Raw genomic sequence first — 72,089 nt, forward strand, 5'->3', positions numbered from 1 at the left:
AAGGTTAAATAAAACAGGTAAGATGAAAATTATACAATAGCATAATTTATAAAATCATCCATTTTGATGATCATTCAGACCAATAATCACTGAGTAAGGATTTTTAATGTGCCAGATTATATGCTGTATGCTGGGAATATAAAGAGAAATAACACCTAACTCCTATGCTCAAAAAGCTTATAGTTTCATGGATAAGAGAATCACGGGGAAAATGATTTCAGTAAAATATGGCATGTTTGCGATAAAAGTATGCATACATTCTGAGGGTGCATAGATGAGGCCATTAGTTTAATATTGAGGTACAAGAAAACATCTTTAAGAAGTGAAGTCTTAGGGACGCCTGGGTGGCTCAGTTGGTTAAGCAGCTGCCTTCGGCTCAGGTCGTGATCCCAGCGTCCTGGGATCGAGTCCCACATCGGGCTCCTTGCTCATCAGGGAGCCTGCTTCTCCCTCTGCCTCTGCCTGCCATTCTGTCTGCCTGTGCTTGCTCTCTCTCCCTCGCTCTCTCTCTGACAAATAAATAAATAAAATCTTTAAAAAAAAAAAAAAAGAAGTGAAGTCTTAGCCCACCTACCCCATCTAGCCCATCTGAGCTGCTCATGGGAAACAAGGAGTCAGAGGTGTCAGGGGTTAGCCAGAGAATAAAAGCTAGAGATGGGCCGCTCCCTAAGCTGACACCAACTCTTCAGCCCCATGGAAGAAAGAACATCCCAAGAATGTGGTCTGGGTCCTCTTATCATAACCTTAAAGAAGCAAGAAAGTCAGAAGGGCCACGTTCATTTACTCTTTTGACTCAGTACAAGGACGCTTCTGCCTGTTAGCACAAGGAATATTAAATTATCTCAACAATGCATGACATTCTTCCACAAAAAGAATTGAATGGTTTTAGGGGTGGGCATCTATGAGGTTTTCTTGGCCTACAACCAACATTTCTTAAGGGGGTGAATGGAAAAATTCCAAACAACCAACTTTGAAATGTTGGAACTTTTACATACAAAGATACAAAAAAAGAGAAAAAATGTAAAAGAAAAAAATAAAGAATTATGTACATATACTCAAAATACTAAAACAGAGATGTCAAGTGGATAAATGAAGCAATTTATCTTTTTTCAACATGAAATCATAGCCAGAGTATTCATGCCTATACCCTTCCTCTGAGAATATTAAAGGCAATTTTTCTACCTTCAAAATATTAGCCTTTTATTCTGGTGGCTTTTCATATATTTTTGTACACATTACTCATCCCACCATCTTTTTACCTCACCTTCTAACTTTGGTACTTAAAACATTAAACCCATTAAACATCTTCAGTGATAGAATTTGTGTTACTTACTATTATGATGTTATAGAGATCCATAAACATGGAATATCTGTGTATTTGTGTCTTCAATTTTTTAAAATCTATGTCTTATACTTTGCAGTGTGCTGGGTTGGGAATTTGCTCCCATTCCCAGGCAGGGCCATAGCCAGCACTCTTTCTATCCAGCTTCTAATACATCTGAACTGCTTGATTTCCCTTGGTATTACAGTACCCTCAAAAACCCAAATGCCATCATTCTATTTAAAAGCAAAATTCTACTACCATGTCCTGGGTCACTTGGGAATTTCAAGATGTGATCTATTCCCTTGAAATATGGTTAATATTTAATAGTTAATAGTAAGTGATTAAGACACGTATCCAAGCTATAAGTATTTTGCATTTTTGTCTATTTTATTCTTAATTGTTTGGATTCAGTAAATTTGGGGCTTGCCAGCTTTGTGTTTGATAGTGAATGATAGAAGAGAAATCAATGTTATGTCATTCTATTGGTCAGGACTCTTGCAAGTCCTGGTTATAAAATCCAATCTCAAACTAAGTCATCAAACAAAATAGAGATGCCATTGGGTTATATAAGTGAAAGTTCATAGGTATCTAGCATCCAGCAAGGCGGGATCCAGGTGCTCATATATGGCTCTCACGCTTTCTATCTTGGACAGCTCTTCTAGGCTCAATGAATATCTGCAGCCCGTAAGACCCACATGTCCTATCTTTGCAACCCGTCACAGGCAGAAAATTTCCCTAATTGTTCTGGCAGAAAAATACCAGGGACAACTTTTCCAAACTAAGTACTATGGCCAGGGGTCCGAGTGTTCTAATTAGTCAGGCCTGGGGCATGTGTCCTCTTCTGCATCTGGATGACGAAGTCATCCATGCTCAAACCATACGGAATGGTTTCTCTTCAAGAATGGATAGGATTTGTAAACAGGCATGATTAAGAGTTGCTGGGCAAATAAAGCACAGATCTTTTTTACAGTTTTCAAAAAGATGGCAATATTCCCAAAGACGTTATCTACAAGACAGTAGATAGGTTGTTTTTTTTTTTTCCATAGACTATGAAAGTAAAATATACTCAAGTGCCAGCACGTAGAAGGCAAATGGTACTTCTGCCATAGGAAATCAGACAACTTTCTTGGAGACAGTTATCATGAAAAACATTTGGGAGCAGTGAGGTTACAACAGTCTTGCAACCCTCCTTGCTTTTCATACTACACTGCCAAATCGAACTTTCTAAAGTGATGCTAAATAACCTTTGTTAGCCCCTCACTACTTACACAATAAGGCATAGACATCTTAGTCTGAAGATAACCAGACATAATTCTATTAAAATTCAGTCAGTACATAACTTAGGATCTTCAATGAATGACCAAATCTCTTTAAGCCTCAGTTTACTCTTTTGTAAAAATAAAATATAATGCCTACTTCAGTGGAAGTTGGAGAACTATATGAGCCAATTATAGTATCCGGCACATAATAGATGCTCAACAGTTAGAGGACCTATTCATTATTGCTCACATTCCTCTACAGGAACAGCATATTATTCTCTTGTCAGTTCTTCCCAATATTTTCCTCACCCAGTGGAAACTTGATAAGGGCAGGGATTCTGGCTGTTTTTTTTTTTTTTTTTTTTTTTTTTTTTTTGTTAAGGGCTCCCCAAGGCTTAGAACTGTTCCTATAACATAGTAGGTGCTCAATAGGCATTTGTTGAATGAATAAATGAATGGCCTACCTTGTCTCCCACCTCCAATAGTTAACTCCTTGAGGAGATGATTCCCATTCAGTTTAGTTTTATGTCACCCCAAATTCCTAGTTCAGAGCCTAGAATAAATATTTGTTGAACAAGTGACAGAATTTATGACAACCCAAACAATTGCCTCAGTACTCCATTTTCAGTTGTCAAATATAGTTGGCAAACATTTTCAGTGTTGGCAAACATTTTCAACTGCAATCATAATTATCACTCCTAGTATTTTATCAGCAGGAAAAAAAAGTGCTACACATAATATGACTTCATGTTCAAACACACATACAAAGTTAAAAGCATTGGGGGTGGCATTTATGTTGTTCAATGGCATTAAAGATGTAAAGATTGCTCAGGGATTTGGAGGGTTTTTTTTTTTAAAGATTATTTATTTGAGAGAGAAAGAGAGCATGAGGTGGGGGAGAGGGTGAGAATCCTCAAGGAGACTCCACGCTGAGCCCAGAGCCTGGCACAAATCTCAACCCCAGGACCCTGAGATAATGACGTGAGCCAAAATCAAGAGATGGACACTTAACCAACTGAGCCTCCTGAATGCCCCTGGAATGCTTTTTTCTTAAACTGGTCTGCTTTTCAATCTTAGATAATGAATAGTAAATAGTATTTAATAAAACATTTCTAAAATCAGAGCATATTACTGAATGATCAATGAAATGTGCCTTTTAACATATGTGCAGGGTTGATATAATCAGCTTTTTAATGAATCCCAAGACTGTAGCAGAAAGTTTTATAAATTCCAAATAGTGAGTTTCTTTTTTTATGAAAGTTATTAGCACACTTATTCACCAAAGAAATTTACACCATTTTCTCGGATTTTTAACTGTTTTAATGAGCCAACTTACAAAGAGGCTTAAAACCTAAACTTTACTGGCGTTAGTATAAGAGAACAAAGATCTATTTAGCCATGACTTAAATCATTCTCAAGCGCTTGTATATTTAGAGAAGCATGATAAAATAAGGAAGAGATGACTTGTTTTCTCCAAATCCTAACAGACTATGTATTTGAACATGATTTGAACCCACATAAGAGGATTTCCTAATGGAAAAATATGACCTCCTACCTTTAAGAATTAAATGACCCTTTGGAGATCTACAAGAAAGAAGGTTCACCCCAACTTTGCTAACATTGAAGATCCATATGAAACAACATCTTGATGTATTAGTATATGAATCAGAAACATCTGGATCAAGTTTGGCTTAAAATATACATTGATTTGAAAATAAAGTGAAAAGTTTTTACAAAAATGTGTGCTATGTTTCAAAGGTTATACACCATTAAACACATTTTTTTTTAAAGATTTTATTTATTTGACAGAGAGAGATCACAAGTAGGCAGAGAGGCAGGCAGAGAGAGAGAGAGGAGGAAGCAGGCTCCCTGTGGAGCAGAGAGCCCGATGCAGGGCTCGATCCCAGAACCCTGAGATCATGACCTGAGTGGAAGGCAGAGGCTTAACCCACTGAGCCACCCAGGTGCCCCAAACACATTTTTGATTCTATTCTAAAATTTAAGTCAATTATTTGAAATAAAGATCAGAGAAATCTACCTTTCTTCTTGATATGAGACCACATAGAAACTTCCAGCAGAGTTTTGACCGGAGATCAGTTGACTCAGGGTAGGGTTTAGGAAGACTCTCATACCTCTGAAATGGTATTCAAAATTTTATGTGTATATGCAGACGTGTCTTTATCTAGAGCAGAACTTCTTGATCTTAGAATTCAGACATCTGGGGCCAGATAATTATTTTTGTTGTGGGAGCTGTCTTATGCATTGTAGGATATCTAGCATTATCCCTGGCCTCTACCCACAAAATGCCACTAGCACGGCCCCCATCATCACTATCAAAAATGCCTCCAGACATCACCAATGTCCCTGGAGAACAAATGATATTAAGAGAGGGTCCACTGCTTTCATCAGATTCCCAGACAGGTTAAGAGCCACTGCTTTAGTCTGTAGAACAGAAATCCTACTTACCTCCCCATAGATTAGGGCCCATTAGGCCCCATAGATAAGCATGCTGGTCTGGCCTTTGGAATTCCCCTCAAAATGAAACCCATTGCTGTGACATTGTCCCACTCTTCTGGCTAACGAAGTGATGGGACACCTTCACCATCCTTCTGCCTGTTAAGTACAATCTTCTAAAGATCTATTATTTCAAAATCTTTGACTAAGATTTCCCAATTGCCAAATGGCTTTAGAAAGTCTATGGACTAATTTTAAAGAAGGGGAGTCATAAGCCTCTTAGTTTGTTTATCCTGTTTTGATTCCCTACCATACAACCCAGTGCCTGACTCATGTAGTAAATACATATTTGACTAACGACTGAATAACTGATTTGTGAAACCCACAGCATTATGAGAGTTTATTCTTTTTTTTTTTTTTTTTACATTTTATTTTTAAGCAATCCCCACACCCAAGGTGGGGCCCAAACTCACAAACCCAAAATCAAGAGTTGCATGCTCCATCAACTGAGCCAGCTGGGTGCTCCTATGAGAACTTCTTCTTTTTTTTTTTTTTTTAAAGATTTTATTTATTTATTTGACAGACAGAGATCACAAGTAGGCAGAGAGGCAGGCAGAGAGAGAGAGAGGAGGAAGCAGGCTCCCTGTGGAGCAGAGAGCCCGATGCAGGGCTCGATCCCAGGACCCTGGGATCATGACCTGAGCCGAAGGCAGAGGCTTTAACCCACTGAGCCACCCAGGCACCCCGAGAACTTATTCTTAATTAAAGGATCCATAGTATGAGGCAGTTCTGGAGTTACTACATTGTGGGAGGCCACAATAAGGCTTGAGACGAGGACCAAACCAGGTCCTGACTTGTGCCTCCTTTAAAGTCCGAATAACCTAACAAAAGGTTTAGGACAGGAAAAGTTGAGTAGCACTGAGAAAGGGTCTGTGCTATGTGTTGTGCGCTTGCCTACGTGACTTCCCACACGCTTGCTAAACAAATGAGAACAATTCGGTTGGGGTCATAAGTTCATGGCTGGTCCTTGCTGCCCTAGTACAGCCCATAAATTACTTCCAGGTTTGCTGTATCAATACAGAACAAGTGTACTGGCATCAGCCATTTGGCTTCACGAGAAACTCGTGGTTGTTTAACTAGACACAGATGTATTGCTTCTCCTATTATAATATCACTATATATATGGCCCTAATGCTTTGAATAAACTTAGCACTGTTGGACATCCTCCTCAGTGCTCCTCCTGCCCCCATCTCTCTGCTGTTCGAGTTCTTTTCTTCATCCTCTTACCCTCACGTTCCTGGTCGATTTGTCGCGCCGGCCACGACACTCCATACCATTAACCTGGACTCATTGGCAATAGATTCTTTCTTTTCTCCATGTGGTTTTGGCCCTGCAGGTCACCAGTATCCCTCAAGGCATGTAGCATACCAAGTATCCTTATCATCTCCATTGGAACCCTTGTGGGGTGTAGGATAGTTCTCAAGCTTTGTTCTCCTTTTGCCAACAGATCCATGGATTTTATAATTTGCTTTCCTTTTCTCTTTAAGACCACTGTCCCTGCCCACTGCCCTTGGTGTTCTTTTCCAAATCTAATTCTGAAGTAGAATACAGTATCTCTAGTACCCTAAACACACACACACCCACACACACACACCCTTTTCTTGCTGACCCGACACAGATTGGATTAGACAAAACAAAATTGAGCTACATAGTGTTTCAAGAGATAACCTAAAACATAAAGACATAAAAAGATTAAGAGTACAAATGTGAAATACCCTCCAAAATAAAGCTGATGTAGCAAATATAACAGTATCACTGAAGTTAAAGAGGTTTGCTACATGACCAAAAGGTCTGATTCACTGGGAATACAAATCAAATGTTATATATACTTAATAAAATAACTTCAAACTACTTGAAGCAAAATATGATAGAACTGTACAAGCATCTTGACAAATCTATTATTTTTATCATAACATTCTCAGTAATTGGATCAAACAAACCCTAAATTACTAAGTATATAAAGATTTGGCAATACTACTAACAAGCTTGATCTAATACACATATGTATTTCAAACTTTGTCCATTCAATCCATTCTTCAATTAAATATTTCACACCAGTTTCTCTATATAAACCTTCGCTATCTCATTTTTATCCTCTCTTGGCTGATTTCCTTGCTACTTCACTGAGGAATTCTAAGCAGTAAAAATTTTTCTCAGACTCCCTCTGCCATATCTACCCACTGCACCCATCCATACTTTGCCTTCCCACATTTACTACAGTGGGAGAAGAGCTTCCCTGTGCTTCTCTGTAGACCTAGTTCCTGCTCTTGTACCCTGGAGCCCAGCAGCTCTGGCCTTCTTCCTCAAGCCCTTTCTCTCTCTCGTTCTGTGGGATCATTCCTATTAGCATTCCCATCAGCATGACCCCATCTGTCCTGTGAATACTACCTCTTCCTCTGCTCCCCTCTGCTGATAACTATCTACTGCCTCCCAACACCTTTCCCATGATATTCTCAATACTACCTGCTCTAGCCTGGCTTTCTCATTCATGTTTCCATGAAACTGTTCTTGCTGATGTCTCCATTGCTAAATCCAAAGTTCTCTCCTGAATTTCCATCTTACTGTACTATTATCAGCATCAATCCTGTTGATCACTCTTTTTTTCATTAGCTTTTAGGACGCTCACCCTGTTAGCATTCCTCCCACCTCAAAGCTTAGTGCTTCTCAATCTCCTTCACTGGTTCCTCATTTCCTCTCAAACCTCTTATCATTGGAGAGCCTCAGGGCTCTCTCCTTGCTTCCCATACTCACTCCCTTGGCACCCTCATCCAGTCTCTGTGTTTAAATGCTGTCTATAAATGGTAGCTGCACTTGTGCCAAGCACAGTATGATGCACAGAAAAGCTGAATCACTATCTTGTACACCTGAAACTGATGTATGTCAAATATACTCAAATAAAAACATATAAAAACTAAAGATTTTTAAAAATTTAAATGCTGTCTATATACAAATGACTCCCAAATGTTTATCTCTAGTCCAGGCTTCTGTCCTGAAATCTAAGTTTGTATATCTAATTACCTACTGAACATCTCCACCTAAAGAGCTCACTGACAACACAAACTTAACATGTCTAAAACATAATTTGTGATCCACCTCCCCTCAAAAACCAACCAAACAAACAAAAAACCAACCAAACAAAAAAACCTAGCTCACTCAGAGACTTCCCTATCTCAGTGAATGATGACTGCATCCTTCTGTAAGCCCAGGCAAAAACCATGGAGTCATCCTTATCCCTTTTGCCTCATACCACCTTTATTCTGCCAAGAAATCCACTGGCTCTATCTTTAAAATAAATCCAGAATTCAACCACTTCTCTCTACTCCCATGTTATTACCATGATCCAAGCCACCATTATCTCCTCCAACTGTTACACTAACCTCCTGGATTTCCTGCTTTCATCCTTCTCCTTGTAGTCTCTTCTCAACCGAGTAGTCACAGTGACCCCTAAAAATATAAATCACATCATGTCACTTCCCTGATCTCCCTCACTCAGAGTAACAGCCAAAGGCTTTATTATCTGACCTCATCTTTCACGATCCTTGGTTGTCTTCTCCCCTCCAGTCACACTTTGACCATACCACATGGCATCCCATTGAGCAGCATCTCTATAGTCTGTCTTCCCACTTAGATCCTTCACAGTCTCCAGTCTTGCTGCCTGAAATGTTCTTTCCCTAGATACCTATATGATTTATGTCCTCAGCTTCTCCAGGTCTTTGCTCAAATGTCACCTTTGGTGAAGCCTTCCCTGATGCCTTTATTTACAACTGCAAAACACACCCCTGGCCTTCCTGTATTATTTCCCCCACCTTTATCAGATTTTTATGTACTTCTAATTTACTTACATACTACATTCATTATTTATTACCTGTCTTCCTCTACTAGAATATAAGCTCTTAAGTGCAAGGACTCCTCTCTGCTTGATTCACTGATATATTCCAGGCACCTCCTGGCACATTGTACATGCAGAGTAGGTATTTGGTAAGTGAAGGAATGAACAAGTGAACAAAATGAACAAATGAATGAATGCATAGAATTTTGCAACCAATATCCTTGTCAAAACAAGTGGAATAATTACAAAATTTGAGCAAGTACTATTCCCTAAATGAATCTAAACATATATTAAAAATCACTCCCATGCATAGACTAGTGTGGAAACACACTTGCAATTATAACAAAAAGGTATAGGGGCGCCTGGGTAGCTCAGTCAGTTGAGCATCTGCCTTCAACTCAGGTCATGATCCCAGGGATCGAGCCCCGCATCGGGCTCCCTGCTCAGTGGGGAGCCTGCTTCTCTCTCTTCTTCTGCTCGCCTCTCTGTCCACTTGTACTCTGTATCTCTCTGTCAAATAAATAAAAAAATCTTAAAAAAAAATAAAAAGGAGGTATAGAGTCTTTCTGAAAGCAAAAAGAGAAATGCCTCACTCAGAATTCTATGCTCAGACATGTATTAATGGAAAACATAATACCTAGGATATTGTAAAGATATGTACAGCTGAGGTTGGGAAGTAGAGAGCAATGAGGATAGAGTGTTCTAGACAGAATAAAGAACATGAACAAAGACTCCAAGGCAGTAGTGAGAGAATAAAGAGAAAGATGCACTAAAAAAAAGCCTAGAGTGAGGAGATGGTGATGAATGATGAAGTCAGATTGAAAATTAAGTAGAAACCGGGGCACCTGGGTGGCTCAGTGGGTTAAGCCTCTGCCTTCGGCTCAGGTCATGATCTCAGGGTCCTGGGACTGAGCCCCACATTGGGCTCTCTGCTCAGCAGGGAGCCTGCTTCCCCTCTCTCTCTGCCTGCCTCTCTGCCTACTTGTGATCTCTGTCTGTCAGATAAATAAATAAAATCTTTAAAAAAAAAAAGGAAACTTAAGTAGAAACCACTTCACAAAGACCCATGTGTGGCCTATGAAAGAATGTAAACTTTACCCTGAAAGCAATGGGATTTCTAGTTCCTTCATCTCTTCCTCACATATGACCTTTCTTTCCATCCTATCAGCTACCCATCCCCATGGTTTTATCCTAGACCTCGTTGGCACTAGAAACTACATTACTTCTAAAATCTTGATTTCAGATGTTTCACTTTCCAACCACCAGATCACTTGTTTATGTGATCTAAAAATCTTCACCTTCACCAAGACCCCCGATACATTGATCCCGTGACTTTCTCCCTGATAATCAGTCCCTGCTGCTTCTTTCCTTCCTTCATCTAGCCTGGATTCCATGGTCCACCATCATAGTCATGCTCTTTCTCAAGATTGTGCTCTTTCCAGGGTCTTTATGCTTTCACACTACTCTTCTGGCAAAACTCTATTAATCTGCTTTCCTCATTTACACATTAGCATTTGAAAATTGGTAGAGAAGAACCATATATGTAAACTTATTTGTTTCACTTGATATTCATACTCTACACCACAAATAGGTACTCAAAAAAAATGCAGAAATCTTGTTTCTCTGATAGATTTTCTTCCTTACCTCCTCTTTTATTTACTCTCCCTTTTCCTCTAAACTCTCATCACCCTTCCTTAGCCTTCCCTTCACTCTCAGTGGAGGACTGCCTCATGCTTCAGTAAGAAGCTGTAAAGGAGAGGACTCTTTTCTCCCTCCAGCTACAAGCAGAGTTGCCTCTGCACTGCTCTTATCTAGGGGTCCAGTGCAGAAAATTCTCACTCCTCCTAAAGGAAGACCTCTCTTAAACCCAGCTCTTTATTCAATGCCTCTTGCTGTCATCAAAATTGGCTCCTCTCTCCCTGTCTTACATCATCATCATTCCCTCTCCATTTAATCATTTCATTGTTATCCTAATATTCCCTAGTAAATCCAACTTAAAAGATAAAAGACCTCACTACATTGTGTAAAACCCTCCAGCTTCCACGTTCTCTCTCCACTCCCCTAAACAGCAAAACTGCTTCAAACTTTTGTATCCTCAATCCTGTCTGCTGTCTTACTTTTCATTCTCTTCGATCCCCCCAGCCTGGCTTTCACTTTCTAACATCACTATCATCCTCTCTGTTGTCAAATTCAAAGAACCCTTCTCTCCTTGTCTTATATCTGAGCAGGATTCCAGGGTCATCTTCCACTCTTTCTCTCCACATTTTTTTTAGGTCCCATACAATAGTTTTAAGTACCACCTAGATTTTGATGACTCCAAAATTGATATCCCCAGGAATGATGTCTCCTCTTAATCCTAAATACCCACAACCAGCTTTAACCAATGCCCAGTTCAATGACTCACTAGCTTAATGAGTTCAAACTTGAATGTCTAATCCAAACCTATTCCCCATACCCTCACCATCTTAGAAATGGCTTCATTGCTCATTTTATTGCTCAACCCACAAGCCTCAGAATCTTTGTGATCCTTCATTTCCCTTATCTCTCACATTTAATCCATCAGAAAACCCCACTGATTCTAGCTTCAAAACTTGTCTCAAATATGTCCATTTCTTTCTGTTTAAAAAACCATCGGCTTTGTCCACTGTCATTTGTCTATTTCTCATCTAGTCTAATGAGCAGCCTTTTTCTTCCCTTCTTTCTTTCTTTATAATTTATACTTTCTTATTCACTTAGACAATTTACTGAATTTGAACTTAAGTGTGTGAGCACTGGCCACAACTAACTTCCTCACCTCATATTCCCATACTCCAGTACAGAGCCTCACACAATGCATAATTGTTGAATGAATTAAATAAGGAATCAATAAAATAGTAAGAGGAGAGTAACATCATCAAATCCTTGTTTCAGGACTGTGGTTCTTACCTGGGGACAATCCCCTTCCTCCCACCCTGGGAAATCTGGCAGGTCTGGAGATATTCTTTAGTGCCATGACAGAGATGAAGGAGGCTTTGCTGTAAATGGGTAGAGGCTAGGTTGCTAATAAGTGTTCCACAAGGCACAAGACAGCCCTGCACAACAACCAATTATTTGGCCCCAAACCCCTATAGTGCCAAGGTTAAGAAATCCTGTTTTAGAGAGCTCAAGATAAAGTTTAAAGAATAGACTATGGCTGATTAGTCTCTTCCTCCACTGGCAATAGGAAGACCCCTTAGGAGGTCATTCCAAGTAAGGGAGGATATCCTGGAATGGAATAAAGCATGTATTATAAAAGAAGTGAACACATGCCTAAGATGTAGGGATATAAGAGAAATGTTTAGAGCTAACTGTATTTTGTGATTATACAGGGGGACAAGAGAGTCAGATAAACAGACAAAGATATCCAGGATTACTTGCAGGCTTCTGGTTTAGATGTCTAGATACAAGAAGTGCGTTCACGGAGTCTGAAAATATAGGAACTTTAGCTCACTTGCGGAGGAAGATGCAATCAGTCTTGAATAAAACATGAAGTTAATAAATGGTTGTGGAACTCACAAGATGAGCCTAACAAATTCCATTGCTAAAGTAAACCCAAGATATAAATTCTCGGAGATAAATCAAGACAAAGCTTATAAAGGTGAAAACAATATGGCATGAATAAATAGCATGAGGAGAGTTACGGTAGATATTTCACAAAAGGGAAGAACCTGATATAAGGTAAAAAAGAATAAAAGTTAAAAAATTCAGTGATTAAAAACACCCAGAGAAAATAATAGATCACACAATAAAATGTGAACTGAACTTAAAACAAATAAAGATGATAAAAATATAAAATCTTTAAATTGAATATGTAATTTAAAAAAAAAAAGATTTTATGTATTTATGTGTGAAAAAGGGAGAGTAAGAGTGAGGCAGGGAGGAACAGAGGGAGAGGCAGAAGCAGATTCCCCGCTTAACAGGAAGCCTGAAGCAGAATTCAACCCCAGGACCCTGAGATCATGACTTGAGCCAAAGGCAGATGTCTAACTGACTGAGCCACCCAGGTGCCCCCAACATGCAATCTCTTTTAGCACAAGTGATCAGTGAGAGGACCAATTTGTATTATTTGCCTGAAAGTAGTTTAGAGGTTTTATGATATATGGAGAAAAGAGAATAGTATCCCATTTAAAACAATGGCATCAGGGCTTCTGATTTTATTTCTGACCTTAATGACCTGAAGTTCTGCATTATGAAGAAGCTTACTATATGTTTACAGGACCATGATATAAAAACAAACTTCTGACCAAGAGAAATCGTACTTTAAAGTCAAGGCTTAACTGTAAAAGACTAGGTTATCTTAAAATAAGGGTTGCGGTAGGCTGTAAAACACCATACCCCACAACCCCACCCCAAGATAGCAGGTCCTAAGTCCTGGCATCTGTAAATTTTACCTTATCTGGGAAAAGGGTTTTTGCAGATGTGATTCGGGGTCTTGAGCTAGAGAAACTACTCTAGATTGTCTGAGTGAGCCCTACATGTAATCCCATGCAATCTGACAAAAGGGAAGCAGAGGGAGACCAGGTATAGAGAAGACAAACGGAAGAGGAGGTCAAATGAGTATGGACACAGACTGAAGCAATACAGCCACAGGCCAAAGAATGTCAGCAGCCCACAAAAGCTAGAGGAGGGAAGGAATGGATTCTCCCCTAGAACCTCCAGAAGAAGCCAGCCTTGCCGACACCTGGATTTCAGCCCCATAATACTGATCTTGGACTTCCTGCTTCTGGAACTGCGAGAGAACACATTTCTGTTATTTTAAAGCCACCTAGTTTGCAGCGTCTGTTATTACAGCAGCTACAGGAACTTAATACAAAAGTATCTCTTAAATGTTTATAATGTTAAAATACAGTTTCAATTGTATCAATATAGAATAGAATGCAATATAAATAATACTGTTATAAACCAGATTGTGTCGTTCCAAAATTCATATGTTGAAGGTCAATCCCCTCTATGTGCTATATTTGGACATAGAGCCTTTAAAGAGGTCATTAAGGCTAAATGGGGTCATCAGGGTGGGGCCCTAATATAATAGAATGGTGACCTTATAAGAAGAGATACCAGAGTCTTTTCTCTCTCTCTCTGCACATGCACAGAGAAAAGACCATGTGAACACACAGTGAGAAGATCATCCGCAAGCGAGGAAGTGAGGTCTCATCAGAACCAAACTTGCTGGTACCTTGATATTGGACTTCCGGGCTCCAGAACTATGAGAAAATAAATTTCTGCTGTTTAAGCCACCAAGTCTATGGTATTCTGTTATGACAGCAGAACTTAAGTAATAAAAATATGTTTCTACTTAGCCCTTATCAAAAAGCTATTTTGCATTATCATGTTACCAACTGCTTACATTTTCCTCCACAACTGGAGTTTCTGCTCAATGTTATACCATATAAGAAGAAAAAGACTGGACTAGAGAAAACTATTGCATTTCATGCTGCTCCTGCCAAACTTTGGAAATGACCATGTTTAGCCCAGGCTGACACATGCCGGCTCTGCGTACCACCACCACACTTCCCTAGCTGTCCTCACTCATCCATTACTTCATTTAACAAGAGAGCTCTAGAAAAGACAAAATATATGGGAAAACTGGAAGGAAACTCACATATCATTTAATTTCAAATCAAACAAATACATTCATTATGGAATTACTGAATTCCAGGCTCCCTGCTAGCTATTAATGATGGAGCGGGGGGAAAACAGACAGGTTTTCTGACCTTACAGAGCTTAAAGTCTATCTAGATTCATGAGGTCAGGAAGACAAAAGATGAACAGGTAATTAAAGGGTGGTGAGGGTTTGGAGGAAGGAACACACAATAGAGACTCCCCCAGGAATCCAGGGGAGACCTGAAGTGTGGGTGAGAGTAGGTAAGGAGAAATATCAGTCAGTTGGGAGCAGAGAAGGACAGCAGTCTGGGATTAACTTGTGCAATGGCTTAGGAGAGTTACAAGCATGTACGAAATTTAAGGAAATAGGAGAAAATCCAATACGTCTGGAATGTAGAGAACAAGAAGGTAAGTGAAGAGAGATGGGACCCTAGAGAGGAATAGGAAACAGATCTCAAAGGACACTGTAAACTAGGTGAGGGAGGTTGGTCTTGGTCTTAGCTTGGGAAAGAACCACAGAAAGATTTTAATGGGAAGGATGGCATGATTAGATTTGAATGTTAAAAGAATCAGTCACCTAGAGCCTGGAGTAGGAGTTGGAAGGAAGCTAGAAGGAATGCCAAGAGATCTGGGATGCTCATGGCCCGTAGGGCTGGACAGAGGGGCACAGACTGAAGACAGGTTTAGAAGAATGCATACAGCAGCCTTGGCAGTCCATTCTGTATGATGGAAGTGGGGAGCAAAGAGGCAAGCTGACTCCCACATTGCTGAATTCCTTGTCCTACTTTACCATTTATTGAAAGAAGAAAATGCTGGTAAAGACAAGAGGTGAAAAGAAAAGCTCATTTGAATTTGAGATGTCTGTGAGACAGCCAAATCAAGATGCACATTTTCTGATTTTAAAAGTAATATGATTTAGACTTGATTATTTGGAAAAAGAACAGGGAAAAAAAATCGAACATCACCTTTAACCCCACTACCCACAGACAGCTACAGTTCATATATGTTTGTATAGTCTTGTCTCTAAACTTGTACACTCTCTTATACACACACACACACACACACACACACTATTAGGCTGTTTTTGCTTTTAACAATGAATCCCAGTCATTTTTATAGATCAACACTTTTTTCTATAATATCAATTTCAATGACTGCATAGGATTTCATTATATAAATTTGCTAAAATTGATTTAACCAACTCCTTATTAAAATATAAAAATATATTATGACAGGGCTTTTCAGACAGTGAAACTGCTTTATATGATACTATAGTGGTAGATACATGTCATCATACATTTGTCAAAACCCCTCGAGTATGCAACTCCAGGAGTGAATTCTAATGTAAGCTATGGACTTAAGGTGATAATGATGTGTCAGTGTTAAGTCCTTCAGTTGTACAAAAGTACCACTCCGGTGAGAAATGTTGACAGGGTAGGTTACACATATGTGAAGATGGGGGATATATGGAAATCTCTGCCTTCTATTCAATTTTTCTGTGAACTTAAACTGCTCTAAAAAATAAAGTCAAGGGGTGCCTGGGTGGCTCAGTGGGTTAAAGCCTTTGCCTTCGGCTCGGGTCATGATCCCAGGGTCCTGGGATCAAGCCCCACGTCGGGCTCTCTGCTCAGCAGGGACCCTGCTTCCCTTCCTCTCTCTCTGCCTGCCTCTCTGCCTGCTTATGATCTCTCTCTGTCAAATTAAAAAAAAAATCTTTAAAAAAAAATGAAGTCAAATATATTTTGATGAGTACTTTTCTATATGAAATTGTTTGCACTTTCTATTTCCTAAAGATAAATTCCAGTAAGTGGCATTGTGTAGTCAAAGGGTATGCTCATTTAACAGCTTGTTTGTGTTACCAAATTGCCCTCTAGAAAGTTTTTGATAACTTACACTCCTACCAAGAGAGTACACTAGGGTTGATTTTTGATCCCTGACTCAACACTGCCCATATTGTGTTTCACTCCACAACTCCATTTACCCCATCATCAAAATAGTGCTGTAAAAACATTATTGGATGTTTCTGTCAACAACATTCCTGTTTTCTTAACCACAATATAGTACCAAGTCATTCTGTCTTTTGATTACAATTAGCTGCATCTCTGAGAAAATGTATGCCATGCTAATTTGTCTTTATTTAAAATTTCAAAGAAATTCCCACATGGATCCCAGATGTTGACCATTTAATAGAAGAAGGTGTTTCCTCATTATACAAATATGGTATGTGTCCAAAATATTGGCATTGTTTAGTTTATGAATCACTTAAAATAACAATATCACAAAAAAACAATGGTTCACGTGTGAGTCATAAATTAAACAATGCCAATTTTTTGATGTACACCACATTTGTACAATAAGGAAGGAAACACCTTCTTGGATTAAATGGTCAACATCTGGAATCCATGTGAGGGCTTTAAAAAATTAAGGCTACATTTTCTTAAATTGTAGTGCAGAAAGAAATCCAAAATGGAGGCAATTTTTGGAAAAATGTCCCTGCCCCAAATACTCCTGTAAGTCGTACATCGCTTAATTGGTACAAAACCTTAAGTCAAAGCAATATAAGTCAAATTTCGTTATAGGGAATGCCAAGGGAGTCTGAGTCTTCTGTTTTTGTTTTCCTGCATCTTTTGCTGTGATATTGTAGGGTATAGTCATGTGCATTGAATAGAGGCTTCCAGAAAGATATGTCCATATCCTAATTCCTGGAACCTGTGAATGTGACCTTTTTTGAAAAAGGACCTTCACAGATGCAGTTAAGGATCTTGAGATAGGATTATCCTGGACTTAGAGTCAGCTCAGAATCAATGACAGCGGTCATTATTAGAGAAAGGCAGAGAAAAATTTGTGACACAGGTACATAGGAGAGGAGACCATATGAGTCATAGGTAGAGGTTAAAGTCACACAGCCCAACCCAAAGAACTCCCTAGAGCCACTAGAAGCCAGAAAGGGCAGCTCCTTAAAATCTTCTGAAGGACGATGGGCCTGCCAACATCTTGATTTTTGGATCTTTGGCCTCCACAACTGTGAGAGAAGAGATTTCTGTTGTCTTAAGCCATATGGTTTGTAGTAATCTATTATGGCTGCTCTAGGAAACTACAATGGAAATTCATCATAATAGGGTTAACTATACATTATGAATTAATTATAACACTTTATTTTATTCAGATTGATATACCCAATTTTTTGACTTCTGGTTAGTGTCAAACAGTTGATGATTCTGAATGCTTTGGGTTTAAATAACACTGAGGGCTGCCTTTTAAACTCACAATGTTCTGATCCCGAAAGTTTCTCCTCATAGTTTCGGTTAAGCAACTTTGAGAGAATGTCCACAGAGTTGTGGGAACTGTGGAATTCTGGACTAACTAGACAAAGCAGCCTTATCATCTCAGCCTTCAAAACGGTGACAGATGCCAGATACCAAATAGTTTGCTTGACTTCTACCCACATTGTGGGCAATAAAACATTGCTAAAATGAGATATCAGAGTGACTATAACCACAATTAAAGAGAGGTAGAATATCTCCCTACATTAGTATCTTTGCTGCTGGCAAGGTATTGAAATACAAGTGTGTACACTACCATGGGCCTTGACTGGATGGATATGTTTTGACAAAGTTCAAGGTGGCTTTTGGAAGAGGTTCTCCATTTGGTACAGGAGCTCCATGATCATTCTTTCCATGACCTGATATCCCCCAGCCCCATCCCTTGGTCCACCTCAAGAAGTCAAGGAGGTAGCAATGGAAAATTATATAGCCATCATAAATAGTTTCAGCATTTATTAAATGGCATGGGGAAATGTTCTCTGTAAAAAGTTGAGTTAAAAAAAGCAGGATAGACTGTATACATAACATGACCAAATTTGTTTAGTCATACACACCTTTACATGCACATACATTCAAAGTGAAAGTTTTTCATAAAAGAGCTAAATTGGCTATCTCCAAATGGTGTAATTACACAGGGATTTTTGATAGCTAAATTTTCAAGGGTATTTCTTCACAATGAGCATGTGTAACTCTTACAACCAAAAATAACATTGTAATGGAACTCAACTAATGGCTGAAGGTAATAACCATCTTTGTGAGGCTTGTACAACATTCTTAAAGTAGTTACTTATTTTAGAGATGGTTTATAAACAATATAAATTAATTATGCAAAATTTTCCTTATATATTCGAGAATACTTATCATCCTAGTTTCTCCATCACTTGTGTTATTTGCTTTTCCTTCCGTGTTCCCACCCACCACCTCAGATTGATCTGAGACTGAGAAGGTAGAAATACAAAAGTAGAGGGTAGGATGCACTATCATCAATAAAAAAATAATGAATTCTTCCCTTAGGCTCTGACTCCTTTTGGGACCAATGTGGCCTGAATGGAGGAGAGATAGAAAACCAATAATGCCAGGTAGCTTGTATTTTTCTGAATAGTGGGGCACTTAATAAACTTTGCCCCACTCCCCCTCGCCCTGCCCCACTAATTGCACACGGAGAGATAGTGGTTTTAGAGGACCTTAGAAGTTTATTTTTTGCTCCAAATTTACCGGATCCAGTTACTGACACATGGAATATATCAAAAGTTGTTTGGCAAAAAGACTGATTGTAAGTTTCTTGAGGGCAAGGACCACGTTCTTCCTCACATTTGTTTATACAGAGCCTAGGACCGTGCCTCACACCAAGTACCCAGTAAGTGTTGAAATCCAAAAAGAAAAAATATTTTTGTGGATTTCAGATGACTGCAGAGGCAGTGTCTAACAAGCTTATGAACACAGTGGAATGAGCTTTGCTGTATAAGAGGCCAGCAGAGCTTGAAGAAATCACTGGTCATTAGCAGTTAGGTCATGGAACATGCTGAGGAGTGTGTAGATTTAAAAAAAAAAAAAAAAAAGAATCAGAATGCAGAATGAGAGGGGCCAGAAAGGACATGGGTGGCCTGAACGAGCATATTTAATTACGAATTTATATTTGAAAAGAGAAAAACATGTGTAATGATTCTCAAGGGGTAGAGTGGGAGGTGTGGCTGGTGAAGAGAATGTATGAGGTATATTGCAGAAATCTGAGCACATACCCAAAACTGGTTGGAAGGTATGGAATGTTCATATGTATGGATTTATGAAGTTTGAGAATCATTGGAGCAAGCAGTTGGGTTCCCCATTCAACCCACTTCATCACTAAGAAAACAGAATCGCCTTTTCAACTTCAATGACCGTGGCCTTCACTGTCTCCAGACCCAAAGACCATTCCTAACCCACTATATACTTCCAACTCTTTATATTTAGCTTTATAAAATATTTACCTTTGTACAAGCTAGAGGATGGTGCTAACCATTTTTTTTTTTCCTTCTCACCTGCCTAAAATCCATGGGAAAATGTCTTCTAAAAATTTTAAAATACCTTTGCCTCCAGGCTTCTCTGGTTTGGGTGCTTACCAGAGCAGAATTTTCCTGGAGAGCAGACAACAAACACATGAATATGTGACCACATGGAGAAAAGGAATCTGCATCGAGAGAACAGGGGAAAACACATGTGTACGTCTTTGAGGTGGAGGGAGGTGGGGTGGGTGGAGAGTTGGCAGACTACAAATTAAGAGAGAATTGTCCATTAGAATACCACGCTCAGCAGTTTTCTCAAGTAATTCAGGTGAGTGAAGGCAAAGAGAAGGCACAGCAGGCTTACGTATGAGCACCAAGTGTACGCGTCTCTGCGTGTGTCCTAAGTATCCCTAACATAGTCATCTAAACTGTACTTTCCGGAGCCTTAAGGCATTCCAGAGTAGAAACCAATTAAAATATTTATTTGCATATTTGAATATCAGGCCAACCTTACAGAATAAAAAAGCCCCTGCTGAGTCTCAGAGCTTGGCGTAAAAGTCTGGGGAAGATCATTTGAGCACCAATTAGCCCACATAAAACCTGGCTTATCAGGTGCCGTGAAGCAGGTTGCTCTCATTTAACTTCAAGTTATTCTCAAGAAACATTAACCATAGATAAGCACTTTAAACTTTTAGCAGTGAGTGATTAAAAAAATAGTTTCATTTCACTGAAACACTCCTATGGGACTATTTTCTATAGAGGCTTCATAGTTAAAGGCTTTTGCAATTCTTTACGTTCCCCAAACTTCAAAGTTAATAGAGAAGAGAACACTAGAAAGAAAACCATTCCCCAAGTAAGAGATCATAAAGTACAATACACTTCTGAAATTCTTTAATAAATCTTACTGCAATCCCAGAAACGTTATGTCTTACAATGCATCCCATAGCTGGTGAATACATTCTACAGTGGTATGCACACACACCCCCCAAGATGGCTGGTAGGATTTCAAAATTTGAAACTTGATGGCCAGGTCCAAATCCCATTTATTAACCTCATGACCTTGGGCCATCACCCTACTCATAGCCTTACACCCTCACCTGGGAAAAAGCAATCCTGACAATAATAACGCCTACCTCCTAGGGCTACTGTCATGAGGACCACCATGAATTAATTCACCCTAAAGGCTTAGCACATTCTCTGGTGCATCCAATAAATGTAGGTGAGGTTAACATTCTACCAAAGGGAAAACAACAACAACAACAACAATATTACAAATCATTTTAAGATAGGTTTTAAATTTTAAATTGTTGTCCGCAGATCCCTGCTCCTCTTTCCCACAGAGACACTAGGACAAGCTTCTTCTGAGAGGACTTTTAAGTAAAGCATCTCGTGATAAAGACACAAGCTAGCATACCCCAATTCTAATCACGCTCAGACAAAATCATTTCCTGATGCCGACTAAAACGGTTGTCTTTTTAGATATTACCTTCTCTAAACCCTAAAGCTTCAAAGTCTATAACTAGGAATTTAAGCAAATTAGAAGCCACTCCCTTTACGCAGCTTTCTCACTAACAAAATTCCACAACATGAATTTCTAATAATGTTTCTTGTCCACAGATTAATAATAACCTAGTTCAAAACCACATCAATTCCTTTTTCTGCCTCATTTCCTTCAAAGTGAAACGTAATTTTTTCTTGGACCTTGAATAAAAATTTCTAGATTAACTAAGCAAATCGTTACCAGAAATGCAATTTTATAATACAACTATTTCAGGAACAACAAAACACACAAAACATCTGTGTGGTGCTTGTTAATACATAAAAATAACCTAATATATATAGTGTATACCACCTAAGTGGAAAATTGAGTCTATAACTAGAAGTGCAAACAGAAATCCACTACCAGTTCCCTCAGTATTGTGTTTTGAAGTCCAGTTGGGAACATTTTAGGAACTGTGACATTTCTTTAAGTCTTGGCCAGAGGTCACAAACTGCTTGGCACAGAGGTTTCATTTGCCCAACACAGTATTTCGTAAATTATTAAACTCAAATATTTTTAGGTGGACCATGCCCTTTCTTTACTGATAGGCCCTTAAAGGCATTTCATTTTGCAAACCTTGATTAAGGCCCATCCTCACAGAGAAGAGATCAAAAGATAATCGTTAGTTAAATGGGTACCTCCCTCAATGATGTCCTGATGAAGTCCAGAGACTTGGAAAATTTAGGGTTCTAATAGTCTCATTCAGAAATTCTTCTAGTTTTCTTGTTGGATTACTTTTAAGTATATACTTTCAGTGTATATATCTAATAGTGGCTCATTCGATTAGGGTAGCTGAGCTGAGTTGTTAAAGTTTCACTTATAGCTGGACACTGAAAGAAACCAGAAAATAGGGAATTAAAAAAAAAAAAACATGTTGGACCAAAATCCAAATATTACATTATTTTCAAAAAATTATTAACATCCAGTCAATAATTGTTTTTTCCTCATATAAAAGGACATGAATTTGCTTGGTACAATATTTAAAGAGGAACTAGTCCTACTAATGTATTTCAATGAATATTTATATATATACACACGTAAAGACAAACACATATATACACACATATTCAGAGCAGGGACTGAGCTAACTGTAACTCTCATTCTTTTCAGTTCCTTTGTACTTTCTGGGAGATTCTATTCCACTTACACATTAAGCCTGAGTGTGGGAGCCCAACAAGAGAACACTGGAGAGGGTTTCCTAAAGCATTAGTTCATGCATCACTCCAAAGGTAGTACGTTTTAGGCACCGATGAGGCACAAGCTAGCTGGCTTTAGAGTCCAAATGCTATTAGTTAAGCGTCCTTTTAAATTAACATAGAGGAAGGCTTAGATTCAGACCGCCCCAGCAAGGACACTCTTGTCTCCAGCTTCTTCGGAACACAAATATAAGGCACCCTGCAGTGACTTTGCTTCCGGGGGCGCTGCCCGTGAACTCTCCTGGATGAGTCTTTCTGAAGGTTCTGGCGAATTCTCCCTCCATCTTGGACTCGAGTGCTGCTGGGAGACTTCCCAGAGCGAAGGACAAGGAGAAGGGAACCCCAGAGCAGACCGTGAAAGGGGATCCTCTGGAAGGCCTACTTCTTGGACACACCTGTTGGAAAGCACTTCCTTCTCTTTGGAATTCCGCCACTTCATTCTTCTGTTCTGAAACCAAATTTTCACCTATTGACAAAATAATTGGACAAAATGATCACTTACTCCATGTTACTTCACTTCAGAATTGCAAACTGTAATGCCTTCTATGAGACAACCTTATTGTGAGAGCCAGCCTAGCAAAGTCCTTAAAGCTTTTTGCTGGGCTCCTTCAAAAATATCTGAACAATTACTTTCGTATAATTTCCCCAGACTGATGAAACAAAACGACTGCGATGAATGGGTTATATCCTGCAAGTCTGACATCTTTCAAAACCGATTTCACCCTCAACAATTTAAAACATCATTTAATCCATGCTAAATTATTTATACAAAGGAAAGGCTATCGGTTAATAATAGTGTTTACTTTATGCCAGGTGTGTCAGGCCATGCATGCTGTGTGGATTACATAATTTGATCCTTGCGACGACTGCAACAAGTCCTCATCTCACATGTATGAAAACTGAGGTTCAGAGTGATAAATCAGTTCAAGGTCACAAAGCTAGTAAAATGGGAGCACTTAAAATAGAATCCATGACTGTCCCACCCCAGTGCCCAGGCTCTTATAACATTCAGATTTCATTAGGAACTTCTGGGAAGCTAAACATTTTATAACGCTTTGATAAATTCCAGGCTTCGTACAGTTTCCAAGTCTGATTACTCCTAGGATTTATCAAACTTGAAGAATTAGGCTCAATAAATAACAATCAGTCGTAATTAACCTGAAAGGGCTTATGATAGGGGTTTCTATTTGAGCCATACTTCTGCCCCACCCCACTGGAGTCTGTCTTTACTACTAATTCTCCCCTGTATCTACTGTGTAGTCAACCAGGCCTGATCAGAAAACTCCACAATTGGTTTCTTGATATTTTAAAAGCCAATCACATGGTTTTCCTAAGCATTACACTGCATCTTTATGTGAACAATTTAGTGGATTTCTATTTTTAAAACAAAAGACCAGAAGTTTTTACCCTAGAAAATAATTACAAAGTGTTACCAATGAAATGTTTCTCCCAATGAAGGAAAAATCTCTGAGATAATCTTTCTAGATTGGCAAAACAATTTCTTCATTCTTTCAACTTGATGGGCAATTTCAAAATGGCTGCAAAGAACCTGACCCCAGGCGAGTGAGTCCAAAAGACTGCCATCTCAGTTACAATCCTGTGGTTAAGGCTTTTCATAAGAAAACAGTACTAATGTGTACATACCAGAGCATTTGGTTCTATTCATGAACTCATTTATTATTTGCAGTGGGCATTTACTCATAGAAAGCCTGCCAAGTATTTCTAGTGGGTTTTCACTAAGACATTTTATTTGTGCCCATTGGTGATTCTTGTCCTTCTCATCACATTCATTATTTTCTTCTTTCCTTAGCTTTTCTATAGATCTAGAATTTTTTCTGAGTGATAGCTCAATGAAAAAACAATCATGAAGAAAGTTTCTTCACAATCAATAGTATTGAAACAAATGTACATATTTGGGGAAAACCATAAATTAAAAGTTCTACCTATCAACAAATACAAAAACAAATTCCAAATGGATTAAACAGCTAAACACAAAAACAAAACTATAAAAGTTCCAGAAAAAGCTATATGAGATTGTCATTACAGTCTTGGAGAGATGAATGTTTTTTTTTTTAAGCATTGACATAAAACACTAGACCACAAAATTAAAAATAGAGCTGACAACATAAAAATGAGAAATTTCTGGATAAATAAAGACACCACAAACATACAAAACATAACCACAAACTACCTAAAAGAATTAAAAGCAGAGACTTGAAGAGATATTTGTGTATCCATGTTCATAGCATTATTCACAAGAGCTGAAAGGTAGAAGCAACCAAAGTGTCCACTGATGGCTGAATGCATAAACAAAATATGGTATATACGTAAAATGGAATATTATTCAGCATTAAAAAGGAAGGTGATTCTGATGCATGTCACCACATGGATGAACCTTGAAGATATTATGCTAGGTGAAATCAACCAATTACAAAAGGACAAATACAAATGATTCCACTAATTTGAGGTACCTATAACAGTCAAATCATAGAGACACAAGGTGGTGGTTGTTAGGGCCTGGAGGGAGGAGGAATGGGGAGTCACTGTCCAATGGATACAGAGTTTCAGTTTTACAAGATGAAAGAAGTTCTGGAGATGGATGGTAGCCATGATTGCTCAACAATGTGAATGTACTTACCGCTACTAAATTTTACCCTTAAAAAAGGTTTAAATGGTAAATTTTATGTTATGTCTATTTTACCACAATTAAAAAAAAAAAAACCTTCAAACTTGAAGAGTTTGCAATGGTTGTAACAGGAGAATGTTACTAACCACAATATTCCAAACATTTTGATAACGGCTAAAATAATTGCTACAAATAATATGAATAATAGCCAAAAGTTGGGAGCAATCCAAACACCCACCATCAGAGTGGAGAAACTGGGGTATATTACACAGTAATGAGCACAAAAGAGCAACTGCTGTATCCAGTCACATGAATGAATCTCACAGACATAATGTTAAGGAAAAGAAGCCACGTATACCAAAGAACTTGTACTGAACGATTCTACTTATACAAACGACACAAATAGGCAAAACTGATCTACGTGGTTAGAAGTCAGAAGAGTAGGTGGTCTTGGAAGGAGGGCAGTCACTGGGAAGGAGTACTATGTAGGGGGCTACTGGCCCTGGCAAGAAGCTTCTACTGCTTGATCTGTGTGTTGGTTATACAGGTGATTTGTAGTCTCTCTCACAAAGTCAAGATATATGTAAAATAGGATCCCGTTTTTATTTAAAAACATATATGCACAACTCTGGGTCTCAATTCTAGGTCCCTATTATAAAGTAGGAATAATCAAAGTGGCTATCTCGCAGGGTCATTGTGAGGATAAATGACATCAAATGTAAGGACACATGGTAGGCACGGTGCAAGTGCTTGTGTTACTTTGTGTTTGTGCACACATATACATTTACTTTAAAGATAATACATGGTACATCAAATAAATTCAAACAAGAGCCATTTATAAATGACAGTAATAACTAAGGAGTTGGGTTGCAAGGGGAGGAGATGAATTTTCATTTTTAATTTTGCCAATTTCTCCTTTGTTTGAATTTACCATAATAAATACCATGCGTTAATTATATAATGAGATGTCTATGCAAATAAGAAAATGTGAAATTACTTCCGAGTTGTTTACCAAATTTAATAACATGGAAAGTATTCATTCCTTAAGGCACTTGAATTTTACAAACAATACAATCAACTATGTAAAACTATCACCTGTGAATACGAACAGAAAGATAAGATACAAAATAGGAAAATAGTTTGTTTTCTTGGAATGGACAGATTATGGTCATCCCCTCATAAATGTTCTCCAGTACATTGCCTGCATTCTCATTCCAATAATCTATTTTTAGGAAGTTCAAAGACGTTCATACCACCTCAGCACTATCAGATCAAACCTAGCCACCTTTTCTCTTTCTTTTTTTTCTGTTAGTATCCTAAAATTTTTACTTTTGTTTTTGTTGGTGGTGGTGGTTTTTTTTTGTTTTGTTTTTAATTTTTATTGTGTTGTGTTAGTCACCATACACTGGGTATTATATGTAAACAATAAATCTTGGAACACTACATCAAAAACTAATGATGTATTGTATGGTGACCTATGTCTTTTAACACCTACTTCAAGTTCTGACTCAATGAAGGGCCTCCTGCAAACTCCCAAAGACTCACATTTTCTCAACTCTAACTCAGGAGGGGTTTTTTTTGTTTGTTTGTTGTTTGTTTGTTTTTAATCCATACCAGTGAGATGAAGGCCAGTCCTACTGAGCTTCTGTGCTTCCTAGTCAGGCCCAATGATTCCCCTAAGGATGAGACACTTCCTTCACTAGACTCCCCAGGAGTATAAGGACCAGTCGTGGAGATTAACATAAATCTCCGGAGAGATACATAACTTTGAGGACCCCTGATCTAGCTCCTTTATTTGGCAGCATATCTAACCTACCAGGCGATGTCTCCTATGCCATTGTCTTGAGCTTCTGCTTCAATTCCCCAGTTGCTCATACCAATTCCTGGGTACACAGAGTGTATCTTAATTAGTACTTAATCAACACTCCCTCTTACTGCCTACTTATTAGCACAGTGTCTTGCACACAACAGACCATCAAGATACATCTACTGGGACGCCTGGGTGGCTCAGTTGGTTAAGCAGCTGCCTTCGGCTCGGGTCATGATCCTGGTATCCTGGGATCGAGTCCCACATCGGGCTCCTTGCTTGGCAGGGAGCCTGCTTCTCCCTCTGCCTCTGCCTGCCACTCCATCTGCCTGTGCTCACTCTCGCTCCTCTCTCTCCAACAAATAAATAAATAAAATCTTAAAAAACAAAACAAACAAACAAACAAAAAGATATAGCTACTGATTTATCCATCATAAATGCAAAATTGCTCTGCAACTTAGATAGAACCTGGTATTTGTCCCTGTTTTTTATGTGAGATACTGAGGCATAGAGCAGTCAGTTAAGGTTAGGGACTCCTTAGTAACACACAGTGAGGAAAGCACAGGCTGGCTGATGTAGGCCAATTACCCTCTACTACTCTACGTACTGCTTCCTACAACTAGAAAAAGCTGGGGGGTGGGGACAGATCACTTCCCTAGGGAAAGGAAGCAAGGTTAAGGAGAGTTTCATCCAAAAATAACTGGTTTAATAAAATCCAGAGTTAGAAACCAGGTCATTGATATTGAGCGAAGAACAGTAGAGCATGGCAGTTACACAGAGCCTCTGCTAGCCCTTCAGAGCCTTTATGCTAACTCAAAAAATCCAGGTGGATATAGTCTTACACCAGGAGAGAGCCATTTTGGCAGGCTGAGCACCTGCTATGTTTCAGTTGCTGCCATGCCTCTTAGCCCTTGTGCCCTCGTGCAGTGCACAGCCTGCACAACGATACATGATAGCTCCAGGTTAAGTCGAACACAAACTCCAGAACCAGGTTGCTGGGGGTGAGAGCCCAGCTCCAGAGAAGCTTCACTACATGACAGTAGACCTGTATTTACTTCTCTACACTTTCTCATCTAGAAAATGAGGATGATTATCGTGCTTACTATAAAATGATTAGTTGTAAAATACTAGTACCTTAATGTGTAAGAAAGGTTTGTAGGCGTTGCAAATATGAAACTACTTTACTGTACCTGACATAGCCCAGATTGCAGGGTAATGAAATCTATCTGGAGGTATTTATGAGTCACACATTTATGACTGGATTTTGGACTGGGAATGAAGACAAAGACAGAAAAATTGGTTCCTGCTTTTGTAGATTATGTAGTCTACTTCTCTGAAACCAGAGCAAACAATTAATGATGTAAATGCCACATCCTTAGTAGTTCTCTTCATTTGGGAAGAATTAATCATGCAAAAACCTAAACCTCTCAGCAAATGGGTCTATTTTCAAATAGGAATTCTGACATGTATTTCCACCCACTCAACAACTGTGAAAATCATTTCAGTAATACTTGAGGGTCCAGCACCATACCTAGTACAACAGACATTTGCCAAATGTATGGATTTCATACTTCAGAAATCAGGAGCAGTGGACATTTTCCTGCTCATTGGTACCTGTGATTCCTTTAGTCCCAAGCTGAGGGCGAGTTTCTTTCGGTCTGTTTTGCTGATATATTTCTGCTTCTGAAACATTTTCTCCAGAGCCTTTCTCTGATCCTCAGAAAAAACAGCTCTTCTTAAAATACCCCTCCGAGCTTTGGAGTTAGAGTCCTGTGTCAGGAGAGGCAGCACGCTCTCTTCTCCTAGGGGGAGACAGGTACAAAAGTCCAGTTAACTCTAGTGAGGAGAAGTCAGTCTGCCTTTCCCAGGCTAGTATCCTTCTTCTCTGTACCATGGCCAAATCCTCTCATCTCTGAACTCTGCATACTTAGAGCAGGGCTTCTTCCATGGTCTTGGTCATGGACTCCACTGAGAATCCAAGAAATACTCTTTGTTCACCAGTGAGAGAAAAGTACAGATGCTCGCCCTCACAATTTGTGTGCCATGTTAGAAAGCCCATGGTCCCACGTCACAAAGTTCAAATGCAGAACAAATAGTAGGTGGTTTAAACACTCCATTTTTTCTAATTCTTCATTTACTTATTCATTTTTTTTCTCTCAACAAAGTTTTAAACACTTACCATATGCCAGGTGCTCTGCTCAATGATACAAATTGAGAAACAAGACAAATGTGTTTTATTGTACACATTACCTGTAAGATTTAGTGGAAGGCATTTACTGAACTAACATCACAAGTGTGAGGATGTATTCCAAAGAAGGCTGCACTGGGCATGCAAAACAAGGATCTGGTCATCATCTGGGATTTCAGAGAAAGCTTGTAGGAGTCCGAGATATTCAGTCTGAGAAGGGAGGTTTAGAAGATCCCCAACCACCACCACTCCTCAATCCAGTTGTTCAAGTCCTTCAAGTCAGAGATATCTACTACTTTTTCTACCTTCTGTGGCTAGCACAACCAGTTCCAACCCTCTAAGAGTTTCATTTATCACCATTCATTCATTCATTCATTCAGCTTCCCAATTGTGGTAGAAATGATAATGGCCTTCCCAAAGATGCCTATGTGAATGTGTTCCCCAGAACCTAGAAATATATTACATGACATGACAAGGAGGAATTAAGTTTGCAAATGGAATTACAGCTGCTAACAAGCTGCCCCGGAGATTAAAAGAGTATCCCGGAGTAGCCAGGTGGGCAATGTAATCACAAGGGTCCTTATGAGTGGAAAAGAGAGTGGGAAAATGAAGTCACAGAGAAAGATTTACTTTCTCTGATGTTACCCTTCTTGCTTTAAGGATAGAGGAAGGGGGTCACAAGCCAAGAAATGTAGGCAACCACTAGAAACTGGAAAAGGCAAGAAACGAAGTCTTCCCTAGCACCTCCAGAAAGAACGCAGCCGTTTTTACACCTTGATTTTAGTCCAGTGAGACCCATTTCAGGCTTCTGACCCCCCTGTAAGATAATAAGCTTGTATTAAAACAGCAGTTTTGTGGAAATTTGTTGTGGCAACAAGAGGACACTCATACCTGGTATCAGGCTAACGAAACTTACTTGAGGAAACCAGACCAACAGCACATGGTCCCTGCCCTTAAGGAACTCACATTCTCATGGGAGGACTGACATGAAGATCACAGTGGAATACAGGCACCAGGGGAACAGGGACAACAGTTTACAGTTGTAGCTGGTAGGCATTTTGGTGCTTAATAATTATTTCTAAATAAAAAAGCAAATTAATGTCTTAAGTATTACACTAGAATGATTTATGAAATACTCTGGCATCACAAACGGGGAAGTAATTAATTTTGAGAAAACAGGCTGAGCCAAGTCTAAAAGACCAATCCAGTTCACAAGGGAAAGAACCAAGGCCAAGCTAGACAGAGCGACCAGCACGTACAAAAGCACTAGGGGACAACTATAAAAACAGAGAACAAACTGATGGGTGCCAAAGGTGAGGGAGGTGAAGGATGGGACACAAAATGAGTGGAAGGGAGTACAAGATGCAGGCTTCCAGTTTGGTATGAATAAATGATGGGAATGAAGGGCAGCATGAGAAATGTAGTCAATGATATTGCAAGACTGACGTATCAGGACAGAGGGTGGCTACACTTGGGATGAACACAGCATAATGTACAGATCTGCTGAATCACTATGTTACACACCTGAAACTACTGTAAACTTGTGTGCCAGCAATACTCAACATTTATTTTTTTAATCACTAAGGCACAAAGGAATAAAATTTTTTTAATTTCTTTTTTTAATTTCTTTTCAGTGTTCCAGAATTCATTGTTTATGTACCACACCCAGTGCTCCATGCAATACGTGCCCTCCATAATTGCAGGAAAACTAAGCAGTCTACAAGGCTGGGAAGGGCATGAAGCAGAGGGGGCAAGCTGGCAACCAGATCCAGCCCGCAGATGGGTTTTGTATGGTCTTAGAATTCTGATACAGTTGTTCATCTTTAATAATTAGATTTCATGTGAAGTCCAGGTTTCTGACATCTCTTTAAAGGTAGCCACACTAGGCTCATCTTCCCAGAAAGCAAAGAGCTACTGGAGTGAATAGCAGGTCCCCCATTTTGATGGCCCTCATTTGCCACAGCTCACCTAGCTTGCTTTTTTTTACCCACCAGGTTCTTGAAGACATCTGGACCTTTGACATAGAGATTCTAGAGTGGAATGGAGCCAGATCAGAGAGTACTACAAGAGTTTGGGACTTTATCCAATAGTAGTGAAGATCAGTAACAGTTTCAAATACTAGTAGTTTCATCAGGGTGTGACGTGATAATAATAAACTCACACGGAATACTCTGTACCATTTTATGTATTCTGTGTTAAGCCAATGACACGCATTAATTCATATAATCCTGTCCCGCCTATGCCCCAAATGTTATATTGTTATTCTCCCCACTTCATAGATGAATAAAATGAAGATCAGGTAGCTTAAGAAACTTTGTCCAAGGGGCACATGACTAGGGTTCCAAACCCAGGACATCCAATTTCAAAACAAATGCTCCTAACACTACACAATATATTCTAATCCAATCTGACTTGTATTTTAGGGGGAATAATACAACAAATGAATAAATCTTGTCATACCTACTTTTGTAAAATGACAGCTCCCTTTCCTACTTGTCTAAAAGACTGCAGATTATCTCCCAGCGAGTCTCTTGGCCCTGGTTTACACCTCATTCTATTTCATCCTCACATCGCGAGAAGAACTGGCCTCTCTCTCTTTCCTTCCAGCTCTGTAATAGTTGCATCTCCTCGGAAATGCCATCAGACGTAATCAAGCCAAATTCTTTACAAACATCTATTTTTGTTGATGCTCTTTCCATTCATTGCATGAGATCTTGGTTAATTCTCCATCCACAACATCATTTTTTTTTTTTGCCTGTCACAGGCCAAAGCCATACCTTGAAGTCACATTTTGACAACCAGATTCACTACCTCTTTATCAAAGATTTAAATAGCTTTATGAAACACTGGTTACTAATAAAAATATTCTAAATAGTTCAATACGTCCTTTTTCTAAATGTGCTGCTTCTCTGAACTTTCCTTGGTGTAGAGACTATGGTATTGGGCTTTCTACATGAGTTCTGAGATTCATCTGTTGGGGTGATCCCTCTCCAGGAAGGCTAGGACAAAGGAGTTTGAAATGTGTAATAGGGAAGAACTTGGTTTGGATTATGGCATTTACCTGTATGACTTAAAGTCAGTTTAATTAGCCTTTTCCAGCTTATCTTACAGGACTGCTCTAAGGATGTGATGACATAACACAAGAAAATTTCACAGTTCCTGGCCCACAGGAAGGATCCCATGAATCTATCTTATTGGATTTCATTTGATTCTTGTAAGAACCATGTCATCGACATGCTCCGTACAGATGAAGAAGTATTCAGGGCTGTTTAGGTCCAAAGCCACACCAAGAGCACAGAGCTCAGCTGGTAGCAGGACCTTCTAAATCTAAATTTCTGGCTCCTTCCTCTGTGCCACACTGTTTTTCTCCTCAGATGTCACATGTCAAAACGGAAGGGGAGAAACATTTATAAACACAGTCAGAGGTCCTGTCTGTGACTACAGGCTTCTGCACTGTCCTGGACCAGGTGTGAGTATGGACTACAAGGCATCTCCTGTTCCTGATAATTGTGTCCTCAAATTCCAGCAAGCCCATCACTTGATATTTTGATTCTGGCATTTTTCATTTACAAATGTATATAATCTATCATTATTATAGCCATATGTGTTAAATACTGGGGAAAGAAACCTAAATACCAAAAGGTAAAGAAATGTGTAAGGACATGATGCCATATCCCCTTGGTGAAATTTTAAAGAACCATTAAAGATGAGAACCATGAAGACCAGGCAGCAGCAAAGAAAATACGCTATACTGTGTATAATAAATAAGACACATACTATGTTTATAACTAAGTAAAAATGCCGAGAAAAGAGACTGAAAAGGCAAAAATAAACATAAAGTAAGCTACTATAGAGTTATGGGCAAATAATTCATCTCTATTCTGCATTCTAAGTCTGGTTCTATTTTCTAAGGAAAACAAGCGAACACTGTAGCAACCTTTTCGGGAATAATCTGGTGGGGTGATTGAGATGTTGCTGAGAGACAAGTGAAGATGAAGCCAATCCATCCTTCAGGTGCTCACATTTGATAAGGAAAGGTCCAAGAAATTAAACAGCCAGCCACAACACAGTGAGATAAGTAACTGCAGACCATGGCAGAGAAAGTATTGAAGAACCAGATAGGAAGCCACTTAGACTTGGAGGATAGCAGAGTAAGTTCTGAGAGAGAAGAAAAGACAGAATAAAATAGCAATTCCTCTTACAGGCAATCTAGTCAAAGGCAGGCAGAGAAAAGGGGTTCAAATTTGTGCACCCATGAGCGGAGTGAGGACATGGGTGAAACACAGTGGACCTGGAAACTTGGTATTTCCAGATTGTAGGGTATGAGTGCCAAGAACACAGAAGATAAGCTGGAAAGGTACATTAGGGCCAGGGGGTGACTGAAACGAGCTCAGGTCATGACTTGCCCAATAGAAAAGCCTTTTGAGGAGGACCTGACCAGCTCAGCATTGTTGAAAGGCCAGTATTTTCCTAGTTAATAAAACTTTTTATATCTTATAGAAATGCACAGCAAATTTGTGAGTCTACAGGCCTCATTTTTAAAACTTTACATACATTTTTTTTCTAGGTAGCGATTTTACAGGTAGAGACCATGATTCTACCCATCCCAGCTCCTTCTTCACTAAGACCTACAAGTTTAAATAAAACAATGAGGTAACACATTTAAGGAACCCTAAAACTTTTTTTTAATATTTTATTTATTTGTTTTACAGAGAAAGAGAGAGAGAGCACACAAGCAGGGAGAGCAGCAGGCAGAGGGAGAGGGAGAAGCAGGCCCTCCACTGAGCAGGGAGCCTGAAGTGGGTCTCAATCCCAAGACCCTGGGATCATGACCTGAAACGAAGGTAGACACTTAACTGATTGAGCCACCATAGATATATATTCAGGTGCCCCTAAATATCCCTAAAACTTTTAAAGAAACTCATAAGTTTTCCTATGGAGCTATTTTTAAGTAAAGAGAAAGAAGTTTCCCATTGAGGACAATCTACAAACAAATTACTCTCACTAATGTGATAAATACTAACATTTTGAAAATCGGGGACCCAAAGTAGACCTCAATCTCTGAAAGAGAGACTAAAATGGTTATGATGGCCAAAGGGTTAATTCCTGGGTCTGGGACCCTCAGGTTTCAGTGCCTGAAAATGAGCATGGATATGACCAATGACAAGCAAAAGAATATGGCAAAGATAAAGACTACCATATTCTTTTCTAGTTACTGTTCCCCTTAGCACTGCTCTCAATATGCACATCATGCTGGTTTTCCCAAGGTGACGAGCCTTATGTTCCTGTGAAAAGTTGGGAAGATGCTACTTCTACTATGGATACTCCTCTCCATCTCTCCCCCATGGTCTTTTATGGGCTGTCTCTGGATCTAACCATAAACCACACTGAGGGGGCACCTGGGTGGTTCAGTCCATAAAGTGTCCTCCAACCTGATTTTAGGCTCAGGTCATGATCTCAGGGTCCTGGGATTGAGACCCACGCTGGGCTCCAGCTTGGCAGGGAGTCTGCTTGAGAATTCTCTCCCTCTCCTCCTGCTCCTTTACCTGCTTGTGTACTTTCTCTCCCTTAAATAAATAAATAAATAAATAAATCTTAAAAAAAAAAAAAGTGTACTGAGGAACCTACACCACTTCCATACCGTCTAAATCTAATATGTGCTCCCATCTACACCTACAAACAAACACAAGGACTTCAAGAACTTGTTGGTGACTCAAAATTCTCTCAGAAACTATTACAACATTATCAGCAACAAACACCTCTGACTATGCCTAAACTCATGACACATGTGTGACTTGTATAGAAACTTCCAGGTGACAAAAAATAAACAAGTGAGTAATATAAAAATAAAAATAAACAGATACAGAATTTAAGACATGTACAAAAGAGGCTTTAAAGGCCAGGACCACCAATTCAAGGTGCTATAGACTCTACCATTTAGGGAGCATGATGGTGATGATGATGATGATTCTGTCCCGTGGCCTCCATACACACACATATATATACATATATTCATATATATTTCTATAGATAGATAGATAGATATCTATATATATATATATGTTTTTATTTATGGGGCTCAGCGGGTGTTACGGTTTGTGGCCACTCCCTGCAGCATGGCATGTCTTCCTTACAACAACCCCCAGAGCGAGGTACTATCTCCTCCACTTACCCTAGGAAAAAACTAAGGTTCCGAAAAGTTAAGTTGTGCCTTTGAGGTCACATAAAAAGGAAGAGTGAAGTCCACCAATCCTCTTTATAATTATACCAAAGACTGTCAGAGTTGTAAGTAGGCAAAGAGGTCGGGAGGTGGGAAGAATCCCATTAAAGTGGCAGAGAGACAGAGGATAGAAAAGTTTCAAAGGCATGATTCCCTGGGTGCTGAGATGGCCCCATGCACCATCCTCCAGGGAGCCCCTGCATGAAATGGGGCTGGCGAAGGGTGCTCCAGCTGGAGTCGTGCTGTGTGTAAATGACACTGTTGGGTGGAGAGAGGTGGGGAGCAACAGAGGAATAGAACATAAGATAAACTAATGGACCCCTTCATATTTTCACGTGTGAGGATGTAGTGTGTGTGTGTGTGTGTGTGTGTGTGTGTGTGTTTTATATCATTCCTGCGGATTTGAGGCGTGGAGAGAGAAGATACAGAACTTCCCTGGCTTGCCCCATTTAAACTAGAAGTCTACCTTCCGTTCTCTATATAATATAGTATTTGGGAATGCTATAATATTTCATTATCATACATTATAACCATATTAATTTGCTAAAAATCCTTCCCTAATATTAAACCCAAATTCAATTTCCATTATACTCCACTCGTTGGCTCCAGTTCTCTCCTTTAAATCTATACTGAATGCAGTATATCTAATTTGAAGATAACGCTCAGGTTCTCCCTATTATTTCTCTTCTCCAGGCCAAACATACTCACTCACTTTTCATGACCAGGCATAGAGACCTTTCACCATTTTAGTTGTGGACTATTCCTGACCTGACCTTTATAGGCAAATGGGCTCACTGTGCCTTTTAAAGTGGGGCTCCAGAACTGAGCAGGTGTAGGTTGTCTGACCATTACAGGGGCTAGTAGGACTCTTATCGCCCTTGCTCTGGGTATTGTAATTCTAAAAGCATAATCCAACATCCCCATATCATTCTGTAGACACATAGTGAGCTAAGAGTACAACCCTTTCCTTCTTTGTTCTGTTCAGCCAATTCCGTCACTCTGTTGTGCACTCATGCACTTTTTGGGGGGAATCTCAAATCAGGACTTTATCAGCTGCCCCATTAGATGTCACATTATGTTTAGGCAAGGGCTGTAGACAAGATCAGGAACAGGCACCCTATATCACTAAGTAGCTCTGCTTTCCATCCTCCATCTTCTACTACTTAAGAACACATCTGGGGAGAAAGGGAACTCCGTTCCTGGAAAGTTACTCAAATACGTTCACTGCCTCTGCAGAAACTGTTGAATAGAGCCATCAACTTGGAAAATCTATTGTCTTTGAGTCTCTGACTCCTCTAAACATTCTTCCTGGTTGACTGAGTGTCATTTATCTCTGGAACACCCCTCCCTTCACTATTGAAAAGTCAAAACCTGTATTCAACTTACTGCACAAACCTGATTATATTTTCAACAAAATAATCTTGCTTCTTTCTCTATTAGCACAAAATGCTGCATCCCTCTGAAGATCTTAGAGTGCTAACGATAAATCCTTTCAGAAGGACTGCCGTAGGTCTTGTCAGTTCTCTCTGGGCGCCCAGCACTCCAGCTGAGAACAGTGAAAGAGAACAGTGCCAGTGCCAAGAATACTCACCAGAGCATTGCCTATCTTTGATAGTGACACTCACCAGACCAACCTATCAACAATAAAAGTAACAGCCCTTCTCTGCTGCCTTCAACAAAAATCCTAAATGCAAATTTGGAGAGTGTATTATGTTCCTCTAAGTTTTAGCAAGGAAGAGAAAAGAGTAACATGATCTTACAGTGTAGAATATAAGTTCAAAATCTCCCAAGGAAAAGGCAGAGCAGTTTGTCCCAGAAGAATATTTCCTGGCTCATATTTTCACAACGTTGCTCCAAATTTAAACTTTGTCTTTTAATGCATAACATTTTTGAAGGATCACATTCAAGTTGGGTACTCAAAGACAAAATGAAATAATTATCTGATTAATTCAATTAGCCATTCTACATAATTAAGACCCCTGTACCTTTTCAGGTCTGTTGTTTTGTTTTGTTTTGTTTTGTTTTTTAAAGGTCATTCTCTGCATAATTTCCACGACTTTCTATTTCATCTTGGCTGAGAAATGTGTGATTTTGAAAAGAACCTTATGGATGTAATATCAAAGATTTTCCTTCCACTGCTTTGGGGGAGGGGAGAACTTTTACCACTGCCTTTTAATTTTTTCCCACTGTCAGGGCTGTGCTTAAAGAGCCTATTAAACCATTTATTATATGTGAGAAGGGCACTAGAGGAATGATTGTTTCCACATTGCAACAACAAGTTAATCATAAATCTAAAAGGTTAACAAGAAAAATGAAATCAATTTTATACAAGTGGATTATGTTAAAAGAGTCAAAATGATATTTTACTTGCTAGCTATGAACCTGTTGATCTGATCCTATGCTTTTCAGACTTCATTGCTCATTAAAATGTTTAGTATAAACCTTGATTTTGGCTGTCCACACATGTCAGCACACTTTGGCTGAAATTTAATACTAGATTACTTGGACAGTTCATTTTCCTTCTCCTATGCGATGGAAAAAAGAATGTTAATGCTTGGGTGTAAAAATTGTTCTTATTATTAAACAAAGAGGAAGAAAAGAAAATCTAGTAAATGCCTTCAATAATAAAGAGTACTATGCAGATGTAAGCCTTATTAATGCTCCTTGGTATCATGATTATTTATGTAAAACTCTTTATTGACAGCATAAATCCACCATTTCATTATCATTTGCTGCTAATACGATGAACATTATAAATAAAAAAATAAAAAATTCATTTCAGATTTATAACTAATGAGACTCCAAAGTTTATTAAAAACACTTGTGGCATCTCTAACGTGTTTTAAAATGCCAACTTCAGAAATGGAGACAGACCAAGTACAGCATTCTCTATGCTTGATCTGAGCTGTGCTGATTTACCCCTTGTATGTTTTACTGAATTAAAAAAGATAAACATGGGACTTTATAAGCCTCTAGGGAGAGACACCGTGATTTACAACGTTTATGCCAAAGGCACAAAGTGGGAAGAACCCAGAGGGAGATGGAGGAAAACAAGTCTTTCTTAAAGTAATTTTTCAAGCAACTGACAAGGTGAAGTTCTCCAGGAAATGCCTTTAGAATTACTTTTATGTGCTCTATGGATCAAACTGGCCCAGGCAATAGCGTACATTTAGGGCTTGGACACTCTTACAAAAACACTGCTATAAAATGAATAAACCTATACATGTATACACACATGAATGTCCACCCATTACACGGGATTTTTTGTCCATTTCCACTTACCTAACCTACACTGCTAGAGGTTATTTAAAACAGAAGTCCAGTATTCTGTCAAGGTAGAGTAACCAAAACTAGGTATGGGATCTCTTTCAATCTCTACCATGGTGCTGCAACACCAAAGATTTAATTCCAGACATGCCACGACACCACAGTGTAAGCTCTCTAGGACTTAAGTCTCCACTCCAACAGACTTTTCCTGATACTCTAATCTATGGTGACAAATGTGTCCTTAATTTGCACAACACTTTTCAGCTGCCCTCATAGGAGACCACCTTGAAGGAGCGAGTAAAAGGTTTAGTCATGGTTTCTATTTTTCTATTTGAATCAATACATTCTAGTTAAATGGACAATTAATAGGTCACTTCCAAAATAGTGGTGTATCAGTCCTGGTTAATAAACAATCCCCAGAGTTGATAATGGACCCTATGTATTCAGCAAGTCCTGTATACACTCAGCTCATCCACTAAATCCCTTTTCAGGTGAACAGGGTTATATGGGAAGATGAGCTAGAATGAGTCTATAAAAGTCAGTTTCATTCACTGCTTTATTTTTCAGTCAAGTGCTTTAAATGGTGTCCAGAAATTCACTCGGAATGTGAGACAGGAGAAAAGATGGACACACAGAGCCTCGCTTTATGACCATACAAAAGGGCAACTGACCCTTGCCCGAGCCTTTTCCATGTGAAATGGCTCCTAAAGTTCATCTGCACAGTGAAAAATCATGGTGAGGTCGCGTGTGGATGAGTCAAGTGAAAGTGACGATTGGTCACGGGTCTGTCACCCATTGTGGCTGGGTCCCTGCCATGTAAAATGCTCTGTGGGAAAGTATCGGCCCCCTAAAGAGATGCTCAGAGGCCTGTAGCTCATTAAACGGCCAGCATTTGCTGCCTCACTTGTCAGGAATCATTCTGTTGAGCAACTGCTCTCCTGAAACATTCATAAAACACATTAACCGAGAAGCAGCAGGGACCTGAATTCAACCGTGATAGAGCTCTCTACTTCAGCCTGACTCAACTCCTATTTCACTTTTCACCTGACGGAGGGGTTAGCCTGAATAAATGTTTCCTCTTGGGCACCTGAAATAAATGTGCCCCTTAACTGGACTCCTTTTTCATAAGCTCAGATTCTCTGGTTACAAATTCTTATTTTACCTAGAAATCTCAAGATCAAGGTGAACTTTATTTTTTTTTTCTTTCGACATTGTTTTCTTTGGCTATGTGAGTGTGTGTGTACATGCATGCTCTGAAAGTTTTTCAAAGTTGTCATTCTCACTTCACCCCTGGACAATGTTTAAATTTTGTAATGTTCAAGGAAGAGTTCTCTTGAAAATATTTCCTACAACTCTGGCTACTTTTCTTCAAGATCATAAAGAGGAGGTATTTGTCTCCTTTTACAACCTGGACAATTTTAACTATTTTCTATGGACACCCAGTGACTTTCTGTGTCACATTTTAAGCTGAATGGAAATTTCACACAGCACAATTTCTTAGCCTTCCTTCCTTTCTTTTTTCTTCTCTAAATGAGTATTGCTACATGTTTCAGAAAGAGCCAAACTGGTCCCTCTGAGATCTTTTATATCGAATGGAAAACAAGTCACTTTCCTTGGTGTGTCAGCCCTGGGTTTCAATGCCATTAGAAACTGCTCACAATTGCTCAGTGTGCTGAGGTCTGATAAATCTCTGGAAACCTCCTGAATAGGATCGCTGTGATTTTTTAGTGAGGATTTAGCTCCTTGCCATTGCATTACCAATTAGTTTTCCAGAGCACATTAAATCCTGCTGCTTTGGTTTACAGAATAACTGAGGCATTGCTGATGAAGCATAAAAACTTACTTGCAAAAGCAGTGGGGGATGCAGGGCACCGACAGGACCCACCGCAGCATGCCGAGTAGAATGGAGGGGCGCTCAGGAGAAAAGGTTTGGAAGACGCTGTGGAGAAAGCATTGATCTCATGGATGAGCCATTTCTTTTAGACAATATTCAAAATTCCAGTTTCCCCAAAGCCATTGAGTAAAACATTTCATTTTCTGAGCCTTAACTTAGCTAGTTATAACTTTTACTGAAATTAAAGTCATTCTAAAGTAGCCTTTATCACCCAAAGAGATTGCCAAAGAGTTTAATCAAGATTTGGAAGATGTGTTGGAAAGAATCAGTGGATCAAAACCAAACTTAATAGTTAATTTTCCGTGTTGTCATAATTATATGTAGCATGTATTCTTTTATTTAAAATATCCCAGAGCAACACTATCCAAAAGAATGATCTATGGTGATAGAATGTCCTTTATTTCCACTGTCCACTTGAAAATAAATATTTTTATCACTCTTGCTACATATTCAATGGCAACTTTTTTCTTAGTCATATTTAGTGAATATTATTTTGATATGAAGACATAGGTTTTTCAAGAACACAGTAATTTCAGACTTGTATTTTAACCAATTGATAAGCATGTGTTTATTTTTGCCAATATTTTTGAAGGTATGTCAAAATAAGTGTATTGCCCAGTAAGAATTTAGGTTCTTAATGCCTTCAAATTGCAAATTAACCATAAATCATAATATAATGGAAAGTTGCCAATATTAATGTTCTCAGCTTTTTAATATCCAAGTTTTCAAATAATAAAATGTTTGTCTTAATAACACTTCCAAACATACACAGCAGGCTCAGTCAGTGGCACGTACGGCTCCTGATCTTGGAGTTGTAAGTTTGAGCCCCACACTGAGTAGAGAGATTATGTAAAAATAAAATCTTATAAAAAATGGCATTTCGAAAATACAGCAATTAAGCAAAGTTTGAAAAGGAAATCCATTTTGGTGTTCAAAAGTACTATAAAACTTTTTTTCTGATTTTTTTTTTTTAATAGGCTCTATCCCCAATGTGGGGTTTGAACTCATGACCCTGAGATCGAGAATTGCACACTCCACTGAATGAGCCACCCAGGCAGCCTATAAAACATTTTTTTAATTTCACTGTTATCATAAGTCATTCTAATATTGACTATAAAACCATCGAAGAAATGATAAATCATTTCTTCTTAATTTAATATCTTATATTACAAGAAAATGGCATTATTTAGGCAGAGTTACATATTTCATTATTCTTGGACTATAAGTACATTGAAAAATAAAAATATATTTTTATGTATAAACTTTGTCACATTATGTTTATTCTCAAGCATTTCTGTTGACTTATTTCACCTCCAAAAGAAACATTCACAGATAATTAAGTAATAGCAATTGCGCTGTTTGGCACAAAATGCAATGCTGTATTTACATGCATACAATGAAACATTTATAGCAATAGCTGGAAAAACACACATGAAAGAAATATTTGTACTTAATAGAAAGTGTAGAAAATAAGTACACTAGTGATACTATTACAATAATCATGCAAAATGTACAAATTTTACCATTCTAGCCAAAATGTTTCTCAGACTAACCCTATGGCCCTAAAAATAGAAAGCTAAAAGATTTTTAAAAAATGAATGGTTCATTTGAGACATGTGATCAATTAAATTCATTTATGATAAATGAAGTTTTGAGATATATGATCTTAGTGTTTAACCATAAAATGTTTGCACTGAATAGTTCATTACTATATATTACCTTATCTTAATGGACAAAAGCTGGAATCAAAATGACATGTTATCTACCGTAATAAACTCTTGTGACTAAGGAACTACACGTTACACGACCAGGCTTCAGGTTCCATTGTGTAGAATTTCTTCACAATTTTAAATCAACTCTTTGACATACATATATTTACACAGATTAGTTCACTCCTGATTCCCATACATAAATACACCTTGTTTAAACTGGCTTATGTGAAAATTGCTGTGAAATTCCAATTAAGTGCTCCATTTTTTTTTTTTAACATGTGCCTACAAACTGACATAAGTCAAATGTTAATCCAGCTGACCATGTGATTGCAGGGGTGTCGAATGGTACGAGGAAATAACATTTAAAACAACGAAATGCAAAAAAAACAATAATAATAAAATAAAGAAATGCATTTAAAAATATATATTACATTTTAAAATTTTTATAAACCTCATGCTTTTTAAAGCAATGAACAAAGAAACTTATTTGTGATAAAAACAAAGCAACAAGTTAACAGACCTGTTAAAACTTTTGTAAGCCATTAAGAACTACTCTGAAAATGTTCTAAAAAAGGCAGAAAACAAGGCAATTTCATCCCGGATGATATGCATTTCAAAGCCCATCAGTGCAATCTAAATGCAGTCACTTTATCACTGATCATATTGGGAACAATTCATCACGGGTTTACTGAATAATATTTATGACAATAATATTTAAGGAGTGTCTACTATACACCGGGCACTGGACTAGCTATAAATTTAACACACGCTATCCCATTCATTCATTACCATTCAGCCTCAGAACCTCTACCATTCAGGCATGCGTCTGGAATGTGATGAGGACTATTTTCAGCAAATTTTTTAAAAAGGACAAGAGAAACATAAATATGTTAGCATATTTAGTTATTAGCCAGGGAAGATAAGGATTTCATGCACAGAGACTGCCAATTATTCCCAAGAGCTGGAACCCAGAAAAGGGACTCATCTCCCAAGCTTTCCGTAAAAGAAAAACAAATGGCCTTTCGTGTAGGGGTTGAGGGGGGAATGGAACGCACACTGTCAGGTGCTACAGCATGATGTCAGGTTCTGTCAGCACAACGTTTCAGGATACTCAGAGTTTTGTATCCCACTGACAAAACTAGCTTCCAGTTTCTGTAGGAATCTGCTACAAGTCACAAACAAATCACTTAAAATTCTTGGAACTGAACTGTCTGAATCCAAATGACTAAAATCACTTACAGAAAACCTCATGAACTTTTCACTTCTTAATCAGATGTTCTGCCTTAACTGAAGCCACAGAATCAAAATATCTATTAACTCTTTTGCATATTTAATTAAGGTGGGAACTTAGAGCCAACTTAACAGTGAACTGGCCTGATTTCTTTCCAAACTTAACGAGATGGTTCTGTGATACAAGCATCTCATAGCCAAGAACAATTACAAGCCTAACTACAGAGAAATTATCTTCAAAATTCTGTTGTCTAGAAAGCAAGCAATAATTTTTAAATTGCTTCTCTGTTACTATTTTCACTTTTCTTTTACTGATGGAGAAGAACAATGGGTATTTAAAAAGGGGTGAAACCACATTCCTTTTATTGTCCATGCAAAACTGTGGTACAAATTGACTTGAGTTGATGTTTCAAAGAAAGAATACTAAAGGCCACTAATAAAACTTTCAAATAAATTTTGAGTCCACTGCAGTGCTATGCCAGTTGGCAACACCTTTTAAAGATGAGGAGAAATGAGAAAAGGTTCCAAGATGTCTTAATAAGGCAACCAAAGGGTCAAAACATACCTCTAGGAAATAACAGGGAATTAAATAATTTTTTAAAAAATGGTTTTAAATAACCTTCTTTAAGTGCCTGGTACATGGGCACCAGAAATAAAGAAATCTAAACTTGTGACCTGAAAACAATACACAATTGGAATAGAGTGGACCCAAAAACAAGACTCCAAAGAATGGCAACCAGATGCCCAGAGTAGTAAGACCTAAGAAATATCACTTACCTAATGAGGTGTGATTTATTTTATCACACAACCTGAAAGGAATTCATTTATGTGATCCACATACAAATTTGCTTTCAGTCACAAGGGAAAGCAAGTTAAGTAAATTCATCCTTTATCTTCCTGCTCATCAGAAAACAACAGAAGTCCACATTTTTTTCCTCAATGAGTATTTCAGACACTGAAAAACAAAGGTCTAATGTTCTGGTACAGCTATGAGAAGATAAATCAAGTGTAGTGTCTACTTGTTTGATTCTATCCTTTTAATTCTGTGCAAATAATATTTATTGCATCTCTATTGAGTGCCACACAGTGTACTATGTACTGGGATTACAAAGATGAAAAAAAAAACAGTTTCCTTCTCTACAAGAATTTCTATTTAGTGTTTCTTTACTTACAGATTTATATCTGCCAGTCAAAGAAATGAAATGCAAATTTTTCTCTTCTCCAAAGTCAATTTTATTCAGTAAAATCTGAGGCATTCCCTAAGAGAGACTTGAAAAAATTCATATGGTGCGTTTCCTAACCATTGGTTCTCAACCCTGAATACACACTAAAATTAACTGGAGTGCTTTTCAAAGATACAGATGCCCAGGTCACACACCAATGGGGTTAAATCACACTGGCTAAGGGTGGGCTCGTTAGCACAGCATTGTTTCAAAGGCTGCACAGGTCATTACAATGCATCGCCAGGATGGAAACACTGAAAAGAACACAAAACAATGTCTGACACAGCAGGCACTCTATACATGTTAGCCTTTACTCCTGCCATTATTATGCAATTTGAGATCAACTGTGAGACAACGTATGAAAAGAAGCAGCATGGTCGAGACTTCCACTGAAATAGAGAAGTAAAAAGAAAAGATTATTGTTAAGAAGGCTTTGTCTGAGAAGGCTTTAATCAGGAACATCTTAATCCACACCTTAATTTGGAAGGTACCTAGAACTGCAAAGGATGAGAAAGAAGGCATTCCAAGAAGGAAAGGTGGCAAGAACAAAAGGCAGTGGGAGGGGGTGTTGAGGAGGAGCACGTGGGGCAGGTTAAGAAGACCAGCCCCATTGCTGGCACTTGGCCCAAAGACTGAACTGTAAGGAATGTAGTTGGAGAACCGAAATGTTGCTGATGGAATGAAGGTGCTGGAGAACAGAGTATTTCTATTTGATTTGACCATCAGATGGGGATAAAGAAGATTTCTCTGAGTAGCTTGGCAATATGACAAATCTCTATTTTGGGAAAATTCACCTGGCAGTACTGGGTGCGATGTGGTGGAGCACGATAAGGCTACGTGGAAGGGTCCCACTGCAGGAATAAGAATAGGTGATGGCACCCCTTTGTTTGGACACTGCCACCAGCATCTTTTCCAGCCTCACTGCACCAGCAGGTGAGCAGGTCTGGCTTCCTCTCAAGCTGTGGGGGCTCAGTTCATTGCAATCATCAAATATGATCACTACCTCTCCTAACCTCTCCCTTCAAGGCGTCTCCATAGCAGCGCTGACAAATTTGAGGAAAACCATTGCTCTTTTTATTATAAAGTCAACATCCCAGGAGAGAATAGCATAACAGAATAGAATGGGTAGCTCTCAAATTCTAGAAGCCTTAATGAAGGCTCCTTGAGCCCCAAGCTATATCACTCTGTGTGACTAATCCTTGCACTGATCTACTCCAGCAGGAGACAGCCCTGGCCAGAGTTTTATCTGATTGTTACCCTGATTTCACCCTATAGCAGATTTTAAATGGCTACAAATTATTTGGCAGTCCTTCCCCTGAGAGGTAAGATCTCGATTTCCCCTTGCCTTGTATTCGGGATGATCTTGCTGCCTTGTTTCACAGAAGGCTATGGAAGAAATGACATTCTAGAACTTTAATACCTAGGCCACAAGAATTCTTGCAGCCACTCTTGGGGTTTTTAGAGTGTTTGCTCTTAAAACCCTCCCTTTCATAACCCAAGCATTATGCTATTAGAAGCTCAAGACACTTGGAAAGTCCAAGTGTGGACCGCTGGAACAGCTTCAGCCATGTGTGAGGCCATTTTGGACATCCAGCCCAGCTGGGCCTTTAGAAGACCACAGCTCTGGCTGCCATCTAGCTGTAATGAGATTCCAAGTGAGAACTACCCAGCAGAGCCCAGTCAACCCATGGGACTGTGAGAGAAAATAATGAATTGTTCCTTTAAGCTTCTAAGCTTTGAGATGGCTTTTTACACAGCAATACCCCTTTTTTTCCAACATTTTGCCTGTGAAGAAATGGTGGGAAGGAGTCTTTCACATCTTTCCCTGTATGTTGTCCGTGGGCTTTTGCAGTATGTGTTTGAAAGTCAGATGCTGACTCTGATCTCTGTTCTTATTTTGAAATGAGGAAACAGAGGCTCAAGGAGCTTCTGTGAATTATGATTATATAAGCAATAATATAAAGACCTTAGACATGAATCTAGGCTTTAAAATTATGGAAATCCTACTAAAATCAGCTCATAAAACTGTACTGTTAAATTTACTCAACTTGCCATTTTTGCTTTGGAGGAACTGTTGGCAAATTTTACTTTAAAAAATACTTTAGGCTTTGCAGCCATAGGTCTCTGTTGCAACTATTCAATGTGTGATGCAAAAGCACCTACAGAAAGTACGTAAACAAACAGGACTGATTCTTTTCCTGCTTTAAAAAGTACTGTCTTTTGGTTTCAGATCCAATGTAACTACAGAATTGGTTCAATATACCTAAACTCAATCCAGCCCTAGGATAGTCTCTTTAAGAAATATGGCACCAATCATGGTTTTTATTCTCTTTTAATGTACAAAAATCTCTTCAAAGAATAACCTAACACCTTCTCATATTTTAATTTTTTTTTTTTTTCAGAGTAGAGAGAGTACACCTGTGCATGTGAGAGTGGGGTGGGACAAACAGAGGGAAAAGGTCAGAATCCTAAGCAGGCTCTATCTCACGTTCCTGGGACCGTGACCTGAACCAAAATCAAGAGCGAGACACTTAACCAACTGAACCAACCAGGCTCCTCCACATATTTTAATTTTAAAAGTTGTCAGAAATTTAACATTCTAAAGAACAAGAAATTTTGAGTCTTCCCAAAAGGACTGGTAAAAATATATCATATATCACATATTTTATTTCTGACAGCCACTTTGAATTAATAAAATTAAGGTTGTTATGGCAAGGTGACTAAATGTGAAAGAAGAGTGAAAAACCCAATTCATCATTGGAATATTGATAAACAAGAAGTCAATTAAGTATTCAGTAATATAGAAAAAGATGTGAAGTTTTTATTCTTTCCTTTCCCCAGATGCTTTTGTTCTGAAACAAAAGTCTAAAAGCTTCAGAGGCTTTTTGATCTTTGACTTCAGAGCGAATTTTAGTGCCTTCAGTTTACTGTTCACATAACTCACAAAAATGTGCTCCTGAAATATTCCCAACTAATAGCTGGTTGACAAAATGAATAATGCTATTAAAAATAGGATCAGTTATGGTGACTTTATATAAAGTGATGAATCACTCAGCATTGCCAAATCAAGTACTAACTGGAGGCTAAAAAGAATAAAAGGGAGAGATTTCATTAAAAGTGGAAACATTACTGAAAGTAAAATAAAATGTTTTGGAATAAAATATACAAGGGTCTGGTAAGCATATTATACATTAAGGCAAAAATCCAATTTCTTACTAAGAGAGTGTAAAATAGAAAAGCATGATCTAATGAAGTCTTAAATAAGGATTCTAACAAGCATTCCTAGATAAAAATCATACTGTTTCTTTTTCCAATTTGCCTTTTTATTCCTGACAGACTCCAGGTATAGTCAAATGAAAACTTGTACTTCTTAACTGGCTTAAAAACTGTGTACTTTCACTATTAAAAAAAAAAAAAACTGTAATTAGGAAAAAAATTAAAAACCTCTGTTAATCCAAGACTGAGCAGAAAAACATTGTATTAAGAGCTACAAATCAAGTCCCCTTGAAAGATATAATTAGGGGCACCTAGTGGCTCAGTTGGTTAAGTGTCTGCCTTTGGCTCAGGTCATGATCCCAGGGTCGTGGGGAAGAAATCTGCTTTGGGCTCCCTGCTCAGTGGGGAGCTTGCTTCTCCCTCTCCTTCTCCCCCTGTCTGTGCCTGTGCTCTCCCTCTTTCTGCCTAATAAATAAAATCTTTAAGAAAAGGAAAGATATGATAAGACAGTATTTTAAAGTTATAAACCATATCAACAACAGAAATAGGGTGGTGAAAATAGGCTGAGTGAGGTGTAAATGAAATATTTACCAGCCCCCACAAACCTAAAGACACATTTGTTTAAATATGTTAAAGATAAGAACATTTCACTTCTGTAAAAACTTGCATAGCAAAACATCTAGAAGTATTTTATGAATACATCTATTACTTGTGTTGCTTCCCTTACTTTCATGCTGCTCTCATTTCGATCATTCAGCAGCAAACCTAAGCATAAAGTGATTTCTTAAAGCAAAGGAGACTTTTTTCTGGTGGGCACAAGAACAGAAGGAAGGAGGCACACTCAAAAAGTGATACAATGGAGTTTAATTCGCAGCTTTGTTTCCAATATCTAAAGCCCATTTATGGCAAATAAATATGGATAAAATCACTGTTGACAATCCTTTTAAATCGCCCACAACATATGGCATCCTTTGGCTTCCTGCACATAACTCTGAACTCTCTGAATCCTATGTTTACTTATGCATAAATGTGTACACAATTTTCTGGGCATTCAAACCACTGTGCCTCTTAAAATAACCCTCAGATCTCTTAAGTCAATAGGAGTTTAGGGGAAAGTTCTAAAATGTTCCTACTTGCCTGCTCATTTACTCCTGTTTTATTATTAAACCTCAATAGCTTCAATACCTGTTAACAGATTGAGATTCCTTGCTGTTAAAGTGGAGTAGAGAAGGTAGAGAAGCATATGTTAGGGGTTGGGGTTGGGATAGGTACTACAGTCAGAGGCAAATTAAATGCACATAAAATGCTACGTCATTGTAGCTCCAACTCAGGAATTATTCTGTAAAGAGGGTGGCTTACTGAATCACTACTAGAAGGGAAGGGACTGTCTATAGTCCTGTTGGTTCTCTTCACAGCAAAAATCTCTTCATGAATCTGAAGCAGTTCATTAACTTGGGGAACACAGAACAGTTTGTTCAGAGCTGATTCTCACGAACTGTATTAAGTTATTAATATGTTAATATAAATCCAAAGACATGTTAAGAAGATACAAAAAATATGTACATGTAGTAAGAATAAGCAAAGTAAGAATATCTGCAAATTCCACCAAAGGATGGTTGGGGTGATGGTCCGAGCAAGGAACCACTGGAATGGGGTCCATCCTTACCCTTCACTGGATTCTCCATTCTCCACCCTGGTTCAGGGTCAGCATCACCAATATTTAAGATGCTGTGATTTTAATTTGCCAGAACAAATCTAAAGCACAGTGGTAGCAAAAATAAGTGAAAAACTCTGGCTTAATAAATTAGATCACAAAGTCTTTAAGCGGGCATAGACAAAACTAAGTGCAATTAATTTAAGACAGCATTATGGATTAACAGGTAAATAGTAACAGGAATTGGGAGGTGGACAAGAAAACTAGAGTGCACATTAAGTATTAATGGTAAGAAGGAATCCTAACAAGGTGTCAGTAAAATGCGATGGATCTGGTACCTTTCTTATAGTATATAGTTTTACTTGACAAAATTAAAAAAAAAAGAAAGAAAGAAAGAAAAGACTCACCTATCTAGAAGAAACATTTGCTTTCTAATCCTTTTAAGAAGTAGATTTAATAATAAATAACATTCAGGAAATTATCTTTATGTCAATTTTTTTAATGTTTAAAATAACAAATGTCATTAAAAAGCAAGGCCTATCTCCACTTATTTTTTTTCCTCAAAGATTCCATTTATTTATCTGACAGAGAGAGAGAGATCACAAGTAGGCAGAGAGGCAGGCAGAGAGAGATGGGGAAGCAGGCTCCCTGCTGAGCAGAAAGCCCGACGACGCGGGGCTCCATCCCAGGACCCCGAGATCATAACCGGAGCCGAAGGCAGAAGCTTAACTGACTACGTCACCCAGGTGCCCCTCCACTTATTTTTGAATAAAACTGATGACATAACCAAGAGAAATTTAAATTTTTCAGCTCTTGACATTTCAAAGTTCTCTTTTATATACAAAAACATGAATATTTTAATCTAGCACAATAGTCACCAAATAATGACATACATGAATTTTTGAGGAAGGCTGTCTGATGATTCTAATTTACTTGCAAAACCTCCTGGTTTCCCCTAATAAACTGTAACAGATCCAAAGATTCAACCCTGGAGGTAAACTATTTACTACCTTCTATTGCACTAAATGTGCCGGTCTAGAGCCTTGAGGAATGCCCTTTGATTTTTAAGGTTTTTTAAACTACTCTATATAAACCACTTGATGACATATAGCTACAGAGTGTCTTTTTCCTACTCGGAATACTCAGATACTTGTCACTTTTCCGGAATGAAGCACTGAGAGCCATCCTCTCATTTATTACCTGTAAATCCCTGTTACTGTCTAACTGTCTCCACCTTGCAGACCCTCAGCAAGATGAACGAGGAAGGTCAATTTCTTTCCTTCTCGGCTCAGACATAAAATCACAATTGATTTATTATTGCAAAACATGTAATTGGTTATCACTAGTTTCTGATACTCAATGAAAGACTAACATAAGGAATACAAAGATACGGGGCAATTTTTTTCTTTTTCACAAGTCCACAGAAGTTTTCACTGTTACTTCCGACAAAAACAAAATTGGTAAGTGAAGTAAATCACTGTAGGAAAAAAACTGGCCTACTAGGAAGATTAAAGCAGCTAACAATTATGAAAATACTTGGTAAGCCACAGAGCAGTATGAACGTGGAATATAAGCCCCACAAGGGCAGAGACAGTCATCTGTTTTGTGCACTGACTGTCCCAGTGGCCTAGGACCAAGCCTGACACATGGGAGATAGTTGATATGCATTTGCTGCATGAATGAAATATGTGGTATAATTAAAAATGGGTAACAAAGATAATGAAGCAGAAATTGCACACAGGGGCAGAAATCCTTTAGTTAAATGGTTCTGTAGCTCACCAACACACCAATAAAAAGAACTCTGGGCTTTTTTCATTCGACATTTGGGTTGGTACGCCCAACGAGTTAAGGTTGAAAAAAAAAAAAAAGCGAGTAGTCAATATGCTGAAATGATTAAAGATCACATTTTTTGGTCCACTCCAAAGTAAGTGTCTGAAGGATCAGAAGCAGTCATTTGCTGACATTTCAGAAAAAAATATAAAGAAATCCTGTTATCTTTCCAAAAATGATAGTTCTCTCTCCTCTATATTCTCTACAGAACATCAATCATTATGTCATCAGTCAGCTAATTTTCAGGTGATAGTAACCTTGTCAGTACTCATTATAACTTCATAATTCTACAGTAGAAAAGAATTCCCACAACATTCGGTAGGACAAAAATCTGTCACTTAAATAAAACTAGGGCAATGTTCAGAAAACTACATTCTGTGTCAAATTACAAAGATAAATGAATGTAAATGCTGGTTTTAAGCAGCATATTTGTAGGAACAAATAGAGAAAGTTTTAATTTTCTTAAGATACTTCTCTAGATTCAAAAATTAAATGCACGCCTTTATTTTTTTTTAAATAAACAGTTATTTGTTCAAATGAAACCCAGGAGAATATCATATCTTCAATGAGAACTAAGTAAAATATTGGGAAAATATATGCTTAAACTATATTAGAACACCTAAAAAAGAAATATAAATTCTTGTTCTCTTATTCTAAAAAGCATTTTTGCATTTTGACACTTTAATAAGTGTGCAAGAATGATTATATCCTTGAAAATTTTTAAAAATGTAATTAGGAGTACCTTTACCCAATAATTGCAATATTTCTAATGAAACAGATACACAAAATTCTTTTCCAGTTATTGAAATATCTGTGCTTGATTTGCATTTGGTTTATTTAAATTTAATCTGTAAAATGCACAGAGGTGAAAATTAAGTAAATTTTAGCAGTTGAGTAGCCAATCATGATCAGGACCAATTTAAAAATCTTTAAAAATAACTTCAATGAAGTTGAACCACTAAAAGTTATGCAAATCACCAATCTTTTTGAAAATGTTATTTTTCATGACACAACACTATTTACTAACTCTTGCTTAGGTGAGCCGGCTATATACGTTTCTAATTTTCCAAATACTTTAGAAATAACAGAGTGGCCCAAATTTCCAGGGAACAAAAACCCTGCCTTTAACTGTATATTATTCATTTCCCAAGATGAAAAAAGTCTTCCTAAAGTTTAGGTTTTGCACTATATGAATAAGACCGATGCTCGTATAATTATATTTGTTCCATTCTGTTAGTAACCATTTCAAACTGAAAGACCAGGACAGGTTCTAAACATGTTAAATTCTATAAAGCCATTAGCAATAAATTTGATCCGGCAGTTTGCTGGGACAATGGAATCTGCTGAAAAAGCGTCTATTAGTCATTCTGGACAAACCCATCGGGATTAAAAGAATGAGTTAAGATCGTCTAAGGACGCAGCGAAAAAAAAAATTAATCCAATTGGACCTCAGCTTCTGAGTTTCTAAGAGACTTTTCCTTTTCTCACCGCCCCTCCATTCGCTTTAGCTAATATCTGACTAAGCCGTCCGCATCCTCTTCCCAATCATACCACTTGGATTTTATCCGAAAATGAAAACAAACCAAAACTGCCTTTCTCTGGGTAGGAAAATTCCTATTTATTGGTGAATTTCCTATTCCAGGTGCCAATTCAGTTGTTTCGGCTCACCACAAAGAAAAAGTCGGCCTCAATTTCCTTGCGCTTTAGTAATCCAAAATATTAAGAATGGAGAAAGTCAAAAGTTTGCGCAACTCTCCTTCCAAAGATCTTTGCGAGCGTTCCTGGACATCGCCAACAGTTTGAGAAGGAAAAGCCCCCAAAGCGGGCCTCGAGAACTTCTCCTTGCCAAAAAGTTCCCGGGGAGCTACTGTCGCGCGGCCTCCAGGACAGGAGACCGCGGGCAGAAAAGCTCAACTTGGTAAACCCCGTGAAACTGGTCCAGCGAGCCCAGAGATCTTGGGGACTGGGGCTGCCCTTTCCCGCTAACCCAATGAGGTGCATTCAGGGTTTCTCCGGAAAGGACTGAAAATCAAGGTCGCCCTACCACTTGTTGAAAGGAGACCGAGAGGAAGGGGGTGGCGTGGGATGGGGGAGGGGAGGTGTCGCAGTCAGTGGTGGTACCTTCTTCACCCACGAAGTAGTATCTCCGCTAAACCTCGAGACGCTCTAGAAGGTCCCAGGACAGAGCGGATTCCTGCGCGCTGGGGCCGGAACTCCCTTGGCGCAGGGCGCACCGCGGGGCGCCCGAATCCCGGTCCTTCCGTGCAGGAGGCGCCGGGCGCGGCTGGGGAGGGAAGAGCTAGCTCACCTGGGGCTGAAGGCTGGAAGGTACAGTCTCGGTCCGCCGGGGCCCGGCCCGGCAGCCTGGGGCCGTCCGCCGAGGGGCTGAGCACTTGAAAAGCCCAACGCGTTCCGCACGGCGCGCTGGAGGCGCTGACTTGTTCCGCCGCAGGGCACAGCTTGAGGGGAACGGGGCTGGCCGGCAGGGGCCGGACCTGCGCGCGGGCGGCTGTGGCGGCGGCGGCGACTAGAGCTGACGCGGGGCCGTGGTGCGTGGGTGGCTGCAGCCCGTGCGGCGGGGCGCCCCCAGCCCGCAGCAAGTTCTCGATCAGGAAACTCTTGCCCAGGTTGCCAAAGCCCGGCGCTGTGGGGAAGTTGAGGAGCGCGGAGGACGCTACCACGTCCCAGTACGCGCCGGCGTGGGCCGCCACGGCGCTGGGGAGCATAGTGCGGCCGCGGGCGCGCCCGCTTCTCGCTCCGCGCCCCGCACGGGGCCCGCGCCGCCGCCTCCGGTCGCAGCCTCCCGCAGAACTGGAGCGCGCTGAGCCCGGGAAGAAGGAGAGGGCACCGAGGACGCCGGCAGGCTTGGAACGATATTATTTATTTGGGTTGGGCGTTTTTTTTTTAAAGGATGGGAGGAGTGAGTGTGGGAGGGGGGAGCTGTGCGTGTCTCTGGCCCGCGGCGTAGGCTCTGGGGGCGCCGGCGGAGTCCCTCCCGCTCCCTAAACAGATCCGGACTTTTCTTTTTTTTCTCTAGAAGGCTGGAAGGTGTGTCTAGCCCATCCATTCATGTCACCCGGCCCACAAAGTGACAGACGCGGCCAACAATAAGGGCGGCCTGGAGAGTCTGAGCTTTGGCAAAGGGAGGGGAAGCAGAGCGGGAGGACGTGGGCGTGGAGGCGACGTGAACCGGGCGCGCTCGCCGGGTCCCCACGGCCGGGGTCTTGGCTCTAGGGCCCACGCAGCTCCGGGACGCGAGAGCGCGCGGCCGCGGAGGAGAAGTGCCCCGAGGGCGGGCGACACTCCCTTCTAGAGAGCGCTCCGTGTACCACCTGTTGGTCGACTCCTGGCTCTCCAGTGTTGATGTCACTTCTTCAGGAACGAAGGGGCGTCCAAGGGAAACGAATAGTTGTCACTAGTGTCTTGAAGGGCTGTAGTGATCAGAGAAAGTCGCAAGTGTTACTGAGACACCGGGGTCTTACAGATGAGAAGGTTTAAAAAGTGGGTTGCATATAAGATGTGCCCCCCCCCTTTAAGGCAAAGGAAATGAGTTTTTCTTGAAGACCTTTAAAGAAATTTCGTAGTTTCTAGTAACTTTTTAATAAGATTTGACTTAGGAATCACTCCAGAAGAAATGTTCTAATAAATTTTGACCTAGAGAAAGGGATCTTAGTTGGAGTTGGCTAAATGGTTGGATCCAAAACCCAGGAAGGAAAGCCACCACCACGTTTTCCTAACCAAACATGTTTGGATCTTCCTCCACACAGACTAGGATGAGAATTACTTGGGAGTACAGCTGCTCTCCCCTCCCTCCCCTGTAGAAATCTGGGCAGTTTCCAATTTATTAACAGCCTGCTAGAGACTGGACAGGCAAAAGTCTGTGTGTAGTTAAAAGTTCCTTTAACCACAAGGCAATTTAAAGCTCCTCGTTTTAGAAACTGTAGCAATGGAATTTTAAAACTGTGACTTCTCTGTCAATTAACAATTCCCATTGCTACTCTCCTGTGCAGATTTAGATGAATTTATTTAAAATAAAAATTTTAAAGGATGTCTGAAAGGTTTGGGGTTGCGCGTATGGTTTTCCTTTTTATCCTAATAGCTTCAGTACTTAAAAGCTGGCCAGGGTTGCCAGGCTAGTGAGATAAATTTCCTTTAGAAATTCACCTCCTTGATTTGTGTTTCATTTACACTAGGTATGTCAAAAGCTTTCTAGAAATCCACTCACTCTACTGCTGCTAAATGGAAGGGACGTTATTTGAGAGGGTGGTGTATGTTATTAACATTCATTCACTTGCAGTTTTAGTCAACGAATCTTTACTGAGAATTTCATATTTATTGAGCATTTGTGGTGGTCCTGAGAATGTATAGAAGGTGAAAAGAAAGGTCTGGACCTTGCTTTGTAGAAGTTCAAAGCTTAGTGAGGGAGAAAAACAAGTAATGTCTGAAAAAAGGACTGTAATTTGGAAGGAAAAGGGTGAGAAAACCTCCAGAGTAAGATTCCCCTAAACTAAATCTTAAAAAGTGAACAGTGGTCAGGGATGGGATGTGAAGTTGTAGCCTTTGAGGTTAGCAAGGAAAAGAGAGATTATATCATACCTGCCAGTCCTATATCATAGCCACTACTTATGCAGTGTTTACATTTGGCCAAGTATAAACTAAACAATTGGTACATATTAACTTGTTTAACTTCATAATAATATTAATAATAATATTATAAGATTGTACTGTTGGCCCAGTGTTACTGATGGGGCACAGAAAACTTAAGTTACTTTCCTAAAACCACACAACTCCCAGAGTGATGAGGCTAAGATACGATCTAAGCTGGGTGATTCCAAAGCCTTAGAACCTTTAAGTTCACCTGTCAGTCTCTTCACAAATCTACTTGCATGCAAAATGATGTCATCTGGCCAAGCAAGGGAGGCTAAGACCAAGTTATTTGTTGTTCTGTAGTGGAAGGTGGCGATGAAAACTTGAGTCAAGAATAACTGTTAAGTCAACCAACTTGTCACAGCCAGATAAGAGACAACTGGAGAAATCCAGACACAAAGTGATGTGGAATTTAACAAAATTAATGGCAAGGAAATGGAATGGAGGGGATAAATATTACAGTGGATTGAATCTATAGGACTGGAATACGCAGTTCTCAACTGGGGGTGAGTCCCTCCCTACTCAAGAGACATTTGGCAGTGTCTGGAGATACTGTTGGTTGCCCCAAATCGACAAGAGGATAGGGTAGTTAGCCACTATCTACCTAGAAGCCAAGGATGTTGCTCAACATCCTACCATGAATAGGACAGCTCCCCCAACCAAGAATTATCTAGCCTGAAATGTCAATAGTGTGGTGGTGGTGAAACCTCTATTATAGAAGATGAGTAAGAGAATGTAGGATCACTTCAGGTTTTCTGGTCTGATAAGTGGGTAGATGCCCACTTAATCAGGGCGGGGACTTATAAGATGAGGAGCAGGTTTTACATAGAAGTATGACCAGAAAGATGGAGATGGATGTTCTGGTTGTTTGCGAAAACTTCCAGGGAGAATGGTGGGTTGAGGAGAGAAATGAGCCAAGAAACAAATGCTGGGGAATACCAATATTAGGGGGATGGAGAGAAGAAAGAGGAGCCTTGAAGAAGACTGAAAACAAGCAGTCAAGATTTGAAGATGAAACCAGAAGAGAGAATGGAGCCATGGAAGTTAAAGGCAAGGAAGTTTCAAAAAGGAGGAATGGAGGACTTTAGTAAAGAACTGCTCTATGCTCAGCAGTTTATTTTCCAAATGGTCAAGCGGCTACAGTGCATTTCCCAGCCTGCCCTGCAGGCTATGTGTGGCCAGTGAAATAAGAGGAGAAGTGATCTGTTTCCCCTCCAGTTCTGTCCTGTAACAATCCACACAGTCCTTTGCTAGTCAGCTGCCAGATCCAGAGGTCCAGAGGATGAAGAAGTCCTCAGGGCATGGCAGAACCACAAGATGAAAGCAGCCTATGTTCCCAAATCACCACATGGAAGGCACATAAAAATGAATATTTACATAAGTAGATCATGACATAAACAAAAACAAATATTTACTGGGTAAGGCCATTAAGATTGAGGAGTTGGTTTCCAACAGAATATTCTCACATACCTTAATTAATATGCTGACTCAGCAAATGCCTCAGATTTTTAAAAATTTTAATTTGATCCTTAGTGACTTGGGCAAGAACCTTTTCGTCAGGAAGGGAAGGTAGTAGATACCAGTTTGTGTATGATTGAAAATATATGGAAGGTAAGAGAGTAGGGGAATAGCAGTTGAAGAAACACAGGGGGAAGGTAAAGGGAGTTACAGGGCCAAAAAAAGAAAAAGAAAGAAAGGAAGGAAGGAAGAAAAGAAAAGAAAGAGAAATGAAACAATTTATACAGTGAGAGAAAAGGGGCTGGAGGTAAAAGTATGTTTGATAGAGCAAAGAGCAGTGATAAGCCCAGCACAGGCGGTGCGAGCTCTTCCCCTTTTGGTAAGGGAGTGTTCTGGGTCCAAGGCCTGTTCTCATGCAGCCATGTGAGCATGAAAGACCACATGCAGGAGACTTTCTCAACAGTTATTTATCTTCAGTTAATATTAGAGGGTGTTTTAGATAGCACAATAGACATTTTAAGTTTTTTCACCTGATAAATAAGTGGTATTTAAGATTCAAAGGAAAGCATTCTCACCTTTACTTGAAAACCTTTACCCTCCAGAATGGAGCCCAAGGCTTAATTCTTACCCAGTCCTGTGTTCAGTCACTGACTTAAGGAACTGGTTGCCTCAATCCACCTATAATCTTAACAGCATCCTGGGACCAGAAAACTGTCATATTTCCTCAAGTGAATCTTTCTGACAGGATGTGACCTTGAAAGGCCTGAGAGATGGACATCATTGAACTTACAAACATATTATAGGACTGTTTCTGTATATGTTTGCACATAAATGTTTGAATGTGTCGTGGAATTCGATCTGACATTTGCCTTCACACCTAGCCATGGGCTTATGGAAATGGTTCTAAATCTCTTAATTTGCTTAATTAGCTGTTTGAAGCTTCTTGTATTTGTGAAAAAGAACCTAATCATTGAGAAAGCCCAATAAGCTCAGGCCATTTTCATCCCTTAAAGAACCACATTGGTCTATGCTGAGATCTGTTCCAAAAAAAAGAACATCACTGCAAAATCAAATGCCTTCAGGGTCAGATGGTTTGACACCTATGGGTTAACCATGTATAAAATAATAGAGAGTGAGTTAGTTATTAAAGAGCTGAGGGTAGGGGGCGGGGTGGTCAGAGACTGCCAAGGAAAGCATATGCTTAGACCTATTTGTCACTAATCTGGAGAAGTAGGCTTGGCCCAGATTGTGCCTTGTATACAATACTCAGGATTTTTTTTTTTTTAAGATTTTATTTATTTGACAGATCACAAGCAGGCAGAGAGGCAAGCAGAGAGAGAGAGAGGAGGAAGCAGGCTCCCTGCTGAGCAGAGAGCCAGATGTGGGGCTCGATCCCAGGACCCTGAGACCATGACCTGAGCTGAAGGCAGAGGCTTTAACCCACTGAGCCACCCAGGCATCCCAGTACTCAGGATTTTGTACTTTGTCCTTAAAGCAATGAGATGTGCACCAGAATAAAAGGAATTGTTACTATATATGGTGATGGGTGTTAACTTAAACTTACTGTGGTAATCATTTTGCTATACATATAAAATCATTATGTTGTGCATCTAAAACTCCAGTATTATATGTCAGTTATATCTCCATTTTATAAAAACAATGAGATGTGATTTCATATCTGTATTTTAAAGAATCACTCCTATGGGGTGTCTGGGTGGCTCAGTGGGTTAAGCCGCTGCCTTCGGCTCAGGTCATGATCTCAGGGTCCTGGGATCGAGTCCCACGTCGGGCTCTCTGCTCGGCAGGGAGCCTGCTTCCCTCTCTCTCTCTGCCTGCCTCTCTGTCTACTTGTGATCTCTGTCTGTCAAATAAATAAATAAAATCTTTAAAAAAAAAAAAAAAAAAAGAATCACTCCTATGGTATGGAGACTGTGTTAGGATTTAGGATCTGGAGACTGTGCTGACTAGTGTCAGGTAATTCAGAGAAGAAATCCTGGGACTTTGTACTGGGTTTGTGGCAGTAACCATATCTCCCCCATCCCTAATCCAACACCTCTGGTCCAGCTATCCTTTCTTCTTTTAGCCTAAGCATCAGTCGGTTCATAACCCTAGGAGCTTCCTGAGTGAAAGTAGGAGAATATGAGATCTATCTAGAAGATATCTGTGAATTTAAAGTCTGAGGAAGTCTTTTCTCTCCTAAGAACCGGTGTGCTTGGTTTTATCCAGACTGTGGGAACTATATAACCCATTGTGTTTCCCAATATGTTTTGAATGCTAAGAAGTTGAGCTCATTTTAGAGTTTTTTTTTTAAGATTTTATTTATTTATTTGACACAGAGAGATCACAAGTAGGCAGAGAGGTAGATGGGAAGAGAGAGAGGGAAGCAGGCTCCTCGCTGAGCAGAGAGCCTGATGTGGGGGCTCAATCCCAGGACCCTGAGACCATGACCTGAGCCAAAGGCAGAGCCTTAACCCACTGAGCCACCCAGGCACCCCTCATTTTAGAGTTTAATTGAAGTAATTCTCTTAGTCTGAAGTTCTCTCATCTCCAGCCTCAGTTCACTTTAGATCTTTTATGTTTATTTGATGACTCTGTTATTATATATGTATCCCTTTAGTGCCCCTCCTCCAACCCAGTAAGTATTAAGCAAATACAACAAACAAGTAAATCTTTTTTTTTTTTTTAAACACACATACTTATAGTAATTCCACTAAGAATTAGAATTCTGTAGTGCAATCTAAACAAGCTTCCCTAATTCCTCCATGATCATCTGAAATCTCTCTTTGGCCAGGAGAGTCTCTGTGCTTGGTGAGGAGAGAAGTTTCTCATAGCCCAGGTAACATGCACTCTGTATTGTTGACCTCACTGGCAGCCTCTAAGCACCCACTCCAACAATCAGATATCTTTGAAAAGAAGATGTGGTTATGAGGAATTAGTTCTGTTCTCAACTGAAAGAAAAGTCAAGAGTCTCATTGTAGCCTTTTCAGTAACCACTGGAAATATGGCTGGTGCAGGGTTACTTAGGGAGAAACAAATATTTCCCAGAACTGCTAACTGTAAATTCTCTCCACTAACACCCCCCACATCTCAGAACTTTAGGTAGATTACATCCTAATCCTTAAATTAGAAAAAATATGTATATATTTTTCAAAGTACAGGAACATGTGAAGAGGCACATACAACCACTTCAACAGTCGTTACTCAGTTAAACTCCGTACAGTAACATACTTTCTTAAATATTCTCCCATTCCCTCCATCCCACTCCATCTGCAAATACTCTTGGGTCTTCAAAATAAATTCTAAAATTCTGGCTCACTGCTAAAAGACATTTATAAATATGTTCTCAGTTTTGATCTGGCAGGACTGATGCTCATATTGTCCTCCTTTTCCTGCACATGTCTTTTCTGGCTGGCTCTCTTGGCTTTTTGTGTATTATTTTGCCATGCCTCGGGCATTGTTCATCTCCGTGCCCTGCATTCTACCTTCAAACCCTATTTTGCGGACTTTCTTCTGTAACTGGGAGACTTCCCAGTTTCTTTCTAGGCTATTCAGTTTCTTTGGCATTCCTCGCTCATTGATCATTTCTAACCACTTTTCCACTTGTCCTGCTTGGCCGAAAGTGGAATGTGAGGCTACTGAATGATTTTGAGGAAATTACTCTGGATGCTGCTGAGCAGCAGGTCTTTTCAACTGTTTCTCAGTGTCTCAGTGTCCTCACATCCACAGGTGCCTCTCATTCATATTGAAATCCTACAGTTTTTGGATTTGCCCTGAATTACCACTGCTTTGGATAAAAGGGAAGCTGCACATCACGTTGTGAGTTTTGTCCTGTTCCCCAGGGTTTACACCAGAATCGTCCCTTCAGATGAACATTAAGATGAACATAATTTTTGCATTTACTGCCCAAAGTATGAAGTACACACAGAGAAGTTAATTCCTGGTGAAACTGCTTTAGGGCTGTGAACTCAGGCTCTCTGGACCAAATTTAGGTGTGTCAATCTCCTTGCTTTGAAGTGTCATTTCTCCGGCAAGAATTTGTCTCATATAAAATGTAATAAACATTTTAGGCAAATAAAAATTAAGCCCTGGAGTATTTGTTTCTTTCCTAGTCCCCCAGTTCTCTACTGAGTTTCAGGGCTTTGATTTATTTGGAAACTAGAGTAATAGTACAAAGCTCCTGAAGTAAATATTGCTTGACAGTCAACCACTTAAATTGTGTGGTGTAATTCTCAAGTGACCCTCCTTATATCACTCAAACATCCGCTCTCTTTGTTTCAGGGTCATGCATACATTTCACATTCCCCATCATTCCATCTACACATCTCCCCCAGCCCTAATCCAACACCTCTGGTCCAGCTATCCTTTCTTCTTTTAGCTTAAGCATCAGTCGGTTCATAACCCTAGGAGCTTCCTGAGTGAAATATGAAACTGTCCCCTAGTACCCAGAAGGCAAGGACGGACCAGAGAAAGAGGCAGTCCACTCCAGATTGGACAGTGGTAGGTTGGCTATGCAAGGGAACTTACATATGAGGCTTCTCTTCTTCCATATGGGTGGCCACAAGACCAGGACATCTCCACACCCACCAACTAATCTTAAATTTTATGTAGAGGACTTAACTCAGTTCTATCATGTTATACCATCCAGATGGTCTCAACAACACATTGCTCTCTGAAGGCTATGTCCTTGAAAACATCTCCCACTATGGGAACAGTTGGGAGAGTGTACATGCCAAGCACAGGGGAGGGGGTGAGGAAACTCTGATTGCCCGTGTCCAGTGTCTAGTTCTTGGGTGAACTGGCAGTCATGATCTCTCAATTATCTCCCTGCCAAAACTCCACCAACTCATGACTGACTCTTACTAGTCTTATATACCCTCCTCTTCCATGATGTGCCCTGAATAGTCGGCAGGTTTCACCAACATGGAGGTAACTTTTTTGGTGGCTATCTTGTTTCACTGGAGGCAGATACCACAACATCAACAGAGACACATATGAGAGAAAACACAGATCGTAATAAAGATTCTAAAATCTAGTAATAGTTTGGTGGTTTTTTTTTTCCCCCACCAAGAGTTCCATGATCCAAACCATTGATTGCTAAATCCCCTAGGTTATGGGTTGGATCACTCAGGGAGTTCACTTGTGTCCTCATATGATTTAATAAAGATAAAACATCAGCAGACTCATCAGATATGAACAGACAATACTCTGTTTGGACAGTGGCACATGTGCCTAATTGCAAGGTATTAATCATGTCCAAGGCCATTCTATTTTGGAAGACATCTTTTGTCATTAAAGACATTGCAGTGTTCAGTTAAGGACAGGCTTTGTTGGCTATCATTTAAGATTTGCTTAGAGAATTTGCTAAGGGCTTCTGTATGTGCTATAATGTCCTCCAGGCCAATGGAGGAAACAAAGATGGTGCCTAAATGATTGTATTGGTGAGAAACAGGAGTTCATGGTTTGGTGGACTTTAAAAGTCATATGTGGATTCACATGGTTTTAGTTGTGGTAGCATCATTACTGAGTTAAGACAGTAGTTGATTTCTTGACATTTTAGGTATGTTACACTTTTGGAGTTAGTCTATCCATGACTAGCTGACTTTCAGATGCAGGTTGCTGATAATATTTGGATGACATGCAAAAGTGTATTCACAAGGGGAGTTATTGTGTATCTGCTGAACAGGATTAAAACCTATTCAGTTTTAATGGCTACTTGTTACCATGGTTACAAAGCAATCACTTTAGAAAAAGATTTTGGAAACTTTCTAAATTCTCCATTCTCCCTTTTGTTTCTCATTCAACCAGGGCTGTCGAGGAGATAATCAAGGATTTTCCAGATCTTATCACAGATGTTGATTCTCTTTATAAATATGATTTGTAGAGGTCAGATTTTTAGATGGAGCCTCAGTTGGTGTGATATTATCCTGTGTTTATCTGGAAACATTTAGGTCATTTGTCAAGACAGTGATTATGCAGAAGTATTTAAGACTCTGGACAGCAGACATCAGATACCTGTGAGACAAGTAAATATAAATAGAAGTATTTAAGAAGTTATCAGAAGATTCTCTAGAACGAGGCCTGATTAAGTAAACAATTCCAAACAGTTTTATATGATCATCTTAAATAGCTAGGCTGCCTTTTTTTTTTTTTAAATGTCATTCCAGTATAGTTGACATACAGTCTTATTAGTTTCAGGTATACAGTATAGTGATTCAACAATTCTATACATTACTTAGTGCTCATCATGGTAGGTGCACTCTTAATCCCCTTCACCTATTTCCCCCTCCCCCCACCTACCGCCCCTCTGGTAACCATCAGTTCTCTATAGTTAAGAGTTTGTTTTTTTGGATTGTCTCCTTTTTTCCTTTGTTTTGTTTCTTAAATTCCGGATATGAGTGAAGTCATACGGTTTTTGTCTTTCTCTAAGTGGTTTATTTCACTTAGCTTTATATTCTCTAGATCCATCCACACTGTTGAAAATGGCAAGATTTCGTTCTTTTTATAGCTGAGTAATATTCTAGGGCATGTGTGTGTGAGAGAGAGAGAAAGAGAAAGAGAGACATAGAAGCACATCTTCTTTATCCACTCGTCTACTGATGGACACTTTGAGCTGCTTCCTTCATTTGGCTATTATAAATAATGCTGCACTAAACAAAGGGGCTCATGTATCCCTTTGAATTAATGTTTTTGTATTCTTTGGGTATATATCTATTAGTGTGATTTGTGAATCATAAGGTAGTTCTATTTTTAACTTTTTGAAGAATCTTCATATTGTTTTCCATAATAACCTCATCAGTTTACATTCCTACCGAAAGGGCACAAGTGTTCCTTTTGTCCACATCCTCACCAAAACCTGTTGTTTCTGGTGTTGTTGATTTTAGACATTCTGACAAGTGTGAGATAATCTATCATTGTAGTTCTGATTTTGTATTTCCCTCATGATGAGTGATGTTCAGCATCTTTTCATGTGTCTTTTGGCCATCTCTATGTCTTCTTTGGAAAAATGTCTGATCATATCTTCTGCCTATTTTTAAATTGGATTTTTTTTGTTATTGAGTTAAGTTCTTCCTTTGTTTTAGAAACTAACCCTCTTTATTGAATATATAGTTAGAAACTAACCCTCTTTATTGAATATATCATTTGCAAATATCTTTTCCCATTCAGTAGGCTGTCTTTTAGTGTTGTTGACTATCTCCTTTGCTATGTAGAACCTTTGTATTTTGTTGTGGTCCCTGTAATTTATTTTTGCTTTTGTTTCCCTTGCCTCAGGAGACATATCTAGAAAAAAAGTTGCTATAGCTGATGTTGAAGAAGTTATTTCCTTTATTCTCATTTAGGATTTTTATGGATTCAGGTCTCACATTTAGATCTTTATTACATTTTGAATATATTTTTGTGTATGAGGTAAGAAAGTGGTCCAGTTATTTGTACGTTGTTGTCCAGTTTTCCCAATACCATTAGTTGAAGATACAGTTTTTCCCATTGTATATTCTTTCCTGCTTTATCAAAGATTAAGTGACCATATAGTGTGGGTTTATATCTAGTTTTTCTGTTCTGTTCCTTTGATCTATGTGTCCGTTTTTGTGCCAGTACTATTCTGTTTTGATGACTACACTTTTGTAGTATAAATTGTGATGCCTACAACTTTGTTTTGCTTTTTCAGGATTGCTTTGGCTATTCAGGGTCTTTTGTGGTTCCATATAAATTTTAGGGTAGTTTGTTCTAGGTCTGTGAAAAATGCTGTTGGTATTTTGATAGGGATTATTTTAAATGTGTGGATGGATTATATAGTTTAGACATTTTGACAATATTTGTTCTTCCAATCCATGAATATGGAATGTCTACTATTTCTTTATATCATCTTTAATTTCTTTTAAGAGTGTTTTATAGTTTTCAGAGTACAGATCTTTCACCTCTTTGGTTAGGTTTATTCCAAGGTATCTTATTTTTAGTGCAATTATGTATGGGACTGTTTTCTTAATTTCTCCTTCTGCTTAATTGTTGGTGCATGTAAATGCAACAGATTTCTGTACTTTGATTTTGTATCCTGCAACTTTACTGAATTCATTTATAAGTTATAGCAATTTTTTGGTGGAGTCTTTGAGGTTTTTTTATATGCAGTAACATGTCATCTGCAAATAGTGGAAGTTTACTACTTCTTTACTGATTTGGATGCCTTTATTTCTTTTTGTTGTCTGATTGTGGTTGCTAGGACTTCCAATGCTGTGTTGAATAAAAGTGGTGAGAGTAGACATCCTTGCCCTGTTCCTGACCTTAAGGGAAAAGCTCTCGGTATTTTTGTTCCCATTAAGGAAGATGTTAGCTGTGGGTTTTTCACATATACCCTTTATAATGTTGAAGTATGCTCCCTCGAAACTTATTTTGTTGAGTATTTTTATCATAAATGGATGTTGTACTTTGTCAAATGCTCTTTCTGTATCTATTGAAGTGACCATATGGTTCTTATCTTTCTACTACTTATGTGATGTATTGTGTTGATTGATTTGTGAATATAGAACCATGCTTGCATCGTAGGAATAAATCCCATGTGATCATGTTGAATAATCTTATTAATATATTGTGTGTAGTTTGCTAATATTTTCTTGAGGTTTTCTGCACCTATATTCAACAGACATATTGGCCTGTAGTTCTCCTTTTTTGTGTCTTTACCTGGTTTTTGTATCAGGGTTATGCTGGCCTCATAAAATGAATTTGGAAGTTTTCCCTCCTCTTCTATTTTTTGGAATAGTTTGAGAAGAATAGGTATCAATTCTTCTTTAAATGTTTGGTAGAATTCACCTGTTAAGCCATCTGGTCCTGAAGGTTTGTTTGTTGGGAGGTTTTTTTAAAATTACTGATTCACTTTCCTTGCCAGTAATTGGTCTGTTTAAATTTTCTATTTCTTCCTGCTTCAGTTCTGGAAGGTTTTACGTTCCTAGGAATTAATCCATTTCTTCTAGCTTAACTAATTTGCTGGCATATAATTTTTCATAATATTCTCTCATTATCCTTTGTATTTCTGTGGTATTTGTTGTCATTTCTCCTCTTTTTATTGGTGTCTTTGTTTATCTGAGTTCTCGCCCTCTCTCTCTCTCTTTTTTTTTTTCTTCTTTTTGAGGAGTCTGTTTGAAGTTTTATCAGTTTTGTTGATCTTGTCGAAGAACCAGCTCGTGGTTTCATTGATCTGTACTGTTGGGTTTTTTTCTTCTTTCTTTCTTTTTCTTTTTCTTTCTTTTTTTTTTTTTTTAAGTTTCTATATCATTTATTTCTGCTCTAATCCTTATTATTTCCTTCCATCTACAGGTTTTGTATTTTGTTTGTTGGTCTTTTTCTAGCTCCTTTAGGTGTAAAGTTGGGTTGAGATTTTTCTTGCTTCTTGAAGTAGGCCTGTATTCCTATAAACATCCCTCTTAGAACCACTTCTGCTGTATCCCAAAGATCTTGGAAAAGTGTGTTTTCATTTTCACTTGTCTCCATGTATTTTTTGCTTTCCTGTTTGATTTCTTGGTAGATGCATACATTATTTAGTAGCATGTTCTTTCACCTCCATGTATTTGTGCTCTTTCCAGATTTTTTTCTTGTGATTGACTTCTAGTTTCATAGTGTGGTGTTCAGAAAAGATGCATTGTGTGGCTTCAGTTTTTTTTTAATTTGTTGAAACCTGTTTTGTGACTTAACTCATGATCCGTTCTGGAGAATGTTCTATGTGCACTAGAAAAGAATATATTCTGTTTTAGGTTGGAATGTTCTGAATGTATCTGCTAGATGCATTGGTCTAATGTGTCATTCAAAGCCATTGATTCCTTATCAATTTTCTGTTTGGATGATCTGTCTATTGATGTAAGTAGGGCATTAAAGTCTCTGATCATTATTGTATGATCAATTTGTTCCTTTATGTTTGTTATTAACTGTTTTATGCATTTGGATGCTCCCATGTTGGGTGCATGAATATTTACAATTGTTATATCTTCATGTTGATTGTTCCCCTTTGTGATTATATAGTATCCTTCTTTGCCTCTTGTTACAGTCTTTTTTATAAGGTCCATTTTGTCAGATACAAATGTTGCCACCCCAGCTTTATGTTCACATCCATTTGCAAGACAGATATATCTCCATCCCCTCACTTTTAATCTGCAGGTGTCTTAGGTCTGAAATGAGTCTCTTGTTGTTTTTATGGGTTTTTTTGGTGTGTGTTTCAAATTTTTATTTAAATTCTAATTAGTTAGTGTATGGTGTAATATTGATTTCAGGAGTGGAATTTAGTGATTCATCACGTACATACCACACCCAGTATTGGACAAACTAGTGCCCTCCTTAATGCCCATCACTCATTTAGTCCACCCCCTGCTCACCCTCTCTCCATCAACCCTCAGTTTGTTCTCTGTAGGTAAGAGTCTCTTATGGTTTGCTTCCCTCTCTTTTATCCCTTCCCCCATGTTCTTCTGTTTTCTTTCTTAAAGTCCACATGAGTGAAATCTTATGGTTTTTGTGTTTCTCTGACTTACTTCGCTTAGCATAATACATTCTAACTCCATCCATATCATTGCAAATGGCAAGATTTCATTCTTTTGTTGTTGTGTAATATTCCATGTTTGTCCATTCATCAATTGATGGACATTTGGGCTTTTTCCATAATTTGACTATTGTTAATCATGCTGCTATAAACATTGGGGTGCCTTTGTCCTTTTGAATCAGTATTTTTGTATACTTTGGGTAAATACCTAGTAGTGTAGTTGCTGGGTCATGGGGTAACTCTGTTTTTAACTTTTTGAGGAACCTCCATATTGTTTTCCAGAGTGGCTAAACCAGCTTGCATTCCCACCAACAGTGTAAGAGGGATCCCATTTCTTCACATCTCCACCAACATCTGTTTCTTCCTGTGTTGTTAATATTAGACATTCTGATAGGTCTGAGGTGGTATCTCATCATGGTTTTGATTTGTATTTCCCTGATGATGACTGATGTTGGCATCTTTTCATGTGTCTGTTGGGCATCTGGTTGTCTTCTTTGGAAAAATGTCTATTCATTTCTTCTGCCCATTTCTTAACTGGATTATTTGGTTTTGGGGTGTTCAATTTGATAAGTTCTTTATAGATTTTGGATACTAACTCTTTATCAGATATATCATTTGCAAATATCTTCTCCCATTCTGTAGGCTGCCTTTTAGTTTTCTTGATTGTTTCCTTTGATGTGCAGAAGTTTTTATCTTGGAAGTCCCAATAGTTTATTTTTGCTTTTGTTTCCTTGGCCTTTGGTGGTGCATAGAAAGAAGTTGTTATGCCCAAGGTGAAAGAGGTTGCTGCCTGTTTTCTTCTCTAGAATTTTGGTGGGTTCCTGTTTCACATTTAGTTCTTTCATCCATTTTAAATTTATTTTTGCATATGGTTTAAGAAAGTAGTCCAGTTTCATTCTTCTGTATGTTACTGTCCTGTTTTCCCACTACCAATTGTTGAAGAGACTATCTTTTTTCCATTGGATATTCTTTCCTGCTTTGTCAAGGATTAGTTGTCCATAGAGTTATAGGTCCATTTCTGGGTTTTCTGTTCTATTCCATTCAATCATATGTCCATTTTTGTGCCAGTACCATACTTTCTTATTGATTACAGCTTTGTAATATAGCTTGACATCTGGAATTGTGATGTCTCCACGTTTGTTTTTCTTTTTCAAGATTGTTTTGGCTATTCAGGGTCTTTTGTGGTTCCACGAAAATTGTAGGATTGTTTGTTTTAGCTCTGTGAAAAAGCTGGTGGTATTTTTTTTTTATAGTTTGTATTTATTTATTTGACACACACAGAGAGAGAGAGAGGTCACAAGTAGGCAGAGAAGCAGAGGGGGAGAGCGGAAGCAGGCTATCAGGCTATCATTTGTCCCTCAACTTTTTTGGGAAGATTTTATTTATTTATTTGATAGAGAGCACAAGTAGGCAGAGAGGCAGGTGGGGGGTGGGGGGAAGCAGGCTCCCCGCTGAGCAGAGAGCCCAATGCGGGGCTCAATCCCAGAACCCTGGGATCATGACCTGAGCCAAAGGCAGAGGCTCAACCCATTGAGCCACACAGGTGCCCCGGGTGGTATTTTGATAGGGATTGCTTTAAGTGTGTAGATTGCTTTGGGTAGTATAGACACTTTAACAGTATTTCTTTTTCTAATCCCATGGCATAGAATTTTTTTCCATTTCTTTGTGTCTTCTTCAGTTTCTTTCATAAATGTTTTCTAGTTTTCAGAATACAGGTCTTTTACTTCATTGATTAGGTTTATTCCTAGGTATCTTATGGGGTTCTCCCCTTATGTAACTGTTATCTTTTGTTGCTTTTAAAATTCAATCTCTATCAGTACATTTTGCCAGTTAATTACTGTGTGTCTTGGTGTAGACCTCCTTGGGTAGATTTTGTTGGGGTCTCTTTGTGCCTCCTGGATCTGATTCCTTCCCCAGATTTGGGGAGTTTTCAGCTATTATTTTTTCCAATAGATTTTCTGTCCCCTTTTCCCTCTTTTCTCCTTCCAGGATCTTTGTAATGCAAATGTTATTATACTTGATGGAATTGCTGGGTTCCCTAAGTCTGTTCTCATTTGCATATTTTTTTCCCTCTCTCCTGCTCAGCTTGATCACTTTCCATTACTTTGTCTTCCGGTTTCTGCTGCATTCTTCTGCTGCCTCTAGTCCGCTATTTATTCCATCTGGTATGCTTTTAATTTCATTTATTATATTCTTCCTCTCTGACAGATTCTTTTTTATCTCTTTGTTAAGGGTCTCACTGATATCCCCCACTTTTTTCCAACCCCAGTGAGTATATTTATGATCATTACTTAAATTCTCTATCTTATCAGGTATATTACTTACCTTTGTTTCACTTAGGTCTCTTGCTGTGGTTTTATCCTATTCTTTCATTTGGGACACAGTCCTCTGTCTCCTCATTTTGTCTCTCTTTGTCTCTTCATGTGTGTTATGAAAGTCAGCCACTTCTGCTCTTGAAAGTAGTGGCCTTGTGAAGAAGAGGTCCTGTAGTGGCCTTGCAATGGAGTGTCTTCTATCTATTAGAAGCCAACACTTAGGGGTATCTCCTGTGTGTGTTTTTGCGCACAGCTTTTGTAGCTAATCCACTTTTTCCTTTAGTCTAGTCGTCTGTAATGGCTCTCTTATCCTGATCTGGGCATTGCTTGTTCCCTGTAGTGTTAGTAGACCAGTCTGGGGCCACCTTGGGCTTAAGCTGAGTCAGACCAGGTATTTGCCAGAGATGTGGTAGCCCAAAACTACAAGGTGCTTTCCCTGTGTTGTCCCCTGAAAAACTTTCATTGGTGGGCCTGGCCTATAATCACATGAACCGTGTGTTCCCAGTACACTGCTGGGGCCACAGTCTGACTGATGTGTGTGGTTGTCTTTCCTTCTCCTTAGGATAGGAGTCACTTTGGAGTGACTGTCAAGGATGCTTGCATACTGCCAGGCTTGTGGCCCTGGTTTGAATGGGCTCTGGGCAAGACTGTATTGGAGGATGCCGATCTGCAAAGAACACAAGGATGGGGTGCATAGTTTTAGCAAGGTTTGTGTGCTGGTCCAACATGAGAGGGGATCTACCACTGCCAATGCCAGGACCAAGGTTCCACCAAGTGTGCTGGTCAGGAGACACTGTTGTCACAGTTTGTGCTGGTCTTCTGTGGGGAGGGGACCCACAGCACCAAGACTGAGGCAGGCCTGGCTAAAGGAGACAGATCTGCCAAAGCCAGATGGAGCAGGGGGTAAGCAAGTTAAGTGGTGAAGGTATGCACAATGCTAATTTGTTTAGACTGAGGGATGGGAGAGGGAAATGGCACTTACTAGCTCCTTTGTTTCAGGAGAAGTCTCCCAGAGATCTCTGTTCCTCCAGGACACATTCTGAGATTATTAAATAACTCTCCCTCCTTGTGCCTTTAGTTCTTTTTCAAACTGCTGCTTCTGTGCTCTATCTCCAGGGACTATTATTTGTTCTATCATTTTAATGGTGGGGACTCAGTTTCCTCTTGCCCTCCTGCTGAGATCCAACCATGCTGATTTTTAAAATTACAGGCCTTAAGTCCCACTGTTGCAGGAACTCATGGAATTTGGCCCTTCTGGTTTTCAAAGCCAAACGTTATGAGGATGTGTCTTCCCTGTGTGGGCTTCCCAGTGTGATAGTCTGTTTCTCTCCCTTCTCCACATCCAAAAGTCCCTCCATCCCACTGATAGCCCCATGATCCATTTAGCCCTCACCATTTTTCTGTCATTTCTGCCATCTTTGATGTGGTCTTCTCTCTAATAATGAGGTTTATTCTGCCAGTTTTCAGGTCATTTTCTGTGTTATTTACATTGATTTGAATGTTATCTAGTTGTATCCTTGGGACAAGCTGAGCTTAGGGTCCTCCTACTCCACCATCTTCTCAGCAATCCACCAGGTTGCCTTTTATTTTAGCTAAGATATTGATTGTTTTACCTTACCATAAAGTTAATTCAGTGAACTATGAAGTGTTAGCCATGGGCATGTTCTTCTCTGGCTGGCCAAAAGAAAGTGTGTGTGTGC

At 39.1% G+C, this 72,089-nt stretch overlaps 1 protein-coding gene across 1 annotated transcript; it reads right to left on the reverse strand.

The window, feature by feature from the left end:
- Window positions 1–22,250: 22,250 nt before the first annotated feature.
- On the reverse strand, window positions 22,251–54,182 carry LOC111158013 (developing brain homeobox 2). Its single transcript, XM_022519788.1, has 4 exons — window positions 53,765–54,182; window positions 40,541–40,636; window positions 28,637–28,824; window positions 22,251–23,055 (listed from the first exon to the last, which is right to left on the reverse strand). Exons 1-4 carry the CDS (start codon window positions 54,180–54,182, stop codon window positions 22,726–22,728), a joined length of 1,032 nt encoding a protein of 343 aa, XP_022375496.1. The 3' UTR covers window positions 22,251–22,725.
- Between the last annotated feature and the right edge of the window lie 17,907 nt (window positions 54,183–72,089).

This window comes from Enhydra lutris, unplaced genomic scaffold (assembly GCF_002288905.1).
Source record: "Enhydra lutris kenyoni isolate GAN:26980312 unplaced genomic scaffold, ASM228890v2 scaffoldscaffold56, whole genome shotgun sequence".
In the NCBI taxonomy this organism is placed as follows: Eukaryota; Metazoa; Chordata; class Mammalia; order Carnivora; family Mustelidae; genus Enhydra; species Enhydra lutris.

Coding starts and splice junctions, on each gene's coding strand:
- LOC111158013 (XM_022519788.1), bottom strand. CDS start 54,182: ATGCTCCCCAGCGCCGTGGCGGCCCACGCCGGCGCGTACTGGGACGTG. Junction 40,637..53,764: donor CTTCCAGCCTTCAGCCCCAG/GTGAGCTAGCTC, acceptor CTTTCTCCACAG/CGTCTTCCAAACCTTTTCTC. Junction 23,056..28,636: donor TGGGACTAAAGGAATCACAG/GTACCAATGAGC, acceptor TTTTGTCAATAG/GTGAAAATTTGGTTTCAGAA.